Source organism: Choloepus didactylus, chromosome 3, assembly GCF_015220235.1.
Source record: "Choloepus didactylus isolate mChoDid1 chromosome 3, mChoDid1.pri, whole genome shotgun sequence".
Taxonomy (NCBI): Eukaryota; Metazoa; Chordata; class Mammalia; order Pilosa; family Megalonychidae; genus Choloepus; species Choloepus didactylus.
In genome coordinates, this window is record NC_051309.1 from 222,214,071 (window position 1) to 222,273,730 (window position 59,660).

A 59,660-nucleotide genomic window follows, 5' to 3' on the forward strand; every position below is an offset into this window, starting at 1 on the left:
GAACTGTGGGCTCCACACTATAAAACCCACGCTGCTAGGCCCTTTACAGCCCCTGGGTACACTATGAGGAATTCAGAAGAGTTGCTTTAGAAAACAAAAATGACCCCAATTTGTCGTCTCTCCACTTTCCCTTTTCTGGCCATCGCCAACAGCCAAAAGGCTGAGCAACCAAGCTGTCCCTGTTAGCTGGCAGCCAGCTCCCCAGGCAGAAGAGGCCTATTCTCCCCCATCCCCTTTGACCTGCCTTCCAGCTAGGCAGAGAATTCTGGAAGCCAGGCCCCACCCAAGCCTGCAGGAGCTGCGGGGGGTGGGGGTGGGGGTGCAGGGCAGGACAGGGAGGCTGTCCTGGGCTCGGGTTTCTGGGGCAGGCATCCTGTTATAGGAGAGAACTTTTTTTGAAAGGAAGAAAAACTAATCAGAAGAAAGAAGCAAGCGCTGTTCCTGGCCTTTCGGGCTTGTTTATTACTGGGATATCTGATTTCAGCAGAGGAAGCCGGCACTGAAGCAAGGTTTTTATTGGCCGTGAGCAAGAGGCCTTCGGGTTGGCCTTTGATTTGGCTGTCCCAGAACCGAAGGCCCCGGAGGGTGCACACTGCTTTGATGGATTCTGGAGCCTCCAGGATTCCCCGGGTCTGCAGCCCCGACTAAAATTCCCTTTGGAGGATGAGGGTGGAGAAGTGGACCGGAGGGGAAAATGGACCCGTAAACATTTCTGAGAGGAAATTAGAACGGGCACATGAGTTAAAAAGCTATGAAACGGGCTGAGTGAGGGGTGTTTGCCACAAGTGGAGGGGAGAGATCTAGTTTGGATGCAAGCGTGATATTCGGAAACTTGAACCCACGGCCAGGCAGGCTGCTGTTGAGGGCCTGATGGCTTCAGTGTGTGGCGAGTTTGCACAAGGCAGCCTCTGCCATCAGCGCTCCCTCAGCTGGCGCTGGACTGGGGCTCCGAGGGGGTTACTAGCTGGACTGCAGGCTCACCCTCCAGGGGACCCCACATGCAGAGAGAGCCGCTGGCTGCGGTCTGGAAGCCACGCCCACCCTTTCTCCCCTTTGGCCAGCGCAGCCTTCTCGACTTCTGCTGGTTTCCACAGAGAAGAGAGAAAAATCATTTGGGGGCCCCTGGATGAGCCAACCATTCTTCTCACCCTTCTTCCTTCCCTCTATCCTGTATCTCCCTTTCTCTCTGATCTCCCTCATCACCCTTCTCCCACAAGCACTGATGACAGAAGAACCCCAAACCTGAGCTCTTGAGGTGTCACACTTGACTTCTCCGAGCAGTGCCTTGGATGGGGTGGAGGTTTGCCAGCACGGCCTGCTGGGGTGCAGGAACGTTGGGGCCTGTATTGACTGGAGAGGCAGACTCTTAGGGGAGGCCTCCGTCCGAGAAACAGCTCTGTCTCTTCAGGGTCCAGGCTGGATGTAGGGGATGGTGCCCCCTCCTTCCCCCGCTGGGGTGTGAGTCTCCCTGGCGTCTCTGTGTGCCCCCCTCAGACCTGGCCTGAGCCTGTCTCCGGTTTCCTCACCTGGGAGGCAGCAGGCCCCGTGGCTCTTTGACAGCCAGGGTGCTGTCGGGCCCTCTGAGCTGAGGCCCAGGGCCTGGGGAAGGGGTGGGGAATGGGGGACAGGGCTCTCACTGTGCCACACTTCAAAGCACCCAGTCATCGAATCGAAAGGGCTTTAGGCAGTTAGTGTGAGGAGGTACTTACAGAGAGAGGAGCTGCAGGAATAAAAGTATATGGGGGTCCACAGTGGGAGCTGCTGCTAGGGTACAGAGAGGACTAAGATCAAATGAGCCCCCTGCAGTGCCCACCCACACCCCCACACCCACCCCCAACACACACACACAGCCATGCTGGGAGCTCCAGGTTGGGGAATACAGAATCAGATAGCTTGGCACCAGGATGCTGGAGTGCAAATCCCAAATCTGTTCCTTTCCATCTTGTGCCAGATGCTTAACCTCCTTGATGTCTCCATGTCCTTGACTGTAAAAAGGGGGCAATAAATACAACTAACGCAAACCATAGACTAGAGTTAACAGTAATATTGTGATATTCTTCCATCAGTTGTTACAAAGGTGCCACACCAAGGCCAAGGATCAATAATTGGGGGGGGGGGGGGTGCAGGGGGAGGGGATAAGAGGTATGGGGTTTTTCTTTAAGAAGCATTGAGAATGTTCTAAATTGACTGTGGTGATGAAAGCACAACTCTGTGATTATACCGAGAGCCACTGATCGTACAGGTTGGACAGATTGTGTGGTGCGTGAATAAAACTTACTAAAAAAATTTAAAAAGGGGATGATGTTGAGAATAACTGCCTCATAGCACTGTTGTGAAGATTCAATGTGATCATGCCTGTAAATCCCTTTACACAGAACCCAGTATGTGGTTTGGAGCTGTATGCACCCCAGAAAAGGCCATGTTCTTTTAACCCATTCCTGTGGGTACAGACCTATTGTGGGTGGGACCTTTTGATTAGGTTATTTCAATTGAGATGTGACCACCCCATTCAAGGACTTTACTGGAGTCCTTTATGAGAGGATAAAGGACAGAAAAGGCCCAGAGAGCTTAGAGAGAAAAGCCCCAGAGGAGCTAAGAGAGAACCCACAGAGGAAGCCACTGGAACCACAGCTTAAAGCAACAAAACCCAGGAGAGAAGGACCAGCAAACACTGCCCATGTGCCCAACAGAGGCAACCCAGATGCCAGCAGCCTGTCTTCAGAGTCCAGGTATCATCCTGTTGATGCCTTAATTTGGACGTTTTCTTGGCCTAACAACTGTAAATTGTAAGTTAATAAATCCCCATAGTAAAAGCCAACCCATTCCTGGTATATTGCATTTGGCAGCTCTAGCAAACTGAAACACCTGGCATACAATAACATTGCGCTCATTGAGGAGAAAGGGGACCCTCCAAGTCCCCAAGACATGGGTCTCTCACTGACAGGCCAGGCTCAGGGAGATGGAAAGGGCCTGCTTCCCCCAAACATGAGGCCCAAACATGGCCACTCACACCTTCCCCTCTGTTAGTTCCCCATAACTTGAAAAACAAGACTTAAATATTGACTGGAGCATAAAAATGCAAGATCAGCCCAAAGTGACACCAAACCGAGATCCTCTGGCTCACAGCCTTCAGTAACAGGCCCAGATGCCCTCGAGTGCAGTCCCCGGGAAATGAGGCCAGAGACAGGTCTCCTCTCAATACATTTCTCCCAATGCCCTCCCTGCCATGACCACAGATCTCCCAGGGGGCAAAGGGCAGCCTGACATGTCTTAGGAAAATAGAGCCAGCAACCTCCCCGCAGGGAAGCCTGACCTTTACCTTTAACAGTGAAGAAAGAGCCAGGGCCCTGAAGCCAGAGAGACCTGGTGAAGAGGACACAGCTGCAGAAAGTAGACAGGAGAGGAAAAGAAAGAAAAGCACAGAGAGGCAGAGGGACAAAACCCCAAAAAGGGCAGCCCCAGAAACACATCGCTGCTACCACCACGAACCAGCTAGGCTCCAAGAAGACAGCCGCTGCCAGGAATTGGGATTCCAGGCAGAGATGGACTTTTCCAGCAAATTAAAACTCCAACCTGCCAGGCTGTGAATCAGGCTCGGCTGTGCCTGGGCGCTAAGGATTCGTTACTCTGAGTCTCCACAATGGCTGGAGGGGTTTCCCACACACTTCTCCTCGGGGAAGAAGGTGGTGGTTTGGGAGAGAGCAGGCGACAGTGACCCAGAGAATCTAGTTTGGAAATCTGTGGTCAGCCACAGCTCAGACAGTGGCTTGGCCCTGCTGGGGAGCAGAGAGAGAGAGCCCCCAAAAGCTGTGTTTGAAAAATCACCGTCCAACAGGGCACCCCTCTCAGGGTACTGAGCCTTGTTCAGCAGCCGCTTCAACAAAGAGCAGGAGCTGTTAAAAGCAGTTGCCTCTGGGGAGCAGGATGGGGAGGGGGAAGGGTCTTTTTGGCTTTTCATTTTAAGCCCTTCCACGCGATTTCATTTTTTAACCATATGCGTGAATTACTGTGATAAAAATAATCTTTTTAAGCAGTGGGGGTGAGAGCTGGAAGCAGGCTTAGCTCTAGACCGACTTTTGAGGTTCGCCTCAACCTCAGTCCCCCTGGCCACAGGCCTTGCATGAGGAGGAGCCCACCCCTCACTCCCAGCAGCCCCCACCTGGCCCGGCACCCTGGAGATGACCCTAGCACTCAAGCCTTGCCTGTGTCACTCTCACCCCTTCCTCCTGCCTGGAATAAAAAACACCTGCAACCCTCTCCACCAAACGGCTTTCTGCTCTGCTTCTCATCTTTGGAGGGGCTCGGTTAGGCCCCATCATGGGGTGGGAGGGGCACAGAAAACCAGGGCAGGCGGGTGGGCCTGGGTTAAGGGATGAGAGAGTCACAACTGCCAACCCACCCATAGCAGTGGGGGTGCCATGGGGAGGGGGCGTTCAGGAGGGGCTGGGGTCCCAGCACCTCCAGTGAGGGACCCAAGCCAAGTTACTCAACCTCTCCGTCTGCGAACAAGAAGAGGAGGGGTGAGGATTAAATGGCACAGTGTGCATGCGCCACGTGCTGAGTGCCTCAGACCTGCTCCACGAGGGCCACTGGCCCCCTCCTCTGTCCTTTCTCTCCTCCCCCCTGAAGCCGGGCATCCGCACCCCTGTGTAAAATGCTGGCCTCGTGCCACCCGCTCCCCAACCTCCCACCCGCCCCCACACACACACTCACACCCGTTCTTCTTCTGGCCAGAGTTGCTGACCTCCCTCTGGACCTGAAGAGTCTGGCCCCAGTGGGGCCCGGGGAGAGGGGTGCTGGCCTGCCCACTGGCCCCCTCCTCTCGGCTGCCTCTGGGTGGGGAGGGCGGGAGCAGTGGACAGGTGGGCCTGGGAGAACAGGTCACAGACCCCAAGGAGCCCCCAGACCAGATGGGAAGCTGGACCCTGGGGAGCCCTTAGCATGGCCCGTCAACCCACTGGAAAAGGCCGGAGCCCTGATCCTTCCCTGATCCTTCCCTCAGACCCTGGACAAGAGAGAACCACACTTTCCCCTGAGCCCTGGGGAGCCAAGGGGTTGGCAGAGGCACCTCAGGGCACCTCAGGAGGAGGTGGAGCAGGGGACACAGGCAGGCCTCCGGCCTTCACCCCGTCTCCCACCCTTTCCCCTTCACTCCCTTGCACAACACGGGGCCCTCTGCTGTCTAAGACACCAAGTTCTTTCCTGCCCAGGGTCAGGGAAAGCTCTTCGCCTCCTTCTCCACCTGGCTGACACCTGTTTACCTTCAGGCCTCAGCTTCGCTTTCGTGTCCCAGAGAGGCCTTTCCTGAAGCCCAGTGGAAACAGGGCCCTTTAGCCCTAATCTCTCCAATGCCCGCTCCTTTCCCAGCACGTATCATAATCTGTATTTACAGAGCTATTTGTGCGTATTTCTTCAATAACTGCCTCCCCCACTGACCTGTACACTCCAAGAGGGCCGGGACTGTGTCTTTTTTGTTGACTGCCATATTCCCAGCAGAGTGACTGACCAAACTCTTGATTTCCTCCCCAAATCCTATCCTTCCTGAGTCTTCTCCATCTCAGAAAATAGCAATTCAAATCTTCCCAGAGCTTACCGAACACCTAAGGGTCATTCTTGACAATGTTTTCTCACAGCCCACTGCTTCAGTGTATCAGGAAATCTTGTTTGCCTCTACTTTCAAAACATGTCCAGGATCCAACCTCTCTTTATCCCTTTCCCGCCCTCCTGCCTCCTCAGTGTGGGAGGCCGTGACCCCTCAACTGCCCTGTTGCCTGACCTCCTAGCTGGTCTCCTCCCGACCCCCAGCCTTACTCCACTATGGTTTTTCCTCCACCTAAGAGGCAAAGAGGTAAAGCCCCTCTAATTCAGGTCACATTATCCCTCTTTCCAAACCCTTCTAATGGCTTCTCTTTTTGTTTGGAATAAAACCCCAAGTCCCCTCCGTGATCTTCAAGTTCCCCCTCACTGTGACCCCAGCCCTTTTTTCTCTTCCTCATTCACTCCACGCCAGCCACACTGGCCTCCTTGCTCCTCCTTGAACACACGCAATGCTCTTCCACCCTGCTGTTCCTGTGCACGTGACGTTCCATCCCCAAAAATCCATGTGCCGTGCACCCTCAGTCCTTCAGGACTCTGCTCAAATGCCCCGACCAGGGAGGTCTTCCCCATCAGTGTTCTTCTACCCTGCTTAGTTTCACTTTGATCTAATCCCCACCTACCACAGTAGACATATTTATTTGTTTGTATACTGTCCATCTCCCTGTGCTATAACGTTGGCACCAGGAAACCACACACTTTGTTTTCTTCACTGCTACACCTTCTGTGCCTGAAACAGTGTCTGGTGCATGGTAGATAACTTATGTTATCCGAGTCAGAGGTGCCTCCCATCCCCCAGTCTGCAGGCTTTTGACCCCTCAGTGACTCGGTTTCCCCGTCCATCCCTGTAAGACGGGAAGGTAACCTCTGCCCCATTTACCTCCTCAGGTGGGTACAGAAGTCACATTCAATGACTAACAGGAGAGCCCAACATTCCCACCTGTGGGGAAGCAGCTGCTTCAGGAAGTGTCATTTGGCCTCTATAGGACCTCAGAGACAGTGTAATAAGCAACATGAAATTACAGGGAGCTGTGTGATCCAGGCCAGAGGCCCAACTTCTCTGAGGTGCTTTCCTGGCCTGTGAGCAGGAGGGTCAGATGGGCAGGTCTCTGCCTGTGAGCTGTGGCTCTGGGACATTTCAGCCCCTTTCCTGAGGAATGTAATCTCAGCCCGCCTGGCTGCAGGCTGCAGAGGGTTCCTGTCAGGGGCCTCCATTCCCCTCCTCTCTTCTTCCATTTGCAATTGCTATTTATTTATCTTTGGAAGTTCAAGGAACCAGAGCCTGCAGCTTGGAGAGACTTCTGGAGCCAGGGAGGGAAAGTGAAGAGGCCAGCGTCTGGGCCCAGGATCTGCCGCCAATGCCAACGGGCAAGGGAGAGAGGCCGCTTTCTTGCAAAGGGGACGGGGGGCTTGGCAGTCACCAGAAAAGGTGCCACATGCTCCAACCAGGCCAAGATCACAGAAAGGAGGCGGACATCACCTTAGGGACCCCTTTGGTGGTAACTGAAGGATGGGGAACAGGAATCCTCCCCAGGGACTCCCCAAACCTGGCAGCCCACCCACCCCTCAGCAGCCTCTGTGGGGAAACCGAGGGGGTAGAAGGCTGGGCCACCCTTCTCTTTTCCCTCTGTCTCCAGCCCCATTCCCAGCTTGCATTACGGTCCAAGTCCCACGGTGCAATTTTCACCCTGCTCTTAGCTGTCAAGGTCAGCAGACCCTGCCCAAGGCTGCTAGTGCTCTACCCATGGAAACCTAGTGCCCTCGCTCTCTCTTTCTCTCACTAACTCACACCACAGCTCACATTTGTATCCTAGGAGGCAGGCAGAGCCCCATTTTGACCCCAAAGAGTAGAAACCCCAGGATGTTAGGGGCCTGTGTCCAAAGTGTCAAAAGTCATTCAGCTAATAAGAGGCAGAGCTGAGTCTAGAGTGGGGGTCCCCTGACTCACAGCACCATCCTCCTTCTTCACCCTGGCACAGACCCCTCCTCTTCCTCTCTCATTTTCCATCACTGCCACCCCCATACACAGGGAGGCTCGGAGGTGGAAAGGGCAGGTGGAAAGGGCGGGAGGCCAGATCAAGTGCGTCTGCCTCGGCCTTTGACCCTTCCTTGACTGAGTGACATGCACCCCCCGCTGGGCAAGGTCACCCGCGGCGGGAGGGGAGGGGCCTGCTGACTCCTTAGCAACTTCCATCCTTTTGCGGTGGCCTCCGGGTGAGCTGGCGGGCATGGGCAAGGGCCGTGAGCAGGAGAGCCGTGTCCAGGCTGGCCCGTCATTCCCGGGGCCCATGGAAGTGGAGTCCTGGACACCCCAGGGCGGTGACTAAAGTTCAGCTCCAACCACCGAGCTCCAAGCCTCTCTGGCCAAGCCCGCAGGTCAATGAAAGGCCCAGCAGGATAGGGGTGCAGGCCGAATGGGCCAGGGGAGGGTAATGTGGAATGGGATGGGGATTGGCGTCGAGGTCTGAGACGGGTCCTGGCTTTGGTGGGGGTAGGGCAAGGAGGAAGAAGGGAGAGGACGTCCGGGTTCGGGGTGGGGCTGGGGAGGCGCGGACGGCAGCCACCCTGGGGAGCCTCGAGCCAGCTCGCGCGTCCCCCCCCTCGGAGGGGAGCGACAGCCTGGCTGCGCATCGGGAGGCGCTAGGGCCTCGCGGACGGGCGAGCCGGCGAGGGGAGGGCGCGGGCCCCGGAGGGCGGGCGGGGGCTGGCGGCGGCGGGAGCGGGGCCTCGCCGAGCTGCCTCCATCCATGGCCCGGAGCGACGGCGGCGGCGGCGGCGGGAGCGCGGCACGATCCGCTAGGTCCCAGCACCGCGCCCGGCCAGCCAGCGGCCCGGAGGGACCCAGCCTGCAGCCGCCCCGAAGTCCCATTCCGAGCCTCGGGCCGCGCCGCCCCGGGCCTGCGGGGCTGCGCTGACAGCCGCGCCCGCGTCCTCCCCGCCGGGGCGCTCGCAGGCCATGCCCCCGGGGCGCGGCGGCGGGGACCCCGGAGCTCGCCTCCGCCCAGGGCCCCCCGCGCCGCCCTCGGGCGCCACGCGCCCCCGCTGAGCGCGCCCCCAACCCCCCCGGGTGCCGCCAGGCGCCGCGCAGCCCGGCCCCAGCGCTGTCGGTCCCCGCGGGGCGATGGGCTGATGGGCGCCGCGGAAGGCAGGATGCGGGGAGCGCCCGCGCGCCTGCTGCTGCCGCTGCTGCCCTGGCTGCTCCTCCTGGCGCCCGCCACTCTGGGCGCGCCGGGCTGCCCGGTGCCCATCCGCAGCTGCAAGTGCTCGGGGGAGCGGCCCAAGGGGCTGAGCAGCGGCGCCCCCAACCCGGCGCGCAGGAGGGTAGTGTGCGGCGGCGGGGACCTCCCGGAACCTCCCGAGCCCGGTCTTCTGCCCAACGGCACCGTTACCTTGTGAGTACCCTACCACGCCGGCCCGGCCGGACCTCGGGCGGAGAGATGCATGGAGACGGGTGTGGGGGAAAGCAGCGATCTGGCTACTTCGGGGACCGTAGGACAGGCCTGAGTCCAGGCGCCAAGAAGGGGGGCTTGGGGAAGCAGGGGAGAGATTGAGGCGCCAGGCGAGTGGAAAGGGGAAGGGGCTTCGGGGGACCGCGGGCGCCCACTCACCTGCACAGGTGACTTGGAACGCGCGCTGGCGGAATGCCCGCGTCCCTTTAGTTTCCAACCTGGGCTAGTGTAGTGGACTTCAGTGGCCAGAGATGGAGTGGGAGGGGAGAAAGCTCCAGAAAGATCGACGCCCGCGGCCCTGTGGGTGGCTTTGGTGGTCACCATTGCGGACACGTTCCGGGCCTGACTCGTAGGAGTTTTCGCTCACCCGGCGGGCCTGGCTCCTCCAGTGGGGAGCGCCACCCCCGACCCGCTAACCCTGGCCTACCAATCCCCCGCACCCAACCGGTTTCCATAGGGCAGGTGGGAGGGTGGACGCGGAAAAGTCTCTCCTTGAAGTGCGGTTGCTTAGTGTTTGAAGGGGAACCCGGCTTCCCATTCCTCCTGGGCCCCCCGCCCGCCGCGCGCATTTGAGAAGTGAGTTTGCTGCTGGCTAATGCATCCCTTCCCTTCTTCCCTTCCTCTGGACATAACACAAGCTTGGGCTGTTTTTCGACTGATTTCTTTGCGCAAAGATTGTGAAGAAAGAAACCGGGCTGCGGAGAAGGCGGTGCGTCCCGGCACTCCTTCCGCGACCCGGGTTCCCACCCCAGCCAGGCCCTTGGGCAGCGCTCATGTTGCTGCCAACGCAAGCCGCTGCGCCCCAACCCGACCCCAAGCCTCTTCTGTGGGAGTCGGAGGTCCCCGAAACCGCCAGACCCCTCCCCATCACAGCGATTTCCTGCGCTGACCACATGCTCGGAGCTCCACGCACGCCGTGGCGTTGCGGGTAGGGCCCTGGTGGCGGCCCCTTCCTTTCCTGTCCTGGATCCAGCCTAAGAGCCACTTCCCCTTCCCTGTCCTCCTGACCCCAGTGGCCACCGTTTCCCAGCGCCCCTTGCCCCGGAGTCGAGGCCGGCTCACGGTCCTGGCGATTGTGTCCAGAACAATGCAGCTAGGCCCCTGGTTGGGTGAGTTCAGAGACTGCCCGCTTCCTGACAGGACACGACTGGTCAGCCTCTGACGTTGTTCGCCTGGCCTGCATTTTCCCCAGCTGGGTGTGTGTGTGTGTGTGTGTGTGTGTGTGTGTCTGGGTCTGTCTGAGCGTCCACTGGAGTTTAAGGGTCTGGGCAGGCCTGGGCATTCCCCAACCCACTCAAATCTGGAGGAGAGAAATGCTTGCTGTCGGGAATAATCAGGTGGTTTCTGTGATCCCAGCTGCACAATGAAAATTCTGCTGCAAGGGGGGGAGGTGTTCATCTGTGTGTGCACGCTTATGTCTGTGCTCACACATATGATGCTTCTCCCATGTGTGGGACGCTGTCTCTCTGTGTGTTTTTTTGGTTGGGATTAGAGATTTCTAATATACCAAAGGCAGAAGGAAGGGGGAAAAAAACAGAAAGGTGGTTTTGCAGTACATCTTAGAATGATTTGGCAACTAATGCTTTCCAGCCATGGCTAATTCCTATCAACGCCACTCTGAGGAGAGAGTGGGGCCAACTCTTGGGGAGAATATATAGTGACAGGGTGGCAGCAAATGTGACTCTTAACTTACCTTCCCATCGCAGCAGGTCTCCCCTTTCCTCCCAGGCTACTGACCATGCTGGCTTAAGATACCTTCCCAAGGACCTGTCCCCCAAGCCTGGCTGGCCACCCCTGCAGGGACAGGAATGAGGCAGGCCACAGAGGCCCCTGGGAACACACTGGTCCATCTACCCACAGTGTCACTGAGTCACAGCCGTGAACATATTTCTTACGATCTTCCTGTAGGCTTTGCATAAAAGGGACAGACAGACCCCAAAGATCCGGCACCCCCAAGATGGCTCCTAAAGAGAAAAGAACCCAGGTGCTTCTTCCCAGCAGAAACTGGTCAAGGATTCTTTCCCCTCTGGCCTCAGTTTCTCCAGCACAGCCACCCCTACTCCAGTAAGCATCTTGAGGGAGGCACGAAGATGGGAAGGGGCTGCCTTCAGCCTGACAGTAAAGCGAGAGGCTACATAATGCCATGAAAACCTCCTCACTCTCGTCATTTTTTTTTCACGGAAATTCTTGCTTAGCTTGTCGCCTTGTACAAGCAGTAGGACTTGAGCCACTAGCTTTTACACTGTGGTTTTATCCCCTGCCCCACTGTCACTGAGAAGCCCCACTTTTCTCCAGAATGGGGCATCAGATGCCAAACCCTTCACACATCACCCTGGTGGAAATTGGGGACTCCACCTTGGGAAACCTGGGAGACACTGAGTCCCAGAAACTGTTCAGGCAAAGAAAGTTCTAGACGAGGGCCCTGCCTGCAAGGAGCCTATAGTCTCTGCTCAGGGGCCTCCAAGCAGTTCAAAGGCATTTCTGTGAACGGTCCTGTTTACCTCATTGAAAAACCCTTCCTTCACCTCCACCCTATTATCTCAACTTCTGCCTTCTGTTTTTATAGGCTACATACTCTCTCTCCCCACCCTTTGCTTTTTTTTTTTTTTTTCTTTAATGGATTTTCATTTGCAGTTTTCCAGGAAGGCAGAACTCTTGGCTTCCTTCCTGATGTGTCTGTCCCATCCACCCCCACCCAGTCTCGACCTAGTCTGCAGGGCAGCCCTGGGATAACAAGCCCCTGTCCAGAGCAGGAGCCTTTATGGACCTCATTTAAGGGGAAAGTCCCCTTGGGTGGGGGGCTTATGACAGGGAGAAGGAAGGAAGCCATTGTGAACCCCCTCCCACCCCTGGGCAGCAGCAGATGGGCCAGCTCCCTGGTTCTCAGCTCTGGGAGGGGGCCTGGGAATAAGGAATTCTGGGAAAGGACTGATAGTAGATAATGCCAGAAGAAATCCACTTTGAGGACTCCCAGGACATCTTTGCATCCCTTCAGCAGATACCGGCCTGGTGTCATAAATTCCTAGAATGTCAGCCCTGGAAGGGGCCTTAAAGAGCCACAAGTCCAAACTCACCTCTCACAGCTTAGCAAAGCGAGGCCTTGCTAATAGTCACAGGGCCAGCTGGGGCCAGGGTCAGGTTCAGTGGGGTAGACTCTCTTAGTATTCTCTTAGCATTTGAGGGATTTGGGGCTCACCTGGCTGGACTTGGGACCCAGGAGGCACAAAGGCTGCTCTTAGAAAACCTGGTTCCTTCACAGCACAACCCAGGCCCTTTTGACCTGGGAACATTCCAAGGCTGGGTGGGGAGGGGGCAGACATGGAACAAGTCACTCTATTTACCCAGGACAGGCAACCCCTTGGTCTTCTCAGCTTCCAGCCCTTCAGGGGTTCGGGGGGCTGGGTTGCCCACCCTGTAGGCTGCCCACAAAGGGGCTGTTTGTCACACAGACTTGCCCAGCATTGGCTGTGACTTTGGTGATCTTCAGAAGCACTGGGGGTGGGGAAGGGTGGTGAGATGACTTCACAGCCCCTTTGCTCTCCTCCAGCCTCAGGAAAGTGGTCCTAGAGCCATAGATCTCCCTCTGCCTCTGGACCACCTCCAGCTCTAGACTAGGCTTCCACCACAGTGCCCCCCACCCCAGCCACCAGGGTGCAGCTAGAGGAGTTTGGGGCCAAGTATGCCAACCTCCATGCACATCAGCCTGAAGGAAGGGGTGAGAGATGCTGGCTGGGGGGTGGTGGGTTGGGGACGGGCCTGTGCTGGCTTCCCCCACCCCCTTCTCTTCCACCCTCTTTTCCCCATATGGTTCTCATAAGCTCTGGGCTCACAGACAGCAGCCAGAGGAAGTGGCTGTGTACAGAGAGCTTTTGTGAGGGAGAGGAGGGGGATGGGGGGAAAGAGCCAGGAGAAAGAGGGAGAGAAAAGAGGGTAGAAGCCAGAAGCAGAGAAGACTCCCACATGTTCATGTTCCTGTACCCTCCCAGTGATATGAGGTTCTCAGCTGCACCCCCAGGTGGGCACCTGGGCCCCTGCCCATCTGAGGGAGGTAAGGACTGAAGGGCCAGGAGAAACCCAAATATCTCTCCTACTACCTACTTGAGAGCTGGAGGTAGCCAGCTCAAGTTCTGGGGATTCTTGGGGTTCCCTTGTCCCATCTAAGGGAGAGCACTGGACAATGGGCAGAGTCTCTGGGCTCTACTGCTTGAGTTGAGTTGCACCAAAGAGACGAGATGCCATTGCACTGAACCCCAAGGACGGCACCTAAAAGTCACCCCCTGAGTGGGTCCCGGCCCCAAAATGGGTTCTGTGGCCTGAATCACCCAAAACGTGTGCAGGAACCCAGGCACCCCTGAACCCCGAGTTGGCTACCATGACGGGGGGCAGGGAGGCAAACCCTAGTCCTCCGGGTGAGCCTTTAATTTTCCCCCAAAAGTGTCATTTGAGGGAAATCGGTGTAATTTGAACCTAACCATAAATTGACCCTTAAATTGGGGGTCATGTTTTTCAAGGGAGAGAGTGTTTCTAAGTTTATCCCACATGGGACTCATTGGGATGAGAACCGTTTTCTCAGGGAGAAAGTCCCAGCCACCCCTATGTTGGGCGCTGGCCTTCGCTCTCCTCACCCCAGCCCAGGAAGGGGAGCGTTCCCCAAGGCCACACAGCCCTGGCTGGGAGCCCCCTCGCTCCCCTGTCACCCCTGAAGCAGAGACTGCCCGCTCACCTCCTTCCCAGGGCCAGCCGGAGAGCCGGGGTTGTGGGGGAGAGGAGGGAAGTGGGCCTGGGCTGCTCGGAGGGGCTGTTTGTTTTCATTCCCCCAGCCCTGACCGTTCCATTCTATTTAGAGCTCAGACACTGTCAGGACGGGCAGCCGGCCTCCTCCCCTTCCTCCCTCCTCAGGGCCCCCATCATTCCCCAACTCCAGAGCATTCCTTTGCTCTGAGGACTGGGGGGAAGGAGCAATGGGGTGGGAGTGGGGGGCAGGGGAGCTGTGGCCAGCCTCCCAGGCCCCGTCCTCAGTCGTCCTCCGGCTCTTGCCTCAGTTTTCCCCTGGGAGGGGAGGGAAGGGGGAATGGGGGTGTGCGAGACAGATGGGGCCAGGTGAGGGGCAGGAGAGCCCATCTGTCATGGACAGGGCGGAGGAGCGTGACTTGAGGAGGGAGCAGCCGCCTGAGCTGCAGGGGCCAGACAGCTCCCAGCTGGAAGGGGAAGGGAAGGCCTGAGAGGACCCTTTCCCCAGGGCTCCTTGCCTTGCAGGGACACTTCGACTTCTGCGATGCTGGAGACTCGGTATCCAGGATGGGAAAGGACATCAAAAATCAGGCGTGGAGGGTCCAGTCTAGCCTCTTTTACCCAGAAGGAAGTTGAGGCTTAGAGAGGGCTGTGGCTTGCCCGAGGCCACACAGCGCCCCATCAGACACCCACCACTCGATCCCGGGGCTCCCGATTCCCGCCCTTCTGCCACCTTTGAGGGTGGAAGGACCGAGATAGAAGCAACAAAAGGAGAAAGGAGTGGAAGGGTAGGAAATGGGATAGAGAGAAGCTTCTCTGGCTTTTGGGGGATTTTACCTGGGTTCCTGGGTAGCAGGGACCCCAGAGGCTTCAACACTATGCTGATGATGACTGTATTTTCTGAACCAAAATGCAGACACATGGTGCTGGAAGTTTTAGGAGGCCCATAAAGTAACGCTCCCTCTCTTCACTTGAGTTGGGAGCTGAGAGAAATAACAAAGTCAGGCAGGAGGAGATGAAACTGTTTAATTATCTATGAAATCTGGGGTGGAAGGCCTGACCACAATGGCTTTAGGCAAACTCACCACCCAGTGGGCACCCCCTGGTCCACTGACACCCCAAGAGGGGCAGAGCCCCCCACCGCACTGCCCTCTCCTCTCCCCACACCCACCAAGTCAGAGGAGCCCTTCCTTGGGAGAGGCCATATTCTCAAGTATATTAAAATGCACGCGTGCCCTTCATTAAATATAATACTTATTGCCAGTTGGCAAAGGATGGTACTTATTTAATTAAGCATTTATTGTTGTTAATTTTGCATCTTTTGTATTTTAGAGGCAGTCATTACTTTTTAGGTTTCAGGCATCTTTGTGGGCCTTGGAGATGCTTGAAGGCCTTGGGCTGTGGCCTCTAGGAAGGGCTGGGAGTGTCAGCCTATCGATGAGAGGAGAGCTTGTGTGTCCAAAGATGTGGCTGTTGCATGTGTGTGTGTGTGTGTGTGTGTGTGTGTGTGTGTGTGTGTGTGTGTTGGAGGTGACCTGTGTGACTTTTCCTGCATACCTGTGGACCGTTTGGCCCAGGCATGTGTGCCCCACACCCCACAGAGCGGTGCCCCCATGCCAAGTACAGGGTTCTCTTTGAGTTGGGGGGTACCTGTGGCATTCTCGTGGCCAGAGCCCACTGCATCTCTCTGTAGAGACCAGCTGCTCACTCCCTTGGCCTCCAGCCTCCTTAGTGCTTGCTCTGCTCACTTCTCCTCCCCAAAATAGGACCCCAGCCGAGAGAGAGTTCTGGAATGGACTCCAGGTGCCCCCTCTCCTTGGCCGGATTTCAAACTCTGGACTCCAGGGACTGACCCCTCTTCCCATGAACGGCTTGAAGCCCGGGTGGCAGGAGGTGGAGGGAAGAGAGAAGAAAGAAAGTGAAGGTTGTCAGCTGGGTGAGCTCGAGCTCTGTGGGCAGGTCAGTGTGCCTGGAAAAGAAATCCACCTGGCTCCCTGTGTGGTTTAGGGCGAGAGGGAGCTGTGGGCTGAGGTGGCGTCCGGAGAGGTTTCAAGAGGCCAAAGCCCGGGGTTCCCTCCCTCTCTGCCCTGTGTTTGTGGCTGCCCTGCTTGTCTTCCTCCCAGGAGACAGCCTAGGGTGGTGGGAATGTTTTGCTGCTGGTGGATCAGGCTTTATGGGTGTCAGTAACTGCCAGCTTCCTACCTGCTCTTAAAAACGCCAAGCCCCAGCACTTTCCATCCAGAATCCTTGCCCTCCCAGACCAGACCAGACCCACAAGTGGGATGTCAGGAGAGCTGAACTGATGAGCACACTTGAGGCCACTCTCTGGAAAATCCAGGTATTAAGTCAGTTTCCTCAAAACTAACCAAGTTGTTAAAGCCCCAAAATACAATTCTGAGTATCTGAGGACTCCAGTCCTACAGATATCTCTCCAAATTCTGCCCAAGAACTGGCAGTGTGGCAAGAAGGGGACCGATTTGGAGAAGAAGGATGAAAAGCTGGTGGCTCTGCTCTTGTGCATGTGTCAGAGGGTTCAGGGACAGGCCTGTCGCGGCAAGAAAAATATCTCGTTTCAAGACGTTTGGGGCCAGAGTTTGCGCCAGGCTGGCCAAGCCGGAAGTGTGGGCTGTGGCTAACCCCCCATCCTCCCCTGTCCTCTCCCCCCACCCCGGCACACACAGACCGCCTTCAGAGAAGTTCTGGCCTGCTTGAGGTCCAGGCTGAGGGCGGAGGGGGTGGGACATGTCCGGGAGCTGGCCCTGCAACCAGACTGAGAGATAAGTAGTTCTGGACTGAGGCTCATCTTCGCTAACTTGGGGGCTAGCCCCCGGATCTTTGGCTGTGCTGCAGCACCCCCCGACACACATGCACACACAGATACACAAATGCACACAGACACACATGCACACCCTACCTTGGGTGCCTCAGGATCTCTCAAACAGCACAGACTTTGTCCTGGGGCTTCGCAGGCTGTGAGGAGGCTGTAGAGTAGGCACTGGCCATCCAAGGCTATTAGCACTTGTAACATGGCTGGTCTGAATTGAGAGGTGCATTTGAGGGGTGCATTGAGAGGTGCATTGAGAGGTGCATTGAGAGGTGCGTTTGAGGGGTGCATTGAGAGGTGCGTTTGAGAGGTGCATTGAGAGGTGCGTTTGAGAGGTGCATTGAGAGGTGCATTGAGAGGTGCATTTGAGGGGTGCATTTGAGAGGTACATTGAGAGGTGCGTTTGAGGGGTGCATTGAGAGGTGTGTTTGAGAGGTGCATTAAGAGGTGCAATTGAGAGAGTAGATCAAAGTCTTAGTACAAAAAAAAAAAGGAAAATATCTGATTCATAATTTTTTATATTGGTTCCATGTTGAAAAGGGAAAATTTCAGATATAGTGAGTTAAATAAAATCTGTTCTAAAATTAATTTAATATTTTAGTTTACCTTCTTTTAATGTGACTTCTAGAAAATTTAAAACTACATGAGTGGCTTGCATGACCTTTCTGTTGGCCAGCGCTGGGTTAAAGAATTTGGGGTATGTGGAAGGGGTTAAAGGGTTAAGAGGTTAAAGGCCAAAGAGTCTGGGGAATGTGGGAGCCCTCCCCTCCCCCAATACCACCTATGGACCTGTCTGAGACGGGTTGTCAAACTGGGATGTTGGGTTTTCATTTTTGGGTTTGGGAATTTTTTTATTTTTTTTATTTTTATCTTAATGACCTTTTAAAAAAAGAGCTTTGTCTTTTGAAGAGATGATTTTCAATGAGAAGGCATTTTCCTAGTGGGCAATTTTAGTCTCTAAAATTAGTGTTTCTCAAACTCTAGTCCTCCAACATATTCCCAGGAAATGATGGGCTTTTGGGTTCCAGCCCCCCCCCCCCCGTAGATGGGGCTGTGACAACCCAGGAGCCCTGTTCCTCTACCCTTCCACCACCCCCATCCTCTCCCCCATACACCACCCCTCCATCAGCATTTTCGTCCTTGTCCTTCACCCCCAACCCCACGGGGAACCATTCCCGGCAGAGACCAGGGTGGAGGTGGGGACAAGGGGGGTGGGGGGACTGACGTGGACCCCCTTTCTCTGCCCTTCCTCCTGACATTTCAGGACCCCTCCCAGACATTGCTAAGGGCGCTGAGGCATCCTCGCGCCTTCTCAGACATTAAACGCACCCTCTGAGCCTCACACCGAAGGTGTCTGAAGGGAGTACAGTGGGCTGGGGGCCTGGCCTTGATGTACCGGGCAGGTAGTCCATGGCACGATGGATCTGTCACCGCCGAGGTGGCCGCCCGGCCTTGTCAGGCCTGAATGCGACCTTCAGAGACCCTAAGAACTGGCGAGGTTATGATTTACCACCACCACCACCACCACATGGAGCAGGACATGAAACAACCATAACCCATAAAATGAGAAGGAGGAAGTTCACGAAGGTCCTAATTTTTCTTATCAAGACCCCTGTGCTGTGATGTTTGAAATATCGAGATGTTGATGCATGTGAAGTATTTTGGAAACCCAGAGTCCCCCCGAACCCCTCCGTGGAGCTCACCCTCACTGCTGGGAAATGTCACCTCCATGGGAAGGGTGGGAGGGGTCTAAATGGAGCAGGGAGAAGGAAGAAGGAGAGGGGGGTCTCCATCCCTTCCCATGGTCCCAGAAAGCCCCCTTTTACTCTTCCTTCCATCCCGGCCACCGTCGGTTCCCCACAAGCTCTTGACTACGGAGAAGCTGGAACTTCCAGTGTCCGGGGTCCTCTTACCTTGGTAGATGCACCCACCCACTCCAGCAGGCTCTGGGGCGTGTCTGTTTTTGACAGCTCCTCTCCTGCCTTGTCCCCACCTCCCTCACGTCCCCCTCACCGTCCAGCCCTGAGGCTGCTCATCAGGAGAAGACCTGAGGCCTGTCCCTCTGGCCTTCTCAGCCCAGTTCTCCACCCTAAGAGCAGAGGAAAGAAGGGAAACCTTTTGTCTCAACCCACGGCCCCAAGAGTTTAAGCCGAGAAGCTAGGTAAACCTTTTTAATAAGTAATTAACTAGTGGGATGAGCCTTGTGCTGCCTGGAACTCCCTGGAACCTCCCTCTGCCCAGCGGGGAGCCTGGCCGGGAAAGGCTGAGTGGGTGGGTGGAGACACTCAGTCTGCTTGGGGCCTCTTTCCTCCACCCCTAAGGACAAATGCATAAATAAACAGGACTCTGAGGGTGCAGAGGCAAAGGCTGAGGCCTGGGTTTCCCCCCGGCCCAGGGCCCAGCCAGCTTGGGGGCACTGCTTGAGGCCTTCGAGGGCTGGGGGTGGACACCTTCAGGCAAGGCCCTCGGCTCATGAGATCTCCAGAGTGTTGGGGCACCCCAAAAAAGGGCAGCTCCTCCCGTGTGCCCCAGGCCTGGTGGGGTTCCTGGGCCCATCTGAAGCAGAGCCCAGACCCTCCACTATCCTCGATGGATCCATCTTTCCTTCCCCCTTATCCTTGAGGGACTGGGCTAGGGCTTAGCAGGGACAGGACAGTGGGGGGCACAAAGGGGGCACATGACATTTGCCCTGTGGTTCCAAAGGGGAAAGGGGTGTGGGGGACATCACACCGTCACTCCCTGCTCAGCCAACCTGCACACCAAGCCCCAAGCCAGAGCCAGGCATGGGGGACATCAGGGCCGGTGACACGTCTGACCTGGGGGTCGGTGGGCTGCCCGGTCTGCCTGAACCGTTCCGTGGCTCCTCCACTGCAGTCTCCTGGAGCACAGAGTGTGGGGGCTTTGCACAGCCCCAGGCGGCACCGTGTCCCCTGAGCGTTCCAGCTGCTAACGGCATCGTTTCCTGTCTGTGTTCTCCCTGTTCCCCTCAGACTCTTGGGCAACAACCGGATCACGGGGCTCCGGAATGGATCCTTCTTGGGACTGTCTCTGCTGGAGAAGTTGTAAGTCCTAGGGCAAGAGGGGGTGGGGGACGGTAGCAAGTGGAACCCGGTGGGCCAGAGGGTCCCGCTCCCACCCGGTGCCTACTGGCTAAACAGAGCCGGGGGTCAGACCCAGTGGGACCCTTGAGGACAGAGTATAGGACAGAGAAGGGCTGGCCTGGGCCCCAGACACCAGCCCCTTCACCAGCACCTCGCTGGCTTGGGCAAGGAATGGGGAGAAGGGAAACTCATTAACACTCTTTAATGAGCAATTAGCTGTGGGGATAAAGCCCCTTAGACGTCCTGAAGCTGCCTCCTCCTCCCAGCCAGGGGCCCAGTGTACAAAGGCTGTGACCAAGTCCTCTTTCCTAAAAACAAATTAATAAACAAAGTCCCAAGCTGCAGCAGAGCCCTGGGCTGAGGGTGGCGAAAGCTGGTTGAGTCAGAGGTCTCCCCAGTGGTTTGGAGCTGTATCCTCGTCAGCTTCTTGCAGGCAACCCCTGCTGGTCCTGCTGGCTGGCAGACCCTCCCCGCCTCCCCTTCCTCAGGTTTGGGGACCCCTGAGGGCGGGTTGGGGCCAGCTACAGGACAGGGTTGGTGAGGAGTTGCTGGTGGTGGTGGTATGTTGTTAGGGAAGTGAAGGGAACCCCAGAAACCCCACCTCTCAGCCTCCCCCTTAGCGCTCATGGGAGGGCCTGTGGAGAGGTGGAACAAGCCCTGGGTGGAGAGAAACGTCGTGAGCTTGGGACCTGATGAAGTCACTTGGGTGAGCCACTTACACTGCGAAATGAGGGGATTGGATCAATCCCTCTCTGAATGTCCAGTTCTGTTAGGGTGTTCCAAGAGCCACTGCCTGTACCTTAGCTCTGAGTCCTTGTCCCCTCCACAGAAGAAACCTGGGGCTCCCAGATCAACTGGAGACTGAATATTGCCCCCCACCCCTCACCTCCAACCCCCTCTCCTAACTCTACTTCCATCCTTGTAGCATCCCCAGTTCTTCAAACAAGACCCCTGTCTCTCTCTGTTCAATGTGATGGGAGATTCCAAAGGATAATGTGTGAACCCTGCTCTCAGGGGGCCAGAGATTAGTCTAGTGGAGACCAGGCTGATATGAAACCACCACAAACAGTGCCATATATATTAGAGTTAAGTAGGGTGGAATTTCCATAAGGTTCAAAGGAGGGATCAGGAAGGCTGAAGTTTGAAGAGTAAAAGAGAAGCAGTATCCACTCTTTAGCCATCACAGTCTCCTGTGGAAGCCTCTCTTACAACCATTTAACAGTGGAAGGAAACGCCTCTACCCAACCCCTCCGAGGCTGTGATTTAAGTTTAATGGCCTGGCCTGGTGGAAAGAGGCCAAAACCACATTCGGAGCAGAAAGGCAGTGCAGGTTGTGTGTGATCTGGTCACACTGGGTTTGGGGGCTTAGGAGGTTGAGAGCAGGGTCTGCTCCTGGCTCAGTGGCCATGCCCCTCTTACAGTCTGCTCTGCAGCCCAAAAACAGGGTGGTCCCAACCAGGAGAACCGGTTGCCCCTAAGCTGCTATTAAAAGTCTCCTAGGGTGCCAAGAACTTGGGAATGTTTTATCCTCCCACAAGCAGTTAAGCCCTGGGTGCTCTGATTCCTGCACTCAGTCGGCCTAGGCCTGGCTTTAGAGGGCTGAGTCTCAGCTCCCCAGAAGCTCCTTTCAGGGATCTTCTGGAGGAAGACAAACTGCAGCTCCCTCCCACCCCTTTGCCCAACCCCACAGGGACCAGTCACTGCCCAGGGTCTCTGGCCATCTCTCTGACATCGTCCTGTCTGCACCCTCTCACTTCAGCCAGTCAAACACCCCTTCTCCTTTCCCTGAATCTCACGAGGGTGAGTTTTCTGGTGAAGATGAAAAGATGGCCCTTTCCTTGCCACTCATGCAAGCTCCCCTCCACAGCACTGCAGACTCAGGTCCCCACAGTGGGTGCATTTGAAGCCTGGGAAGCAATCAGAAAATGGGGGAATAATCAGAAACTACTGGAAGACAGCATGCCACTGAATACCAGGCTGTGTGATAGGGGAGGACTGCTGGGTGTGGGAAAGGGCATTAGAATTCAAAATCCTGAGTTTGAGCCCCTGCTTTGCTACAAACCATCCTATTCATTCATTCTTTAAATACTGATGGAGTCCCCTCTCTGTGCTAGGTTCTGCTCTATGTGCACAAAATGGAACAAGTGCCTGCCCTCAGGGAACTTACCTTCCACTGATGGGACTCAGAAAAGAGCAAAGAAGTGCTGAAAGGGAAAACAGAGCGAGGAGGGTAGAAAGTGAGGGCTGAGGAGGGCCTTGCTGACAAAGGACATCTGAGCCGGAGAACTGAAGGAAGGGAGAGGGCTTTCTGAAAATGGCTATCAGGAGGGGCATCACGCCAGCCAGAGGGGACAGCACGTGCGAAAGCTCTTGGGTCCAGCATATGCCTGGTGAGATTGGAGAATGAAGGAAGGCAGCATGACTGGACAGAGCAAGAGACAGGGGGTGGGAGGAGATGAGGTTGGGGAGATGCAGGGACAGTGCCAGGTTTGGGGCTCAGAGAGGGGTCACCATAATGATTTGGAAGAGACCTTCCAGATTAAAATGTCTGTGATCCTTTAGCATGGGTAATACCCATGGATGGTTTATGGGAAGGAGAATATCAGAGAGCCAAAGGGTGAGGATGTGCTTTCAGAGGATGGGAGATGTGCTGTGCTGAGGATGTGCTGAGCTCAGCGGGACCCCACCCGGGGGCCAGAGGAGCCCAAGGTCTCCAAGGTGGCTGGTCACCAACCATCACAGGGGTGGGGGAGCGGGCTTTTTTTTTTTTCAATCTTTTTTTTAAAAGTCATTTTTATTGCGATATATTCACACACCATGCAGTCACACAAAGCGTACATTCAGTTGTTCACAGTACCATTACATAGTTGTGTGTTCATCACCAAATTAATTTGTGAGCATTTTCATTACCACACACACAAAAATAATAAGAATAAAAATTAAAGTGAAAAAGAACAGTTAAAGTAAAAAAGAACACTGGGTGTTTTTTTGTTTTGTTTTGTTTTTTTTGCCCCCATTTTTCTACTCATCCATCCATACACTGGACAAAGGGGAGTGTGATCCACATGGCTTTCCCAATCACATTGTCACCCCTCATAAGCTACCTTTTTATGCAATCATCTTCAAGATTCATAAGAATTCAAGGGTTCTGGGTTGTAGTTTGATAGTTTCAGGTATTTACTGCTAGCTATTCTAATTCATTAGAACCTAAAAAGGGTTGTTGATATTATGCGTAAGAGTGCCCACCAGAGTGACCTCTCGGCTCCTTTTGGAATCTCTCTGCCACTGAAGGTTGTTTCATTTCTTTTCACATCCCTCTTTTGGTCAAGAAGATGTTCTCCATCCCACGATGCCGGGTCTAGATTCCTCCCCAGGAGTCATATTCCACGTTGCCAGGGAGATTCACTCCCCTGGGTGTCTGATCCCACATAGGGGGAGGGCAGTGATTTCACCTTTCAAGTTGGCTTAGCTAGAGAGACAGGGCCACATCTGAGCAACAAAGAGGTACCCAGGAGGAGGCTCTTAGGCACAATTATAGGCAGGCCTAGCCTCTCCTTTGCAACAACAGTCTTGTGGAGCAGGCTTTTAAATAATACAGATCCTGGGCACCACTCCTAGAGATTCTAATCCATCAGGTCAGATGGGGTCTGGGAATTTTTTACAAGGGATGCAAGAGATTCTCATGCCCAACTAGGGTTGGGAAGCAGTGGGCCAGATGACCTCTAGACTGTGGGCCTATTCATCCCAAGACGCTGTGGTCTTGCATGTAGCTGGTGCTCAGGAAACACTGCCTTCTCTGTCCTGCCAGGCTCAGCTGTCTAGACTTGGGCAGCGAGGCTGTGGCAACTTATCCCCCCCCCACCCCACCCCCACCCCCCACCCTGCGTCTTTAAGCAGCGAGGCCTGTGGGAGGGGTTGGAGCTCCTCTTAAGAACTGAAATGTTAGGTCCCTTCTTCTCCGGGAAAGTGCCTGTGTTGTTTCTTTCCATTTTTTAACTTTTTATTTTGAAATAATTTCAGGACAGCTGCAAAAATAACACTAACCCCATACAGAGAGCTCTAACATGCCCACACCCAGATACCAACTTTTAATGTTTGCCACATTTTCCGTATCATTCCATCTATCTATCTATCTATCTATCTATCTATCTATCTATCTATCTATCTACTTACCTACCATGTATCACTCTTTCATCTTTCTACCTATTTATATATTTTCTAAACATCTGAGAAAATATATATTTGTATACATCATGCTCCTTGAACACTGAATGCCTCCACATATATTTCCTAAAAACAAGGATATTCATTTATGCAACTGCCTTAAGTTCAAGAAATTTAATATTGAAGTAAAGCTTACAGTATATACTCCAATTTTTTCATATGTCCCAATAATGTCCTTTTTGGGCATTTTCTCCTCCATCATTAGATCCATTCCTGGATCGTGTATTGACTTTTGTTGTTATTGCCTTTAGTTGTTTAGTTTTTAATCTCTCTCTCTCCTTTTTAAACTGCGCAATCATATATACATCTTGAGCTTTCCCATCTCAACCACTGCCAACCAATCCCAACGATTCAGGGTGATTAATCACACTCACCCATTAGCAAAACTTTCCCATCATCGCACACAGAAACCTTGTACCCATTATGTGTTAACTCCCTTCCCCTCCTCCCCTGCCGTGGTAACCTGTACCCTACTTTCTGTCTCTGTGAAGTTGCATATTCTGGCTATTTCATACCAGTGGAATCATACAATATCTGTTTCTCTGTGTCTGACTTATTTCACTCAACAGGATGTCTTCAGGGTTCATCCATGTAGTAACATCTATCAGAACCTTAATCCTCTCTCAGTTTGAACTATATCCCACTGTATGTATTCACCATATTCTGTTCATCCATTCATCTGCTGATGGACCTTTGGGGTGCCTCCACCTCCTGTCCACTAAGGTATATACCTAGAATTGGGATTATGGGTTTTATGGTGGTTCCATGCCCAGCTTCCTGAGGAACCATCAAACAGCTGCACCAGCTCACATTCCCACCAACAGTGTTTTAAAGTTCCCATTTTTCTCTGCATCCTCACTAGCACTTGCTACTTTCTGCTTTTAGAACAATAGCTGTTCTAGTGGGGGTGAGGTGGTACCTCCCTGTGGCTTTGATTTACTTTTCCCAATGGCCAGTGATATTGGGCATTTTCATGTGTTCATTGGCCATCTGTACATCCTCTTTGGAGAAATGTCTATTCAAATCCTTTAACCGTTTTTGTGGTGAAAGTTTTGGAAACCTTTCTCATTTCCTTCTGTGAATATTTTTCCAATATTTTCTTTGTGATTCCCATGGAGCTTAAATTTAATGTGCTAAACAATCTCTTTTGGCTTGATACCAAATTAACTTCAATAGCATATACACACTATGTTCCTGTACCTCTGTGTCCCCCTACCTTTATGTAGTTCTTACTGCAAAGTATATATATTTATTTAAGTCCAAAACCATTTATCGTTACTTTTTATGCGTTTGTATTTTAGATCTTGTAGGACGGATCTCATCAAACCAAAATACAATAGGACTGGCAATTATATTTACCCATGTTGTTACCTTAACCAGACTTCTTTATTTCTTCATGCGACTTTTATCTATTGTCTGGTGTCCTTCCCTTTCAACCTGAAAAACTCCCTTTAGAATTTCCTGTAGGGCCAGTCTAATGGTGGCGAATTCCCTTAGCTTTTATTTATCTGGAAATGTCTTAATCGCTTCTCATCTTTTGAAAGACAGTTTCATGAGCTGTGGAATTCTTGGTTGTCAATTTTTTAATTTTTTAAATATGTTATGCCACTGCCTTCTTGCCTCTGTGGTTTCCTATGAGAACTTGGTACTCAAGGCTCCCTTGTACATGACACCTTGCTTCTGTCTTGCAACTTTCAGAAGTCTCTCTTTACTTTGGCATTCAACAGTCTATCATATATCTCAGTGTGGGTCCATTTGGGTTTATCCTGTAGGGAGATCATTGAATTTCTGGGATGTGTATATTCATGTCTTTCATTCAATTTGGGAAGTTTGCAGCCTTTATTTCATGGGATATTCTTTCTGACCCTTTCTCTCTTTTCTTGGGACCCCCACAATGTTACTGATATGCTTGAGGGTGTCCCACAGGTCTCTCAGACTCTGTTCACTTTCCTTCATGCTTATTGCTTTCTGCTTCTCAGACTGAACCACTTCAATTGTCTCATCTTCAGGTTCACTGATTCTTTCTTCTGCCAGTTCCAATTTGTGGTTGAACCCCTCTAGGGAATGTTTTGTTTCTGTTACTGTGATCTTTGGCTTTGTTTGGTTCCTTTCCATGTTGTTTATCTCTTTGTTGACCTCCTCTCTCTTTGTGTTCATTGTGTTCATCTATCATTTACCCAATTTCCTTTAATTCTTCATCCATGTTTTCCTTTAGATCTTCGAGCATATTCAGGACCATTTTTTAAAAGACTTTATCTGATATGTTCAAGTTCTGGCCTTCCTCATTGATAGTTTCTAATTCTTTATCCTGTTCCTTTGCACAAGCAATTGCTTCCTGATTCTTTGTATATTATGTAATCTTTTATTGCAACCTGGACATTTTGATATTTTAGTGTGTTATCTCTGAAATTTAGACACCAAGTCATCTTGAAGGTTTGTATCCAGATAATGTTATGATGGAGATTTCCTTGAATGCCAGGAGCTAACAAAAAATAGAGAAAGGAAGGAAGGAAGGAAGAGCACCTTTCTCAGTCTTTGCAGATTGGCTTGTGCCGAGTCCTCCTCTCCTCCACAGCTTAGCTGTCTTAACAATAAGTTTAGAGAATAGCCTGAAGCGCAAGTGTAGGGTCCTCCCAGGTCTTTTCTGCAGACGAGTCTTGCCTGGGCATGCATGTATGGCCCTAGGAATTTTCCTGTTTACACAGATCCAAATTTCCCCATTTTTCCTAGGAAACAATGGTTCTGAGCACTGCACTGGATATCCCACCACCAGCAGCTGCGATTTTCCCCAGGCAACTGTGATTTGACTGTTCTCCTAACAGTGTTCTGTAGGAGAGCTCTGTGAGCTACCTTCTACATGTAGGGCCTTCTGGCGCAGCAAGCCTGTGGCAAGTGTCCTCATCCATTCCAGGCTGCCACCAGACAGATGGGCACGGACATACATGCTCCCAGTATATGCACTAGGTTTACTCTGCTCCCTGTGGAACTGGGACCAGGGTCCTGCACCGGGAGTGTGGGCCAGCTCCACACTGAGCCTCTGAGGGGCAGAGGAGGGCCAGCCAGGGTGTCACCCATCCTACCAATTCTTTTTTTCTCAATTCAGTTTTATTGAGATATATTCACATACCCTACAATCATCCACAATGTACAATCAGTTATTCACAGTACCATCATATGGTTGTGCCTTCATCACCAAAATCAATTTTTGAACGTTTTCATTACTCAAAAAACTAAAACTAAAACTAAAAATAAATATACAAGTAAAGAAGAACACCCAAAACATCCCATTCCTCCCATCCCTGCTATTATTCATTTAATTTTTGTCCCCACTTTTCTACTCATCTTTCCATACCCTGGATAAAGGGAGTGTGAGCCACGAGGTTTTCACAATTGTATGGTCACACCATGTAAGCTATATAGTTATACAATAGTCTTCAAGAATCAAGGCTACTGGGTTGCAGCTCAACAGTTTCAGGTATTTCCTTCTTGTTATTCCAATACACTAAAAACTAAAAAGGGATATCTATATAGCTCATAAGAATGCCCTCTGGGGTGACCTCTTGACTCCATTTGAGATCTCTCAGCCACTGAAACTTTATTTTTTTTATTTCTCTTCCCCCTTTCACCCACCAATTTTTTGTGAATCAGTGCTTGCCCTGTTACTGAAACACTTTTCCAGAGCTTTCAGAACGATTGTTCTGTCTCCTCTTCTATGTTGTTTAAAACCTCCCTGGCATGGTTCACTCCGCCATCTTGATGACCACATGGCCTCTTATGCTGCGAGCCCCTCTGGCCTTCTAGGTACATAGGGTGGTGGAACACCTCGCTGGCCAAGAGTGGGAAGTAGGCACTGCAGGTCCTTGAGGTGAGGAAGGGCGGCCGGGCAGGCTGGTGGACAAAGCACCTCTTCTTTGTGATCATGGGAGGATTCGTGCCCCAGGGAGGCTGGGGCTGGGGTCACCCCTAGCGAGTCTCTGTCAGCCCAGCAGGTGGGCAAGGAAACCTGGAATGAAGTCCAGCACAAGTGGTTCCTGGCCAGCCCACGGAGTGCCCAGAGGGGCCCCATTGTATGTGAGGCTGCCTCTGAGCCCTCCAATCTGTGTACCCTGCTGCCTGCTGGCAAGGCACCGCCTGCCTGTTGCCCAGAAGAAAGACCGTCAGGAGGGATGGGATGTGTTGAAAGAGCACAGACTCGACTTTGGGGTCAAAAGAGGCCTGGCATTGAATCCTGCCTCTGTCCTTTGCCTTCTGGGGTCCTCTCCAAGCCTCAGGTTTCTCACCCATAAAATGGGGCAAGGTTGTTATGGGAGATAGATGAGTTCATCCATGCAGAGCCCCAGGGACAGCACAGGCTTTCCGTAAAGGGCAGCCCCTTCCCCTCTATAGAGTTCCAAGTTCCCTGAGGTTCTTGGTTGACCCTCATTGGCATAGACTTTGCCCAGAGTTCCCCAGACTTGGGCAGCCGTTGTGCAGTTGAAACATAAGTGCTGAAATTGCTGCCTTCCTCGCCCCCACCCCACCCCATGGCTTGCATCTCTGTCAGTGCCCCTACACTGAGGAGCAGGCCGCTCACAGGGCCCCAAAGTTGCTCCCATTGCTCTGAGACGCCCCCAGGCTGGTCCAGAGCTGGGCCCTGGGCAGGCAGCCCCCAGAAGAGCAAAGGGTGCCTGACTCGGTGTGCACGGCAGTGTGTGGATCTGCACGGACACACGTCCCTGGAGACATGTGCACCGCCACAGGACCAGGCTTGGGGAGGGGCGCCTGGTCAGCACGGGATGATTTGTCATTGCCTAATGAGATTAATGAGCCCCGGGGGCTGGTATGCAGCGGGGGCTGGGGCCCTCATTAGAAGCACATGCTCCTGGGAACGATGGCAAGTGGGGCCCTCAGGGAGGAGCAGCCACTCATGGGCCAGGTGGTTCCTATTAATCTGTGGGCGGGGCCAAGGGCAAGGCCGCTGGGCTCCAGGCGGCCGTCCCCTCCCCATCCCCACTAAGGCTCTGGAGGAATGTGGCAGGAACACTTCCACAGGCCCTGGTGCAGCTGAGGGGAGCAGGGCCAGCCCTCTCATCTGCTCGGGTAGCCCTAATACCTGGTACAGTGGTGGCGCTCAATAAACACCTGCCAGATGACAGCAGAGACGAGAGGGGACCCCAGGGCATGCAGGATGGCGGGGGACCCCCTTGGGTTTCCTCCTGGCCACCCCAATCTCTCCCTTTCCACCCCTCGGACAAATTCTCTCCCTGCTGCGTTGTTTCAGCCCAGTTCTCAGCCAGCCCCCACTTTCTAATGAACCCTGGAAGTCCTGGAGGGTGCAGGGAAAGTTGCTCTGTGGCCTCAGAACCTATAATTTGGTTCCCAAACCCACAAGCAGGGAGGTCTGTGGGGGCCAGAAGAGCCAACTTTGTGGCGCCCCACCCTGTCCAGAACATGGATACACGCTCACACATACACACACAGTCCTACAAACTCACACACTCACTCTTTTTTTTTAAACAGCTTTATTGAGATATAATTTACATGCCAATTTATGTGTCCAATTCAATGGCTTTTAGTATATTTAGAGCTGTGGGACCATCAGCACAATCTAATTTAGAACATTTTCATCATCCCCCAAAGAAACCCGGACTCATTAGCAGTCACTCCTCATTTGCCCCCTCCCTCCCTCTCCCCAGCTTTGAGCAATCACGGATCTACTTCCTGTCTCTATAGATTTTCCTTTTCTGAACATTTCATATTAATGGCATCATACGTATGTGGTCTTTTATAACTGGCTTCTTCCATGTAACATAATGTTTTTGAGGTTCATCCATGTCACAGCATGTAGCAGCACTTCATTCTTTTTATGGTCAAATAATATTCCGTGGTATGGGTCTACCACATTGTATTTATCCATTCATCAGTTAAAGGACACTTGGGTCAGTTCTACGTTTTGGCTATTAGGAATGATGCTGCTGGGAACATTTGTGTACAAGTTCTAGTGTGCACGTATGTTTTCAGTTCTCTTGGCTATATATTTGGAATTGCTGGGTCACATGGTAACTCTACGTTTAATTTTTTGAGGAACTGCCAAATGTTGGCTGCACTGTTTTGTGTTCCCACCAGTACTGTATGAAAGTTCCAATTTCTCCGCATCTTTACCCACACTTATCATCTTTTTCTATTATAGCCATCTCATTGAGCATGAAGTGATGTCTCATTGTGGTTTTGATTTGCATTTCCCTGATGACTAATAATGCTAAGCATCTTCTCATGTGCTTTTTAGCCATCTGTTTATCTTCTTTGGACAAATATTGATTCAAAACCTTTGCACATTTTTAAACTGGGTTCTCTGTCTTTTTTGGTATTGAGTTGTGAGAGTTCTTTCTGTCTTCTGGATAGAAGTTCCTAATCAGATATATATGTGATTTGTCAATATTTTCTCTCATCCTTGATGATGGCCTTTGAAACACCAAGGTTTTAAATTTTCATTGGGTCCAATTTACCGCTCTTCTCTCTTATTGCTTGTGCTCAGACACTCACTCTTTTTTGTTTCGTTTTGTTTTTTTAAATTAAATTTAGTTTTATTGAAACATATGCACACAGCATATAATCATCCATGGTATACAGTCAACTGTTCACAGTACCATCATATAGTTGTGCATTCATCATCTCAATCCATCTTTGAACATTTTCCTTACACCAGAAAGAATCAAAATAAAATATAAAAGTAAAAAAAGGACACCCAAATCCCCCCCACACACCCTATTTGTCATTTAGTTTTTTGTCCCCATTTTTCTACTCATCCATCCATACACTGGATAAAGGGAGTGTGATCCAAAAGGCTTTCACAATTACATTGTCACTCCTTGTAAGCTACATTGTTGTACAATCATCTTCGAGAGTCAAGGCTACTGGGTTGCAGTTTGATAGTTTCAGGTATTTACTTCTAGCTATTCCAGTACATCAAAACCTAAAAAGTATTATCTATATAGTGCGTAAGAATGCCCACCAGAGAGGCCTCTCGACTCCATTTTGGAATCTCTCAGCCACTGAAGCTTTATTTCATTTCATTTCACATCCCCCTTTTGGTCAAAAAGATGTTCTCAATCCCACTATGCCGGGTCCAGATTTCTCCCGGGAGTCATATCCTGCATTGCCAGGGAGATTTACACCCATGGGAGTCAGGTCCCACGTAGCGGGGAGGGCAGTGAGATCACCTGCCGAGGTGGCGTAGTTAGAGAGGGCCACATCTGAGCAACAAAGAGGCACTCAGGGGAATACTCTTAGGCACAATTATAAGTAGGCTCGGCCTCTCTTTGCAGTAACAGGCTGCATAAGGGCAAACCCCCAAGATAGAGGCTCAACATACCAAGCCATCAGTCCCCAATGTTTCACACACTCACTCTTACACACCCAACCTCCCGAGCTGCTGCTTTCCCAAGACAGGCGCAGGGCATCACAGATACAGACGCAGGAACAAAACACCCCAGAATGCCCCCCACCTGCTCCTGACATGAGTGGGTACTTGTCCTCCAGGTGGATGTGGGAACGGAAGAGGAGCGTGCCTGGGGCCAGAGGAGCCTGGACTGGGCTGTGGTGGGGAGGGGCACTCCACCAGACGTGGCACCTTCCCCACCCTCCTAGAAAAAGGCAGTGTGGAAGCAGACAGGGGTTGGGAGATTCCACATGCATAGAAACATCTGGGTGTCCTGGACTTTAGCCCTCTTAACCTCATCAAAAAAATAAAGGTATCAGAACAGATAATTCAGAGCAGGGGTTCCTAACCTGGGCCAACAAGCCCCTGGAAATTGTATGCAAAATTTGGGGAGTAGTGCATTTTTCTGGAATGAGAGTCCATTGCCTTCATCAGATTTCCAAAAGGATGTGACTTTCCAGGTCTGAAACAAATCCCAGTTCTGTTGGCAGCCTTTCCTCCCGCCCCAAGGAAGGGGGCAGCCCGAGAGCCCTCTCTTAAGCAGCCAGAGGGAACAGAAGGAATTGGCTGCCCGTGGGCCACACAGTTCACACCTGCCCAGCGAGCAAACCTCAGCCCAGGAGTGCCAGGACTGGTTTTGGCCAAGCAGGCCAACTCTCAGGGTTGCCTTGGTCACTCCTGTAGCCACTCTCGGAGGGTGAGGCGAGAGGGAAGGCATGCCAACGTCCGGGGGAAGCTCCCCTCTCAGAGGGGCCCCAGCATGACTCTGGGCTGCAGGAAATCGAGGGCAGGAAGAGGGGCTGGGGCCCAGCGGCCGTGGTGCTCCCATCTGCAAAGCATCAGTGGGGCAGGCGGGGTGGGGGATTCGCTAGGGGGGACAGGGAGGAAATGAGAATAAACACAAGTGAGCAGAGAGGGAAGGGGCGAGGGGCTGTGGCCTCAGCCCCTTGGCAACCCATGAAGGGAAATGACACAATGAGGAATGTGTTTCCCTCTGCCCCCCCACCCCACCCCTGCGTGGGGGTGGGAGACAGAACCCTGAGAACGGCCAGACCCCAACAGGGGCCAGGGGCATGTGCTGGAGCAGCCGGGGAGGGTGGGCTGGGGGTGGGGGTGGGTGACTGGCAGGAAGGACGCCCTGGCAGGCACATGGCCCGTGCCTGTCTCCACTGTGCACAGGGCTTTCTCACGGCGTCTGCATACGTGGGCCCTCCCTGCCCCTGCCTCACCCTGGGGGCACCTCCCAGCATACCCGGGTATCAAAGCCATCCCTGCTCTAGGAAGCTGCCCATTTCTGGTGGCTTCCCCTTCTTTCTCAAGGAGATTCAGGTCTGTGGAGGCCAGGCCCTCCGGGTGAGATGGCCCCTGGCCTCGGGCAGGGCTGAGCATGGTGTTTTCTCTCTCTGGGTGTTTATGTCCCGGACTGGCCACTGGCCGGTGCACAAACAGGCCCCCTGGTGGGGCGGCACCTCCCTATCCTGGACACCCATTTCCCCTGCCCCCAGCAGGGAGCTGTATCCGTTAACCCTCTCCTGCCCATACTCCAGACATGTCTTGAGGCTTTGGCAGGCAGAGCTGAGAGCCTTCTCCTCGGTCTAGGCTGGGGGTACAGGGCCTTGGAAAGCAGGTGGCCCCAGATAGTGCTGTCAGTCTCCTGCCTTACTGTCACAGGCCCCAGGCCCTTTTGACATGCTGGTGATTCCAGGAATCCCCCACCTCTGCCCTGCTTTTCACAGTCTCTTGGAGGCTTGGATGGGGGCAGGGAGGGTTTGGGAACGCAGAGAGCAGGCCTGGTGGCTGCAGCCTCCACCCTGGCGTCCCAGCAGACGGACCCTGGCTGAGCACTGAGGCTCTGCAGAGCCTCCAGCCTGTCTAGTTTGGCTCAGGAAAGACCCCAGTCACCCTTGAGCCTGTGGGCGAGTGACCCCTGGTCATCCGGGCACCTCTCCCTGGCTGTGCCCAGCATGGAGGACGAGGGTGAGGAAGGCCAGTGGGGCCAGGGTTCCCCGTGGTCCTCAGTGGTCCTTCCTGCTCCAGGAGCTTGGAGGGCTATGGGGTGTGGCATTGGGCGGGGCCAGGTGGGTCCTGGGCAGGTCCCCCGTGGGCGGGAGCTGTCCCTTCAGCACCACCCCTGCCAGCTCCCTGGGGGGCGTGACGAAGGAGGCAGAGCCTGGTGCTCCGGCAGTGTAGACAAGAGCTCCACCGCTGACTCATTACAGTTCACTCCCCCGGGGGCATGGTGCTCGGTCCTTGGAGCCCTGGGAGGACCGCCAGCCTGGGACCTGCTTGGGCTCAGCCTGCAGGTGGTGCTTCCCCTCGGCCTTCTCCTGGCTCTCCAGGCTCCTATGGCCTTGAACAAGTCTTCATTCTCTCCATCCCCCGCCGCACTTTGTTCCTCATCTGATAAATGTGGGGCTAGACCAGACAGATGGGTTACAACCTGACCCGGCCTCAGAGACCCAGCTCGGAATCCACTTGGTCATCACTTTTTCCTCACTGTCAAACAGAGAGCATCGCAGGTATAAAATAGCTGTAAAAATGTCTCTCGATGGCCAGTAAGAGTTTGCCTTTGTATGGAAATTTACAAAAAAAAAAACGAGAATACCCATATTCAGACAAGCCTGTGAGATGCTCAGGGCAGCTCAGTGGTAGAGTGACATGGAAACTGAGGTCTCCCAGCTTCCAGTTTAACGTTCTCTGGCCCTTCAGGTTCCGTCTCTTGTCCTCTGCATCCTTTCTAACAGTTTTCTGCCCAGCACCCCTCCAGGTTAGCCAGAGAGTCTGCAGGGACCTGTCTGAGCAGAGGGGTCTCTAATCCCACCTCCCCAGCCAGCGCTGAGGAGAATGGAGATCTATAGGAGACAGAGTCCTTTGAGCCCCAAGGAAATTCGGCCCTTCTGGCGACAGCCTTGTGGCACCCCAGAAGGGGCAAGGAGTGAGGGCCCCTGCTTGCCTCCCACAGGGACCTACGGAACAACGTCATCAGCACCGTGCAGCCTGGCGCCTTCCTGGGCCTGGGGGAGCTGAAGCGCCTGTGAGTGCCATGGCCTGCCCCCTGTCCCCCACCTCTAATCTCCCTTTGTCCCTGGAGAATGTCCCATGGCTCCCCTCCCCCTCCACCCCCACTATCCTTTCCTCATGCCCTTCCCTCAGCCCCCCTCCTTTACATGGGGCATTAGCTGGGGTCACTCCCCACACAAGCCCCAACCACACATGCGCACCTCCCACCCAGACTCCCCCATGTGCTGCCGTGTGGCTACGTGCCCAGGTGGTGTGTGTCTCTCTAGAGATCTCTCCAACAACCGGATCGGCTGTCTGACCTCTGAGACCTTCCAAGGGCTCCCCAGGCTCCTCAGACTGTGAGTGAGGGGCGGGAACTGGGGAAGGGGTACTGGAAGGGGAGGAAGGCTCACTTCCGAAGGAAGAAGGCAGCTCTAAACCCCTACAGCTCTCTCCTCCCACCCCCTGCCCTCCTCCGACCCAGGGAGACTCCAGGACCCCATCTCATTGCCCCCTGCCCCCCTGCAGGAACATATCTGGAAACATCTTCTCCAGTCTGCAACCTGGGGTTTTTGATGAGCTGCCAGCCCTTAAGATTGTGTGAGTTTCTTTCCCGGTCCCAGGACTTGGACCCTTGCTTCCTTCCTCTGCCCCGGGGAGAGATACATAAGTATATGCCCACCAAGGTCAGCCTTACAAGGGAGCAAAAGGGACAGAGCCTGAAAATCCCACCACGCTCAGTTTCTCATGATGGCCGGGGTGGGGGACTGTGCACACAGGCCGTCTCCAGCCCCCCTCAGCCTCCACCCCTTCCTGGGCCCACCGTCCCACTGCTGCACTCCCCGACCCCTCTGCCCCTGCAGGGACTTCGGCACTGAGTTCCTGACCTGTGACTGCCACCTGCGCTGGCTGCTGCCCTGGGCCCGGAACCACTCTCTGCAGCTGTCCGAGCGCACGCTCTGTACCTATCCCCGTGCCCTGCACGCCCAGGCCCTGGGCGGCCTCCAGGAGGCCCAGCTCCGGTGCGGTGAGCAAATTCTCACCCTGCACGTCTATCGGGGACCCTACATGCTGGCCAGGACCTCCGATAGCCTCCGCCCTCGCCCCCACAGCTGGGGCTGCTTAAGATTCTCTCAGCCTTCAGTGTTCTTTGGGGTGGTGTGTTCTCCAGGGCAGCCTCCTTCCCTTGCACCCCATGGGGTAGCTTCTTTAGGGGGCTGCTTGAGTGTTTATGTTTTCATCTGGCCCCACCTCTTGGGGTATCGAGTGTGGAATGGAGCACTTTTGTTTGTTCAAACACTGCTTGCTCCTCTCCTCTGCTCTTACCTCTGGAGGCTTCCTCTTTTTTTGTTTGTTTGTTTTAATAATTAAATTTAGTTTTATTGAGATATATTCACATATCATACAATCATCCATGGTGTACAATCAGCTGTTCACAGTACCATCATATAGTTGTGCATTCATCACCCCAATCTATTTTTGAACATTTTTCTTACACCGGAAAGAATAAGAATAAAAAATAAAAGTAAAAAAAAAAACACCCAAATCACCCCCTCATCCCACCCTATTTTTCATTTAGTTTTTGTCCCCATTTTTCTACTCATCCATCCATACACTGGATAAAGGGAGTGTGATCCATAAGGCTTTCACAATCACACTGTCACCCCTTGTAAACTACATTGCTATACAATCGCCTTCAAGAGTCAAGGCTACTGGGTTGGAGTTTGATAGATTCAGGTATTTACTTCTTTACATTAAAACCTAAAAAGTGTTATCTATATAGTGCCTAAGAATGTCCACCAGAGTGACCTCTGGACTCCATTTGAAATCTCTCAGCCAATGAAACTTTATTTCGTTTCATTTCACATTCCCCTTTTGGTCAAGATGATCTCTCAATCCCACGATGTCTGGTCCGGATTCATCCCCGGGAATCATATCCTGCGTTGCCAGGAAGATTTACACCCCTGGGAGTCGGGTCCCATGTCGCGGGGAGGGCAGTCAGATCACTGGCCAAGGTGGTTTAGTTAGAGAGGCCACATCTGAGCAACAAAGAGGCACTCGGGGAGACTCTTAGGCACAATTATGAGCAGGTTTAGTGGAGGCTTCCTCTTGATGCCCGTTTCCTTCCCCAGCCTGTGTGCTACCGACTGAGGGGGCCTTGCACTGCTCGCCGCTGCACCCTCTCAGACTCACGCAGACGTGTGTGCATCGGGCCTCACTGCTCGCCGTCTCCTCCTGCAGAGGGCGCACTGGAGCTGCACACGCACCACCTCATCCCGTCCCTCCGCCAAGTGGTGTTCCAGGGGGACCGGCTGCCCTTCCAGTGCTCTGCCGGCTACCTGGGCAACGACACCCGCCTCCGCTGGTACCACAACCGGGCGCCTGTGGAGGGCGATGAGCAGGCAGGCATCCTCCTGGCAGACAGCCTCATCCACGACTGCACCTTCATCACCAGGTGCGCGGGGGGCGCCAAGGAGGGGGGTGGGGGGTGAGGGGAGGTGGAGTGTCCCCATCACCCCTCTCCCACAGGAGCTGTGTCCAGGCCTGTCCCCGGGAACGTGTCCACAGGTGTAGGTGCTTTGTGGAAATCCAAGCTGAAGTCATAGATGGTCTGAATGGAGGACAGAAATTAAAGGCCTGATAGGGCAAAAATGTTTCAACTTGACATATCTTTAGTGCTTTTACTTTTATATAGCTGCTCTCCCCCACATTATCAGATTTAATCTCTAAACAGACCTACAAGACAGGGCTCATAATCTCCACGATAAAGATGAGGAAACTGAAGTGCAGGAAAATAATGCCATAAGGCTGATCAGGATAAAAGGAAGAGGTGCTTGGATCCCTCCATGGGATTCTTTTTTTAAAAAAAGACTTCAAAGCTAGTGCGCTGGGGCGGGGCGCCGGCGGGTGTGTGGCCAGGGCGCTCGGGGAGGGGGATGCGCGACCCCAGACGCTGCCCATAACCGGCCCCATCCACCCCCCCCCCCCGCAGCGAGCTGACCCTGTCTCACATCGGTGTGTGGGCCTCGGGCGAGTGGGAGTGCTGCGTGTCCACGGCCCAGGGCAACGCCAGCAAGAAGGTGGAGATCGTGGTGCTGGAGACCTCCGCCTCCTACTGCCCGGCCGAGCGCGTGGCCAACAACCGCGGCGACTTCAGGTGCCCATCCTGATCCGCGCAGCAGGGGGCGCCCCCCAGCCCCGGCCCTGCCTCGCGGGCACCTCGCCTCCCAGGCCCCCCCACTCTTGCATCCGAAAAAGTGGGTGACCAGGGTCCCTCCATCTGCTCTTAGCTGAGAGTCAGAGATGGAGAAAACACCTCCTTTTGTAGAGAGCTGGTCTCAGCCCTGTGCTTCCTCAGGTGACAGTTTGCAAAGCCCCCCACATTTTAATATCCCAGTGGTCCTCTCAGTTGGAGGGGGGCAGGTATTCTCTTCCCCATTGTGGCCCAGAAAGGATCAGTGGCTTGCCTGAGGCCATAACCGATAAGCAGCAGAACTTGGACTTGAACTTGGGACTCTGAGTTCAGTGGTGACAGCACTGTCAGAGCAAACACAGAGTTGGAAGGTGGGGCTTGGGCACCCCCCGAAGGCTGGTCCAAACCCTCTCCCCTGACCCTTGTCCCAGGCCAGGAGGATCTAGTATCATGGTTCTGAGGGCAATGGAGGGCTTCTTACCCTGAGGAGCCTGGGTCATCAGTTCCCACCCACCTCTGCCCCCAGGTGGCCTCGAACTCTGGCGGGCATCACAGCCTACCAGTCCTGCCTGCAGTACCCCTTCTCCTCGGTGCCCCTGAACGGGGGGTCCCCGGGCAGCCGAGCCTCCCGCCGGTGTGACCGTGCTGGCCGCTGGGAGCCGGGAGACTACTCCCACTGTCTGTACACCAACGACATCACCCGCGTGCTGTATACCTTCGTGCTGGTGAGGCTAGGAGAGGGGGTGCCAGGGGCACCCCATCATCTTTGGTTCCAGGGAACAGGGGTGGGAAGATGCCTGCTGACTCCATGGGGCAAGGGGAACCCACCTCAAGGCTGCTGTGCAGCTCCCCAGCAACTCGAGTGTGTGTAGTAGGGAAGGGTGGGTGCTGGGCTGGCACGGCTCGTCTACTGGTGCCCTCCAGTGCTCCCTCTTCCATGCCCGATCCCACCAGGGTCAGACTAGGGAAGGGCAGAGCCTCCACCCCATACCCAGCTACCCCAAGCATCCTTATCCATCAGCACCTTAAGGGGGAAACCAAGTCAAGGAAAGGATGAGGTCCTTCCATTGTCCTTAGGCTGATGGTGCTAACAGTGAGTGACTTTGAGCTGTGACATGCCCACTGCCTTATGTACACCCTTATCTTGATGAGACCCAGCTGCGAACTAACCCTCTCCCCAGGCCTGGCTGCCCTGAGCAGCAGTGTAGAGGAGAGGGGCCCCCTTGGGAAGGTTGTGGGGCAGGAGGACAGCATGGGATGACCCTCTTTGCTCCCCCAACACTTCCAGATGCCCATCAACGCCTCCAACGCGCTGACCCTGGCCCACCAGCTGCGGGTGTACACAGCCGAGGCAGCCAGCTTTTCAGACATGATGGATGTAGTGTACGTGGCTCAGATGATCCAGAAATTTTTGGGTTATGTGGATCAGATCAAAGAGGTGAGATGCCGCCAGATCTCTGGGGTCCCCAGAAACCACCCCTCCCTCATCGGCTCATGCCTCCTCACCTCCCAGCCCCTGGGTCCTGACCCCCACTGCCCTCGGTGACTCCCCCGCCCTCCCAGCTGGTGGAGGTGATGGTGGACATGGCCAGCAACCTGATGCTGGCAGACGAGCACCTGCTGTGGCTGGCCCAGCGCGAGGACAAGGCCTGCAGCGGTATCCTGGGTGCCCTAGAGCGCATCGGGGGAGCTGCCCTCAGCCCCCACGCCCAGCACATCTCGGTGGTAATGTGGGGTCCATGTGGGGGCTTGGCACAGGGAGGGACCCTGGAGATGACAGGGGCAGCCCTCAAACCTCTGGGAGAAGGGACACGCTTCTCTCTCGAGGTCCCCAGTCCTTGAGCGCACACCAGCCGCCAGCCCAGCTAGCACAGGACACTGCATGACTAAATTCTTTTAAGTTATTGGGGCTGGTGTGAAGGAGAGAGGAGTCGGGGACGTGGGCCAAGTTATGCAAGACTTTGAGGAGGGGAACTGAGTTGAAGAGTAGCCTGGTAGAAATAAATAGGAGCGAGGTAAAGGGATTGAAGGAACAGGGGGACAGTGTGGTAACGGGGCAAACAGCACTTGTGGTGGAGCGAAGAGTAATGGGGATTCTGTTCCCCGAGAGGAGAGTGACTTTTCCAATATGGCGGCATAATTAACCAGTTAACAAGCACAACAGAGCTTCTTCCACATGTGAAAAAACTGTGCTGGGCTTTGGGAGATGTAAAGGAGGTGACACATGGCCCCTGCCCTACAGCTTGGTTGACGCAACAGAAATCATCCATGTTAAAGAGGAGCAAGACACAAGGAAGGGTTTGAATTTGTGGGGAAGTTGGTGCTTTAGGAGCTCAGAGGAGGAAGGGGCTGTGGTCAGGGCAGTCAGGGAAGATGTCTTGCTGACTTAAGACAGCCCGAGCTCTTAGACGATGGGTGGGGGGCACAGCCTCAGCATATCCACAGAGAGGGACTGTGACATCTCGGGCAGCAGGAGGAGAGGACCGTCGCTCAGACCGAGGGTGACCAGGTGTCTGTCCCTAGAACTCGAGGAACGTGGCGCTGGAGGCCTACCTCATCAAGCCGCACAGCTACGTGGGCCTGACGTGCACAGCCTTCCAGAGGAGGGAGGCAGGAGCGTCGGGGGCCCGGCCAGGTAGCCCGGGCCAGAGCCCCCTGCTCGAACCCGAGCCTTTGGCTGACCAGCAGCTCCGCTTCCGCTGCACCACCGGGAGACCCAACGTTTCCCTGTCGTCCTTCCACATCAAGGTGGGCACTGCGTCACCAGGAGGGGAGGTGACGCGATGTGGGTGCCTGGAGATGGTGGTGGCGGCAGGGGTCTGAGAGGAGATGGGATGCTGAGCGGTGGGAGGTGGAGGGAGGCAGGAGGAGGGGGCTGAAATTCCCTACGGGATCCTGGGGGGGGGGTCTCTGAGGAGCTCCCGTGTCCCCCCAGAACAGCGTGGCCCTGGCCTCCATCCAGCTGCCCCCCAGTCTGTTCTCATCCCCCCCGGCGGCCCTGGCTCCCCCGGGGCCCCCAGACTGCACCCTGCAGCTGCTCGTCTTCCGAAATGGCCGCCTCTTCCGCAGTCACGGCAACACCTCCCGCCCTGGAGCTGCCGGGGCTGGCAGGAGACGCGGCGTGGCCACCCCTGTCATCTTCGCAGGCACCAGTAAGGGACTCACCTCCCTCCCAAGGGTCCGCCTGGCCCTGCCCTCCCCCATGGCACTCCCCAAGCCCTGGTGGGGTTGGCAGAGGAGATGGTGGACCCCTCACAACTCCCAAGGTGGGGTGGGGAGCAGAGGGGTCCCCAAAGGGGAAAAGGCTCAGGCAGACACTGGACTTCATATCCCAGATTTGACAAATTTCAAGAGGGCTGTAAGCATAAACCCTGGACCCACCCGCTCCAACACATGCCAACACACACACACACACACTTGCACTTCTGCACACCTAGATGCACGCACGCCCTGTTGAGCAAGCACCTGCTGAAAGCTCAGCACTCTCTTTGGTGTTACAAGGAATAAAAACATGTCAGATGTGGTCTCTGCCCTCACAAAGCTTACCAATTAGTTGGGCAATTGAAGGGTTAAATAACATTCTGGACTTTTGTGGGCCATGTCACCAGGGATGGCACATCAACGGGCCTTGGGGAATGACCAGGAGATACCAGGAAGGGTGGGGACAGGGGCAGAGGTGTGGAGGGGGTACCCCACGTCTCACTCGTCACCTAGCTCGGGACCTGGTGCACGGGAAACTGGATCTACGTGCACCCACATCCGCACCTCTCTGCCAAACCACTTACTCCACACCTTCCTTCTTTCCATCTGTGTCTTCCTCCCACCATCAGGCTGAAGCTTAGCCCCAGCTCTGACCTCTCCTCTCCACGCCAGCCTTCTGCCTGGATGTCTGTTTGCTGGGCTCCCTCCATCTTCAATCCATCCCACACACTACCACCAAATTCATCTTCCCGAAACATCACTCTGCACACCAAGGAGTCTCTTAAAAGTTTTTCAGTGTGTCCTCACTGCCATCGGAACAGTCTCCCCTCCTCCATGGGCCATAATAGGGTCCTATGGAATGAGGTCCCGTCCCCTTCTCACAGCACACAGGCAGTGCTGTTGCTACCCAGGATTCACCTCCTGCTCCGAGAACGTACTCCTTTCATAGGTTCTGAACGTGCACACATATTGAGTATCTGACATGTACCCAACCCTGTTTTGGGGGCTGGAGATGCACTGAACACATAAGGCAGCTGTGTCCTTGTCCTGAGGGACACAGAGTTCAGCAGAGAAGACTCATGTACTCAGCAAATCCTTACAAGTGGAGCTTGCACTGACAAGCAGCGGGCTAGGTGTTTTGGAGCATGTAAGAGGGCGGCCTAAGCTCAGCGTCAGGATAGGTAGAGTTACCCGGAGAAGGGTAATGGCTCCCTGCTAGCTGCGACTTGGGATGATGGGCGTGAGGAAGGAGAGGTGGTGGTACAGGGTTACACATATCCCACAGCTTTGTTTGCAGGGCTCCCCTCTCCAGCAGGGAATGCCTCTTCCTTGTCCTCCCTCCATCCCGCCTTCTGAATGGGGTGCCAACTTTCCTCTCAAGGATGCCTCCTGACTTTTCTCTGTAGGGATAAGACTAAGTTTTTTTATTTATTTTTAATTTATTTTTATAAATGCAATTTTATTGAGATATATTCACACACCATATAATCCATCCAAAGTACACAATCAGTGGCTCACAGTATCTTCATATAGTTGTGCATTCATCAACATAATCAATTTTAGGACATTTTCATTACTCCAAAAAGATAATAAAATTAATGAAAAAGAACACCCAAAACATCCCATACCCCTTACCCCCACCCCCGTTATTATTATTATTATTTTGTCTTTATTCTATTACTCCTCTGCACATACACTGGATCCAGGGACTTCAAGCCTGAGCTTTAGCTCCCTCAACATTAGCTTCCGCCTTCTTGGGGATACTGACCTTGGGTACCCCAGCCCTCTTCTGGGAGCATCTGTTGTCATCACCATTCATTTGGTACCTACAGTGGGTCACTCCCCAGTGCTTACAGCTTTATCCACCCATCGTGTCCGTCCAGCTAGACTGAGCACCCTGGAGGGCAGGACCCATATTTGACATCTAATGACTTCCCCCACCCCCACCTGCAAACCTTGCCCAGTGCGCTGCCCCCAAGAGGTATTTCTACATCGTCTGGCTGCTTCTGCTTAGCCCTACCCCAGCCAGCCTCCCTGCCGGGCCTTGGATGTCTGTGTAGATGTCTCTCACCCTGTAGGTGGCTGTGGCGTGGGAAATCTGACGGAGCCAGTGGCCGTTTCGCTGCGGCACTGGGCAGAGGGGGCTGAACCTGTGGCGGCTTCATGGAGCCAGGAGGGACCAGCGGGGCCAGGGGGCTGGAGCTCTGAGGGGTGCCAGCTCCGCTCCAGCCAGCCCAATGTTAGCTCCCTGCACTGCCAGCACTTGGGCAATGTGGCCGTGCTCATGGTGGGTAAAGTGGGGGCTGGGAGGTGGGGGGAGGGCAAAGGGACAAGGGCGCATGCTCAAGGGGGGGCAAGTGGACTCTGTCGCCAGGGGCCACAGAGAAATAAAGAGGGAACAGAAGCCCTACTGGGCTCCCCAGTCAGGACCTGCCCCTCTGGTTTCCCCCACGCCTCTCCATCTTTCAGGAGACAGGGAGGTCCTACCTCCACTCCCACGTCAAGAGCAATGGATCGGGGACTACACAGACTGACCTTCAAATCCTGCACTTTCCGAGACCCACAGAAATCCAAAAACAAAAAACCCACTGAACCTAGGAATATTTCTCCTTTCTTTCATTTCTGCCCCCTCACTCATCCCCTCCCTTGTCACACTCCCTACCCCACTTTCCCAGATACTGAGCAGACATGCAGCTGTGTTATCAGTAGACCCTTCTCCCTCTTTCTTCATCTTTGATTTTTGGGGGCTGGGGATCTAAAATTCCCGGAAATTCAGGATAACAGGAGGGAAAAATGCCTTTCTAAGAGTGATGCCCAGTGTTTGCACTTACCCCAATGGACTAAGCTCAGGACTAAGGCTGTCAGGACTTGGGAAGAAGAAAATTGGTCGGGGTGGGGTGGTGCTGGGGCAGCCTCCACTCTTGGCATCTTCATCCTCACTTCCTCGTCCTGTCCCTTCCCAGGAGCTGAGTGCTTTTCCCAGGGAGGTAGGGGGCTCAGGGGCCGGGCTACACCCTGTCGTGTACCCCTGCACAGCCCTGCTGCTGCTCTGCCTCTTCTCCACCATCATCACCTACATCCTCAACCACAGGTGGGAGCTCCTGCAGGATGGGAGAGCTAGGGTGGAAAGGCAGCAGGTCTCGCTAAGAATCATCCAGTGTCTCCTTCTCGGGTGGGGCCTGGTAACTTTCTCAGGCTCCTGCTTAGGGTTTTACTTGAAGGTTCTGGGGGTGGCAAGCACATTTTGGGGGTTAAGGACTTCCTGCCCTGTGGCCCCTATCACATCCACTCACATGCATGAGCACAGATATTTATCCGTCCTTTCCCCCTTTGGATCTCTCAATGGCCTTGAGACCCCACGGGCCTGACCTTGGGCTTGTAGGGCCCCTTAACCAAAGACTGTTTCCGGGGCAGCTCCATCCACATCTCCCGGAAGGGCTGGCACATGCTGCTGAACCTCTGCTTCCATATGGCCATGACCTCTGCCGTTTTTGCGGGGGGCATCACGCTTACCAACTACCGGGTGGTCTGCCAGGCGGTAAGCAGAAGGGGCTGGGGGGTGGTGTGTCTGTGGAGCAGCTCCAAGATTAGTGATGGCTGCCTAGGTGTGGGGTAGGAAGCTGCAAAGGAAGAAAGAGGAGGGCCAGGCTAACAGGCCCCAGCTCCATTGTTCTCTCCACGTCCAGCCTGGCTAGGGAGTGGAGGGTTGGGAAGGGGTAGGGGGAAGGGGGTGGTGAGAACCACATCAAGGAAAATAAGACTTAAAAATGGAGAGTGGGGAATTGCAATGGAGAGGTCAGGGATGAGCAAGTTACCAAACGACAGGGTCCTGGAGAATCCAGAGGGAACCCTGGGATAGCAGCAAGGACACAACTTTGAGGAGTATCTGGGTAGCGGGCCGGGTAGAGGGAAAGAGCTGTGGCGTTGGGGGCTGGAGCAGGACATGAGGAAGCACGTTGGCAGGGATGGGGCTCAGGGCTGGCTCCCATGGCAGCAGCCGGGGTGCCTCAGCCTCTGTGCCTGGGCCCCACAGGTAGGCATCACTCTGCACTACTCTTCACTGTCCACACTGCTCTGGATGGGGGTGAAAGCCCGAGTCCTCCACAAGGAGCTCACCTGGAGGGTGCCCCCTCCACAAGAAGGGGACACCACCCCGCCTGCTCCCCGTCCCATGCTCCGGTACATGCTTCCAACTGTCCCTGTGTAGTGGGGGAGGGACTTAGAGGGAGCAGAGGACACCAAGATATGCTCTCCCAGGGTAGAGGCAGGGTGTTTCCTAGGTCCCTGGGAGATCACTTTCCAAAGAAAGGAGAGGCACAGCCTTAGGTGGTGCTAGCTTGTGCCAGGCCATGGGGTGGGTACATCTGAGGGTTTTGCAGCCATAACAAGGGCTGAGGAGGAAGCAACTCCAAAGGGCACTGGGCAAGGATCCAGGGAACTTGAGTGGCACTTCTGATTTCTGCACCGTTTATGGCTAGGGAGGGCAATTCTGTCCCTTGGAATGGTGTTGGCCAAGTTCCCTAAGGACTTACCAGGCCTGCCCTGGAGGAGCCTTGCATCCCTGGCAATTTAAAGGGAAAGGAGAATGGAATAGAGACCCTGAATCCAAGGGTTCTGAGCTCCAGTTCCTTCCCCACCCATTCCCCATCTCCCTGACCTCCAACTCCACTGTTCCTCTCCAGGTTCTATTTGATTGCTGGAGGGATCCCACTCATCATCTGTGGCATCACAGCTGCTGTCAACATCCACAACTACCGGGACCACAGCCCCTAGTGAGCGTTACCCCCTCCTGCCCCCAACCACTCACCCAGCCAGAGGCCTTCCTGGGCCCATGCATGGTGACTAAGCCAGTCCTTCCTGCTCTATCTCCCCAACCATCCCAAACTTTGATGCCCCCTCAGCCATGCTCCCCATCCTCATCCATTCCCTCTGTGTCTCCCCTCAGCTGCTGGCTGGTGTGGCGTCCGAGCCTCGGAGCCTTCTTCATCCCGGTGGCTTTGATTCTGTTGGTCACCTGGATCTACCTGCTGTGTGCCGGGCTGCGCCTCCACAGTCCTCTGGCGCAGAGCCCAAAGGGCGGCCTCAGCAGGGGCTCCCTGGAGCCGGGGGAGGAGCTGAGGGGCAGTGCCAGGCTCAGGAGCAGTGGTGCCCTCCTGAGTGATTCGGGTTCCTACCTGGCTGCCGGGAGCGTGGGGACGGTGACCCCGGGACCCCTGGAGGACGACGACGGCCTCTATTCCCCGGGAGTGCAGCTGGGCGCCCTGGTGACCACGCACTTCCTGTACCTGGCCATGTGGGCCTGCGGGGCCCTGGCCGTGTCCCAGCGCTGGCTGCCCCGCGTGGTGTGCAGCTGTCTGTACGGCGCGGCGGCCTCGGCCCTGGGCCTCTTCGTCTTCACCCACCACTGCGCCCGGCGCAGAGACGTCAGAGCTTCCTGGCGCGCCTGCTGCGCCCCCGCCTCGGCCTCGATCCCCCACGCCCCGCCCCGGGCCCTGCCCGCCTCCCCAGAGGACGGCGACCTGGCGTTGGCGGAGGACGCCCCAACCCTCAAGTCCTCCCCGAGCGGCGGCGGCGGCGGTGGCACGGCGGCCCCGGGCTCCGGCAAGCTCACCAACCTGCAGCTGGCCCAGAGGCAGGGGTGCGAGGCTGGGCGCGCGGCCCGCGGGGACGCGGAGCCCGAGCCCCCGGTCTCCCGCGGCGGCCTCGCTCCCCGCCCTCCCACCAACCTGCCCCCCGGGCGCCGCGGGCACAGGAGCCGGGCCAAGGGGCCCCGCGCGGGGGACGCGGGTGGCCAGAGCCGCCTCCGGGCCCTGCGCGGGGGCGCGCCTGGGACCGCGGGGCCGCTGGAGCCGGCGTCGAGCGAGAGCGGTAGCCTGCGCACCAGCCCGTCCGACAGCGGCCCCGGCAGCCGTCGCCCCAGCCCGCGCTCCGGGCCCCGGCCCGAGGCCGAGCCCCCCGCTCACACCGTCCGAGGGCAGCGACGCCGAGGCCGGGCGGCCAGGCCGGCGCCGCAGCGGCAGCCGCGACAGCCTCGGGGGTGGCGCGCGGGACGAGGGCCAGCGCCGCTCGTACCCGCTGCACGCCGCCAGCCTCAACGGCGGCCCCCAAGCCGGCAAGCTCGACGACTTCCACCCGGCGGGCGCCGAGGCGGCGGGAGGCGGCTGCCTGAGGACGGGCCCGTGGAAGAGCGAGACCACCGTCTAGGGCCGGGCTGGGCTGGCGGGGGCTTCCCACCCCGCGGCCCTCCGCGGCGTGGCTGGGGACGGCAGGTCGGAGGGAGCGGCGCCCATGGCTATCCCTGCTCCCGCCAGCTTTAGTCCCGGAGGCTGCGGAGGAGGTAGGAAGATGTTTGTCACTTTTGCACGAGGGTCATCCCCTTAGGGTAGCGACAGACAATCCCAGAAACACAGACGTGATACATATTCGTCCCGGCTCAGGAGCCATCCACGCTGGGGAGGATGGTCCTCAGCTGTGGCGTGACCTGTGAAGAGAGGGCAAGGGCACACAGTGCAGCCCTGGTGGGCTCCTCCTTAGGTATGCTCCCTTCCCACCCGTTGCCCCGCGCGGGGAAAACATATATCAGGGGAGCTTGGGGGTCTGTGCTCACCCTGTCCCCACTGCCCTCCTCTGGTCAGCTTGGGCTGGGCCCAGCTCTTAGGGCCTCTCATGTTAAGGGAGCCAGCCCAGCAGACAGACGAGGTGCTACTTTTCTATGCAAGAGGGGAAGCTAGGGCAGTGGGAAAGGCAGTCGTAGAGATCAGCCAGTCTCAGTGAGGCGGTCAGGTGGAAGGGGTGCAGAGTTAGGGATCAAAACACCCTTCTCACAGGTATGATGCATAAACTACACTGCAGGGCTCAGGGAGGCACTTCAGGGCAAAGCTAAGGCCCTAGACCTAAGCAGATCCTGCCAGATAGGAGGTACAGGGAAGCGGTCCTTGGCTCTGAACAGAACCTGGTCATGGCCTACATCTAGTCCTAGAAACAATGGTGTGAAAAGGCTTCACTGCAAGGCTGCCGGTGGTAGTGGGTTCCTGCACAAGACTCATATCCCCACTCAGCCTTCCAGGGCCACGGAGCTGTGTGAGAGCACTTCCCTGCCTCAGTGAGGCCACGTGGAAGAACCATCCGTTAACCCCATCTCTAGCTCCATAAACCCCCCAAAACCAGACCAGCTTCTTGCCTCACAGAAGCCCAAGTCAAAGCAGTGGCTGCGGTTCCTGCAGCTCATCTGGGATCTGTGCCTTAACTATCTTTCAACACCAGCACCCTTATTTTTCCCAACCTAAAAAGCAACCAGCCTTTTACCATAGGTCCAAATGAAAATGGAGGGAGCCTTTGGCCTTGTGAAACATAACAGGAAACCCAGGCCTGGTCCAAGTCCCTTCCCAGGCTCCATGCCACCCCAGCCCAATCCCCAAGGTGAAAGAGAGCAGTGGAGGGGAGGAACCACACTTCTTAGGATGGACCCTGTTATTTATGCTTGCCACACAGTATTAGACAGAAAGGGGGAAAAAAAAAAAAAAAAAAAAAAGCTTTGTATTATTGTCTCACATATGCTGGCTGTTTACATACCCTGCCAATGCCTTAGCACTGGAGAGCTTTTTGCAATACGCTGGGGAGATGGGAGGGAGGGAATGAAAAGTGCCAAAGAAAACATGTTTTTAAAAGCTCGTGTTTTATACAATAGAGTGTTTTCTAGCAGATGCCTCTTGTTTTAATATATTAAAGTTTTGCAAAGCCCTTTGAGCTACAGCCTTAGTCCACCCACGATCCTTTTATTATGAGGTGGAGGAACTCATGACACATACACATAAACCTACCACACTTGGGAATAGATACAGGGTTGCGAGTTTCCCAGTTCCCACTCTTCTGAGGGTTGATAATGTTGGGAATGCAACTGCTCCACAAACAGCAAGGAGGCTCGAAAGGCCAGCAGCAGCAGCAGCATGTCCAATTCAAACAGGGAGCAGGAGAGACCATGGCACTTTCCCAACAGTCTAAGAGGAAGGGATATGAGTATATGCAACGTGCTCTCTGGCACCAAAGGATGGGACTCCCTCCCCTACCCATGGTTGTCTCTGCATTCTTCCTGACTTCTACTCCAGGACCTGGGCTCTGACTAATTGCAGAGCCCTTCTCAGTTCCTTCAGATGAGAAAGATAATATCTGAGGACTCACATACACTTATTTCTTTAAATAAGACAGGGTCTTTTAAACTGCTGTCAGAACAGGGTGACATGAATCAGGGAGGGTTAGGAACATTCGTGGCAGCCTGCCTAGCAGCTAAGGCTCTCTGAAAGTCTTTAACTTCCTGAGGGGTACGCAAGTACTGCTCGATTTCACTGTCAGAAATGTTCTCATCTCCAGTGACTGTGGAAACGGGAGGTGTGGGGTGGAGACGCTTTGGGGGCTTCAACATGCAGGGTGGGAGGAGAAGGGCAGGACTAGCAGGTCTCTTCCTCTCAGGCAAATCTAAGGAACTACCCCCCACCTCCTCTATTCCCTGTCCTTGCTCCTGCCCCTGCCGCTCCTTCTCCTGGGCAGCCATCTCTTCTGCTCCATCCTGAAAAGCCTTGCGGACCAGGGTGTGGCGGTGCTGGAGAAGGTCCCCGATGTGCTTCACCACTGACCGTTTGTTGAGCTTCAGGACCTGCAACCAGGCCAGCTGCTCAGCCATCCGCAGCAGCACAGCCAGCAGCTCCTGCAGGCGGGAGGAAGCTGGGTAGGGCAGGTCCACGTTGGCCAGTTTACAAAATCGGGCAAGGGAACATGTCAGACGACCTGAAGGCTGCAGCGACTGCCAAGCCAGGAAAGTGGCTGCAGTAATAACAGGCAAGGGGTGTCGTCCCGTCACCAGCCACGTCTCATTTGCCAGCTCCACCAACTGCAGCGTGCGCGACAGCATCTTTTCTTTGTCTTCCACATATTTGGCTGGCACCGAAGGGGAGGCTTGGAATAGTCTGAAGCTGAAACCACAAAATGAGGACCCGGTCTCAGTGGCCATTAGGGGACTGCTCTTCCGAGGTCAGGAAGAGGAGTCCACTCAAAATGGGGAAGCTATTCTCTAGAGAACGCTAAGCTTGCCAGACAGTAAGAAAAGAGAGAAGACAGGGTGAGTCTTCTGCTTGCTAGGTGAAGGGGAGAATACAGAAGGGAGCTAATATTTGTCAAGCACCTTCCTGTCAACCATTATCCCGAGTGCCACAAATGTACTCATTACTTAATTTATATAACACTCTGCTACATGCATTTATAGTTGAAAAAACTTGCCCACAGTCATCCAGCTATTAAGTAACAAAGCTTCAAATCCCAGGTTATCTGACACCAATAATGCTTGCCTTCTACTATATTTGTTAGAAAAAGAAAAGAGCTTACTTGAAAAAAAAACGGGGGGTGGGGGGTGGGATTAGCTTCTAAACTCAGCTCTGCCGTTTCCTAACTCCTTTTCAGCTCCACTCAAGATAATCCCTCTGAGGAGGGGCTGCTGCAAACAGCCACACACAATTCCAGGAACTACCGCTCACAAAAAAAGAATACAACATGCGGTGTACAACCTGGCGGCCTTGTGCTAAGGCTAATACCAACTTTCCCTACATCCTTTGTTTGCTGTGAGGACAGAGAGATTTGGAAATTACTGCATTCCAGAAACATAAAATGGGATTAATGTTATTAGTACCAGGCAGAGGTACTAATAGTTGCTGGCTGCGAATAACTTCTTCATTCTCCCCTGTGCTTCGGGAATGTTACTTCTGTAAGAAAAGATTTTTCTCCTACATCCTTTCAGATGGGCTTCAGTCAAGAAGAGATAGCCAAAGTTAAAAGGATTCAGATCTTAGGAACTGACACCCATCCCATCCCAGTGTCTCCCACTAGGCAGGTACCTGCTACAGTAGGTCGTCACCAGATCTGCCAGGCACAGAGATGGCACGTCCAGCCCCAGGAGCTTCACTATCTGCATGTAGGTGCCAGAAAACACATCCAAATTCGCATACAACAGGGCGCAGATGGTTCCCATGGTGAGGGGCCAGTTATTTTGCCGGCAGGTAATTAAGACACAGCACCCAACCAGCACCTCCTTCTTTTGCAGCCTGGCAGCACGGATACCAGGGTGCCGGTATGCCTGTTGGTAATAGGCAACTGCTGTGTCCTCAAATGTGGGTGGTAACTTCAGAACTCGGCAAAGATCTCGCACTCTCCGGAGCCCTAAGAAAACCAAGCCAAGAGTTAGAGGGGGTAGAAGGAGCTACCATGCAGCTCCTTACAAATTCTGCTCAGGTGGTCCTGGATACCAGAGGCACAACTACTGTACCTCTCTACATTGATAGGAGTTGACACTTGGTGTGTCACTTTCAAGGCCCAAGGATATTTGTCACAATTCAGCCCACGATTTTTTTGGAGACTGGTTCAATTCAGGGCCAAACCAAAGTTTATCCAGGTTCCTTGAGGCCACCTCAAACATACCCCTAAGCAACCCCCCAAACCTTATAGTGAATTGTTGACTCTCTCAGAACCACCCCCATCCTTATTTCTAATTAGCACTCTTTCTCACTGGCTCCTACACCACGAAAGCTGAGAACAGGAAAAGCAGGCAGATGATCTGGGTCATAAGGACAATATTCTCTGAAGACACTGGGTCAAAAAGGGTTGATTCTCACCTCGTTGCTGGCTGCGACTAACTTGTTCATTCTCCCCTGTGCTTCGGGAATATGTTACTTCTGTAAGATAATTAACAACAAACAGCTTGTTTAACCTCTGTTCACTGGATTCCTGCACTCCCACCACACGAAGTCAGGGAAGAGAATTCCAATCATTGAGCATCTGCTCCACAACTCAAAGAAGAGTCCACTGCTGCACACTCACTGCCCATCTGGGTTTTTATGGCCACAAGTAGTATCAAACACACAGAGATTGGGGAGGCTGGGACTACACTTAAAGTGGTGCAAAGTTCCAAATAATCAGCCATCCTGTACATCGAATTCAGGCAATTTTCCTGGCCGCAGATTTTAAAGAGCTGCACTAGTCAGGAACTTGGAAACAAAGTTGTTTGTTTGGAAACTTGTTGTTTGTGCGTTTTCCCCAAGTAATGCTAAAAGCTACTTCGGGTAGCACCTCCTATATTCCTAAATAACCGACCCACAGTCCTTCCACCATGACCAGACCTGGCAAATTGAGCGGAACTTTGTTTCTCTCTTTAATTTATTCGACATCTATTACGTCGACTATACATGCCAGATGCTGTAGTGGGTGTTAGTAAACATATAGACGAATGGCAGTCCCCCTACTGCCATTTCTAAGTGTGCGTGTGACAGGGGCGGGAGGGAAATGAGACAAGGAGGCGGATGGCAATCCCTCCACCCCACCCCAGCCCCGGCTGTCCCCAGCGCCCCGGGCGAGCGGGTACAGGTACCTCGTAGGTTGCTCTCGTCGGCGAAGGTAGTGGTAAGGACGCCCTCGGTGACGACGCAGCCGCACTCGGAGCACACCAGCTGGCTCTGCGAATAATGCGAGTCCTCCACGAGCTCCGTGGAGCCGCAGTCCGGGCAGCTGCCTCCGCCTGGCATCTCACGGCTGCCGACCGCCCACCCTAAGAGCCTTCGCCACCGCCGTGGGGTGACCTACCCCAACAAAAATCCCGCGGCAGCCGGAAGTAGGAGGGGACCCTTCTAAGAGCTGCCCTTTTCCCTTCCGGCCTTCGCCACAGCGCAATGGGTGGCTCCCTGCGCCTCGCGGCTGCGCGCCACTTCCGGTTTGTTGCGCTGCAGACGGGTGGAAGCGTGAGCTGGGAAATGAGGTTCCTAGTCTCGGCTGCATCACCGGGTTTTCCTCTTTCTGTAGTTTGAGGTGAGTTTTGACTGATCGGGGAGTGAATTTGAGTGTTCTAGTACACGGACACAGAAGACAGACAAGAAATTGTGGCCAGCCGCGAACAGCCCTCCTTTCTAAAGAGCTAGAAAAAGCTCAGATTCTCCATTTCTCTTTGGCAATGAAAGATGATTTTGGCCCTAGTAGAAAGTATGTCTCTAAGAGGCAGAGTAGTGTAGTGACAGAGTAGGAAATCGTGTTCTGCTTCCCCGAGCTGGTTCCCCAGACAACGTGCTTCCTACATCTGAGGTCTTTTTTTCAACTGTGGGGTTACGGAGCTGAGTTAAAATCTAGGGTGGAAAACTTAAATGCTACAGACGCTGCAGAAGAAATGTCTGAAGGAGTTTGGAATGAAAGAATATGAGGGAGTGTTTTCATTTCCTAGCTACTGAAACAAATACCTTACACTGGGTATGCTTAAACAATGGGAATAATTTATTGACCCACAGAGAGTCATCAGCAATGTGATGCTTTCTTGCTGAAAACTGTAGTGTTCTGGGGCTGGCTGCAGGTGATCCTTGGTCCTTGGCTTTGATATCACATGGCAATGTACACAGCAGACTCTCCTGGCTTCTCTTCTCCATCTGACTTTTATTCTTCTTATAAAGGACTTAAGTAATCCGAGTTAAAATCCAACCTGATTCAGTAGGGCCACACCCCAACTGAAGAAACATCTCGAAGAGATCTTATTTACAATGGGTCCACACCCACCAGAACACAGACCAAAACCAAGAACATGTCCCAACTGGGGTACACAATTCAATCCACCATGGCTGGTGAGGCCTTTGGCAGACTGGAGTGCACAAACAAATTGAGATATTTTTAAACCCTTAAGCTTTAAGATACTTTAAGGTTGATTCTGGCTCCAATGTTCCTGACTTGGTATAGTGAATCTTGAGCAAAATTGTGCCTCTAATTATGCTGTTACAGAAATGCACAGACCAAGATGAAGCACAAAATTAAACTTGCAAATTAGAAATTTGGCATATCTGGTTTGAATATAAATTAAAAGTCACCAAAAAGAGAGTTTATTTTCTTCTAAGTAAATCTTGATTGTGTGCCTTTAAAATATGAGTTTTAAAGCTTAAAAGTTTTAGATCAGTTGTATCTAAAAAAATAAGAAAGCTGAGTTAAAGACAAGGTCAACCAGAGGCCTGTCCCTTATGAGTACAAGCAAACAGAATGGGTGGGGGGAAGGTTGGCAGTCATCATAGCATATGCTGAAAGTGAGTGTGGATAATTTCTGTTTCTTAGGATGACAATGCTAATGCAGGCCCCTGGCATTAGCAAATTTTAGAAGTTGTTGTGGGCTCGATTTCAAGCTTGCATTGGGAATTGGGGTGGAAGGTGAGAACTGTATTCTCACTGAGAACAGTAAAATGATTGGACAAGCTCCTGCATAGAATGGATTGAGGGATAATAAGCATATTTTGTCAGTCCCTTAACAAACAGGGATACTCCCTTGAGGAATAAGATACAGGTTATAGCCACTTTCTTCCAAAGATCAATAAATTATTATGCAACCTAGAACCCAAAAACTCCAAAGGAAAATGGTGCTTACCGGTCTGAAGGGATGAGGAGACATGATGACCCTGTACCTGGTGAACCCTCAAATAGAGAATTTGAGCCTCAAAAAGAAAGCTATCTGATCAGACAGGGCTATAGTCTCTTTTGAAAGAGCTGCAATCAACAGTCAGGTACAGAGGGCTGTCTTTATGCCTAATGAGATTGTGCATTCCCTGGGTCAGAGTGGAGAACAAGAGCATTTCTGGCAAAACGACTGCCTATGGTCTATAATTCAAGCATCTGTCTTCTCTGCTTTAAATGTCTCTCTCCTCTCGTATAAATTGGGAAAGAGGTGATGTGCCTTATGAGCAGAAGCCCCACCAGATCTCAAGTCCCTCCCTTCTGCTCATAACTACTCCATAAGCCACCCCTGCCTTACTGCTGGACAGTAGAAAGTCCCACATTCAAACATCAGCCTGGCAGGATGTTTCTCCATTGACTGAGCATGAGCTGACCTGAAACACAAAGCAGCCAAACCTGCGCCATGTGAGACTGTTAAAGACTTTACTTAAGGATCAAGGGACTTAGGGTGACTATAATAGAGATTTAAAAATATTTTTTAAATGCACACTTTCATAAGAGTATCCTCACAGATCAAGAGGAAAGTATTAGCAACACAACAAAACAGATGCCTTTACAAGATGTCAGTCCTCCTTATCCACACCTGGTTTCTATCCTTGACATCCAGACCTGAGGACACCACTCCCTCCCCATGAGAGGACCTTCTCAGAATGTGAGAGTCACTACTCCTTTTTAGAGAAGTCTCATCCCCTACCACAGGGCTTTATTGCCCTGGAAGATACTCACAGACACCCAACTAAGGGACCCAATAATTCTCAACAGTCCATTCCCCAAAGTTTGAGTTATTCCCACCCCAGGGGGCTTCGGCACAGCGCAGGGTGTTCTTTGACCTTCTAAGTCCCTCTCTTCTCGATTTCCTCAGTAGAGGATTTATTTCTGGTTGTCCCGCAGGAGCACACACCCACCCCTCAGAGACATCCATTAACTTTAGATGGTATAATTGACATCCATACCAGGGAAAGGAAATGTCCCTAAAAGCAACGTAATTAACATTGGGGGTAGCTCTTTACGTTATTATGCAAAAGAGTATCAGACCCCTTTCATCCCCCATTTTGTACAGATCTTGGACCTAACTGCATTGGGGAAAAGGAGGGGATTTTATTGTAGAGTCGTCTACCTTTGACAGAAGCTTTAACATTTCACTTTCCCCAACACATGTCATTGTAAAGTAAAAGAGGGTTTTATGGTCCTCCAAGAACCCTAAGGAAGTAGAGCTGCAAGTGTATGAAGTTCTCTCACCATAAAGGACCCTTGCCCTCTCACACAGCAGGCTGGGAGGTGGACGGGATCCAGGCCAGAAGATGGTGCCCTCTGCTAAGTCATGTGTGTCTGCTTTCTCAGGAAGGAATCTATTTGGGAAATCGAATTATTTGGGAAATCAGGACAGATGCATTATCCTCAGTGCCCTCTCTGCTGCTACAAATTCTTCTAAGAGTTACCCCCATTCGATGAGAGTGATTACCTCTTTGACAAACCCCCCTCCGATCCCCAAGAGAGTGAAATTGGGACCGTGGAAGCTTTGAGAAGGCTGAGTTGAGTGCCTGGAATTGGCTGGGTTAGAGCAGAAAGCTCCTGGAGAGGGGAAACCATTGGAAATCAGCCCCAGCCAGGATCCAGATGTAAATACTGACACTGAGGCCAGGATTCTTTCCAGAGGGGAATCTGAAGAGGAAGGCATGGAGAGCATGACATGGGACCTGAAGGAAGCCCTCAGCCTGCGCCCCTTGGTTAAACGTGTGTCCTCTAGTGAGACATTTACCTGTCTTACTTTCCCTCTGGTGGCTGGTCTCTGCAGACAATGATCGGCTTTCCCATCCTGATTTCCCAGGCAGCACCTCCTACAGTGAGGGCTGCTGGTGAACTCCTATGAACGGGCATCGAAATTCCCTGGATGGGCCAGTCAAATGCACCAAATAGTCCAGATTCCTCAGGTGCAGGCTCATTGTCATCTACTGCAAGCAGGGAGGCCAAGGGTGCACTCAAGGGCCTAAATCTGGCCTCACCTCTAGGCTCTGTTTACTGGAACTTCCTGACTCAAAACCAGCGCGTGCCCTCTCTCATCATCGCACCAAGCTTGGCAGCTGGGTCGCCTTGGAGCCCTTCTGGTTGGATTTCCTTTCCACCCCTGCAGTTCTTTAGCAGATGTTCACTCTTCTTGGAAGTCTTGCTGGTGAGAACCCCACAGGAGAAAGCACAGCCAGGCCTTCTTAAATTCTGGTGCCAAGTACCTTTCCTTGCTCCTTTTCCATTTTCCCTTCTGTATTGTCTAGTCTGCTCCCCACACACATCCTCCCTCCTGGGCTGAGAGTTAGTATGTTCAATTTCTTGAACTCCTAAGAATGTCTGAGAACTCTAAGAAGGTGGTCACGGGTTTCCACTCACTGCTTACCCACAAGGTAGAACACCAGACCCCTGATCCGAAGCTTCCCTCCCCTGTGGAAAGTCCTCACAGGAAATTTAGTTATAGGGTCCCCATTTTCCCTGCCTACCCCAGTCCTCCATGATTCCAACTGAATCACACATTATCTTCTCAGCTCCAGAATGATCCTAGACAAGGGGTTGGCCAACTTTTGTTGTAAAGAACGCGATAGTAAATATCTTAGGTTTAGTGGACAATAAGGTCTCCGTTGCAACGACTCCTTCCTGCTGTTACGACATGAAAACAGCCATAGACGATTCCATAAACAAATGAGCAGCCGAGTTCCAGTAAAACTTTATTTAGGGATACTGAAATTTGAATTTCATATAACTTTCGTGTGCTGTGAAAATTCTTCTGATTTTTTTCAACTATTTAAAAATGTTCTAGACCTTCAAGTCATACAGGTGATAGGTTGAAATCCTTTCTTAACAACTTTGTAATTGTGAGGCCTTAGATAAACTACGGCTCTTAAGCCTCTTCTAATCCTAGTTTGCTCACCTGCACAATGGAGATCCTGTCTACATTGTTGAGATTTAGAAAGAGTATGTGTCAGTGCTTGGCACATAGTAGGATGCTCGGCACATAGTAGGATGCTCGGCACATAGTAGGTACACAATGAACAGGCCTTCCATTTGCAGTTGAGGTTTGGCTTGAAGTGAGCACCTCTTATGTAAGGATGAAAGCAGCTTTCTCCCCACTCTGTGAGAGCTGTATCAGTGTCACCAAAGAGTTCAGGATACAGGTTTCTGTGTAAAATGATCAAGAAAAACGAAAGGCTACATGAGGACCTTCTCCCTTAGGAGACTTCTTGGTCTGGGGAAACGCTGGCCCCACAGAGCTCAAGGAAGTCATTTCTGAGTCTGAGGGGAAAGCCAACCAGGACAGAAAGGAAACCCACAAAGCCCAGAAGATGACACTGGAAGAGAAGCCCAAGGAAAGAGATCCATTTATGAAGAGTGGATTCAAGGACGAGAGGAGGCTGTGCTGCTGACTCTTTGGTCATAGCGGAAGAAAGGCAGCCCCAACCCATAAGTGACCGTTTTCCACTTGCAGGGTGGGGGTCAGGGTACAGGCTACCCTTGTGCTCAGCACAGCTCTTCTGTGGTGGGGGTCACTCTCTCTCAGAACCACTGTCAGTATTTGTTGCAAAAGACTATCCAAAGGCACTGAGAAATATTTCAAAACGGTATGTACTGGATGATCCCACCTTTTTTTTCTTTTTCTTTAAGTGTATCTATTAGTATGAAAAGGGAAGAAAACCTGTAATATCATAACCTAGTTACCGCTTGTTAGTGGGGAAATCAGGATTTTTATTTTTTCTTCTCCAAGAATAAACATACATGATATTAATTAGGAAAATCTATAGACTGGGTGGGCAGGGAGTGGAAGGAAGACATGAGCACTGTCTCCTGCTCCTCCAGGGGTGGAGCATGAGAGGCCTTCGGACCAGCTAAGAAGACGAGAACCCAGGCCACCTGGCAGACAGGCAAGGACCAGCCAAGCTCCCAGACCGCTGGGGCTTGACTTCCTTTGGCTCAGAAACTTGGTGTGTTGGTTTGGATAAATTACGTCCCCCAAAAGCCATGTTATTTAATGCAGTTTTGTGGGGTCAGACTGATAACTCTTGATTAGGGTGAAAACGTTTGATTAAATTATCTCCATGGAGATGTGGACCCTGCCCTTTCAGGGTGGGTCTTTGTTAAATCACTGGAGTCCTAAAAGAGAGCTCACAGACAGAAGGAGCTCAGAGCAGCTGAGAGAGACTTTTGGAGACGCTTGCTAGCACTTTAGAGATGCTTGGAGTTGCAGACAGGATGTTTGGAGACGCTGGCCCAGAGTTTCCCCCAGAGAAGCTAAGAGAGGAACTCCGACACTTAGATGCACAGGAGCTAAGAAGCTACGAGAGACAACCCCAGAGACATTTTGGAGAAAGCCATTTTGAAACACAACCCGGGAGCACAGGACCAGGAGACACTGGGCACATGTCTTCCCAGCTGACAGAGGTGTTCCGAACACCATCGGCCTTTCTTCAGTGATGCCTTAGTTTGGACACTTTTATGGCCTCAGAACTATAAATCTGTGACCTAATAAATCCCCTTTATAAAAGCCAGTCCATTTCTGGCATTTTGCATAATGGCAGCATTAGCAAACCAGAATACGTGGATTTGGGAAATTTCACTTTTTATGCTGTTTATATAGCCTATAATCATCTCATTTATTTTGTTTTGTTTTTTTGTTGTTGTTGTTGTTTTTTAAGCTTTCTGCTATTAGCAGCTAGGCCAGGGGAACTCAGAAGAAAGGAGGGGGCTGTGTTCCCTGCCTGTGTTGGAGGTTTAAAGATTCAATAGCCTGCACCTCCACCTAAGGGCTGAGTTTGGTGGCGGTAGCAGAAGGCAGATTGAGAAAACCTCAAAAGCCAAAGAAATGAGTCTGGGAGGGGAAAAGTTGAGGTCACTTCTGTAATTTACCTTTCCTTCCTTGGAGATACTCCTTCCAGAGGCTTTCATTTATTTATTTTTTAAGTCAAAGCTGGAGGGCTTTGTGTTACACTTAGAGAGGCTGCTCTCTTCTCATCTTACATGGTCGTCTCACCATCGAGTGGGGTAACCAGCCCCTCCACCAAATCCAGGGATGCCTTCAGGGAAGCTCTACTCCCCCCACCTCCACTCCCTCCCCAGAGGTTGGGTCCTTGGAGCCCCTCACCCATCACGAAAGGCCCAGCATTTTGGAGCATTGAGCTCAGGAGGAGAGTCCATGTACTCAGAAATGGATAGACCCAGGTGAGTGTACCAAGGGCCCGGTTCCCAGCTCTGGGGTGGACTTGAAACCAATCAGAATTAAACTCATGCCCCCCAAGTGAAGACTCCATTCTTGGGGAAATTGGTGGTGGGGGAACAGGAAGATCAAGGAAGGCGCTTTCCCTTGTGCTCAGCCAAAGTAACCCGCTGCTGCAATGGGAAAGGTAGCAGCTCTTAGCACTCGTGGGCAAGAATTCAA

At 53.4% G+C, this 59,660-nt stretch overlaps 2 protein-coding genes across 2 annotated transcripts; one reads left to right on the forward strand and one right to left on the reverse strand.

Moving 5' to 3' along the window:
* Positions 1 to 8,724: 8,724 nt before the first annotated feature.
* ADGRA2 (adhesion G protein-coupled receptor A2) lies at positions 8,725 to 46,939 on the forward strand. The gene is given in 20 exon segments (XM_037831367.1): positions 8,725 to 8,987; positions 19,590 to 19,661; positions 34,304 to 34,375; positions 34,629 to 34,700; positions 34,870 to 34,941; positions 35,205 to 35,368; positions 36,583 to 36,796; positions 37,334 to 37,498; positions 38,061 to 38,259; positions 38,823 to 38,972; positions 39,098 to 39,259; positions 40,058 to 40,282; positions 40,470 to 40,686; positions 42,814 to 43,022; positions 43,699 to 43,826; positions 44,150 to 44,273; positions 44,769 to 44,914; positions 45,418 to 45,507; positions 45,681 to 46,686; positions 46,688 to 46,939. Coding segments are annotated over 20 exon segments (4,002 nt in total).
* A 1,452-nt stretch (positions 46,940 to 48,391) lies between these two features.
* BRF2 (BRF2 RNA polymerase III transcription initiation factor subunit) lies at positions 48,392 to 52,423 on the reverse strand. Its single transcript, XM_037831368.1, has 4 exons — positions 52,143 to 52,423; positions 51,391 to 51,450; positions 50,617 to 50,938; positions 48,392 to 49,701 (listed from the first exon to the last, which is right to left on the reverse strand). The coding sequence occupies exons 1-4, from the start codon at positions 52,294 to 52,296 to the stop codon at positions 48,978 to 48,980; spliced, it is 1,260 nt and encodes a 419-aa protein (XP_037687296.1). The 5' UTR covers positions 52,297 to 52,423; the 3' UTR covers positions 48,392 to 48,977.
* Between the last annotated feature and the right edge of the window lie 7,237 nt (positions 52,424 to 59,660).

What these genes read in the sequence shown, in the direction of transcription:
- BRF2 (XM_037831368.1), bottom strand. Translation starts at nt 52,296, where the DNA reads ATGCCAGGCGGAGGCAGCTGCCCGGACTGCGGCTCCACGGAGCTCGTG. An exon ending in CGACGAGAGCAACCTACGAG is followed by an intron (nt 51,451 to 52,142) that starts GTACCTGTACCC and finishes ATTATCTTACAG; the next exon opens with AAGTAACATATTCCCGAAGC. An exon ending in GTGACGACCTACTGTAGCAG is followed by an intron (nt 49,702 to 50,616) that starts GTACCTGCCTAG and finishes TTGTGGTTTCAG; the next exon opens with CTTCAGACTATTCCAAGCCT.